This window comes from Pan troglodytes, chromosome X, assembly GCF_028858775.2.
Source record: "Pan troglodytes isolate AG18354 chromosome X, NHGRI_mPanTro3-v2.0_pri, whole genome shotgun sequence".
In the NCBI taxonomy this organism is placed as follows: domain Eukaryota; kingdom Metazoa; phylum Chordata; class Mammalia; order Primates; family Hominidae; genus Pan; species Pan troglodytes.
Genome location: NC_072421.2, coordinates 145,362,824 through 145,434,912, shown reverse-complemented (window position 1 = coordinate 145,434,912; position 72,089 = coordinate 145,362,824). Strand labels below are relative to the sequence as shown.

Below are 72,089 nucleotides of genomic sequence, written 5' to 3'. Positions count from 1 at the left end.
CCTGGTGCTCTGCCGGGCTAGGAGCCAGTGGACTAGGGGGCACACAACATAGTAAGACAAGCTGGAGTGGCCAAGGGAGTGCTTGCATCACCCTCTCCCTCAACACCAGGCAGCACAACTTGCAGCTCTGGGAGAGACTCCTTCCCTGGGCTTGAGGAGAGAAGAGCGGAAAGCAAAGAGGATGTTGTCTTGCAACTTGTATACCAGCTTAGCCATAGTAGAATAGGGAACCGAGGAAGATTCTTGAGGCCCTAGCTCCCAGATGACATTTCTAAACACACCCTGGGCCAGAAGGGAAACTGTTGCCTTAAAGGGAAAGACTCAGTCCTAGCAGAAATCATCACCTGTTGACTAAAGGGCCCTTGAGCCCAGAATAATCAGCAGTGGTAGCCAGTCAGCACTCACTGTAGGCCTTGGGTGAGATTCAGAGTTGTGCTGGCTTCAGGTGTGACCCAACGTATTCCCAGCTATGGTGGCTATGGGGAGAGACTCCTTCTGCTTTAGGAAAGGAGAGGGAAGAGTAAAGGGGACTTTGTTTTTCAGCTTGGGGTACCAGCTTGGCCACAGTGGGGTAGAGCACCAAACAGGCACTTAGGATCCCTGTTTCCAGTCCTTGGACCGTAGATGGCATTCCTGGACCTGCCCTGGGATGAAGGAGAATCTACAATGCTGAAGAGACTCAAGACTGGCAGCATTCACTGCAAGCTGACAGAAGAATCCTTGGTCTTTAGTTGAACATCTGTGGTAGCCAGGCAGCACTTACTGTGGGCCTAAGCAGTGGTGGCCATGGGGAGAGTCTCCTCTGCTTGAGGAAAGGTGAGGGTAGAGTGAGAAGGATTTTGTCTCGTGGCATGGGTACCAGCTCAGCCATAATAAAATAGAGCACCAGGTAGAATTCTAAGGTTTCCAACCCCAGGCCCTGGCTACTGGACAGCATCACTGGACCTACCCAGAGCCAGAGAGAATTCACCATCCTTAAGGGAAGGACACAAACCTGGCTGGCTCTACCATCTGCTGATTGTAGAGTCCTTGGGCCTTGAGTGAACATAAGCAGTAGTCAGGCAGTGGTGACTGCAGGCCTTGTGTAAGACCCAGTGCTGTACTGGCTCCAGGTCTGACTCAGTACAGTCTTAGTCATGGTGGTCACAGGGGTACTTGTGTCACCCTTCCTCCAGCTCCTGGCAGCTCATCACAGAGAGAGAGGGACTCTGTTTCAGGGAATGTAAGGGAAGAAGACAAGAGTCTCTGCTTGGATTCTCCCAGATCTTACCTAAGACCACAAAGGCGGTAACTTTACGAGTCTTAAAGAGCCACAGCATTACTGGGCTTGGGGAACCCTCAAAGCAGATATGGTCACAGTAACCAAAGACTTAGATCACAACACTCAAGCTCCTTCAAATACCTGGAAAGATCCCAGGAAGGATACAAACAAGCCCAGACTGTGAAAACTACAATAAATACCTAACTCTTTGATGCCCACATACTGATAAACATCCACAAGCATCAACACCATCCAAAAAAACATAACTTCACCAACTGAATAAGGCGCCAGTGACTAATCCCAAAGAAACAGAGATATGTGACCTTTAAGACAGAATTCAAAATAGCTGTTTTGAGGTAGCTCAAGGAAATGCAAGATAACACAGAGAAGGAATTCAGACTCCTATCAGATACATTTAACAAAGATATTGAAATTAAAAAAGAATCAAGCAGGCCTGGCGCAGTGGTTCATGCCTGTAATCCTAGTGCTTTGGAAGGCCGAAGCAGGCAGATCACTTTGAGGCCAGGAGTTCAAGGCCAGTCTGGCCAACATGGCAAAATCCTGTCTCCACTAAAAATACAAAAATTAGCTGGGTGCGGTGGCACATGCCTGTAATTCCAGCTACTCGGGAGGCTGAGGCACAAGAATTGCTTGAACCCAGGAGGCAGAAGTTGCAGTGAGCCAAGATCACACCACTGCAGTACAGCGTGGGTGACAAAGTGAGGCCCTGTCTCAAAAAATAAATAAATAAATAAATAAAGCAGAAATTCCGGAGCTGAACAAGGCAAGTGACATACTGAAGAATGCATGAAAGTCTCCCAACAGCAGAATTGATAAAGCAGAAGAAAGAAAGAGTGAGCTTGAAGACAGGCTATTTGAAAATCTCCACTCAGAGGAGATGAAAGAAAAATAAAATAAAAGAATGAAGCATGCCTACGAGATCTACAAACTAGCCTCAAAGGGCAAATCTAAGAGATAGTGACCTTAAATAGAAGGTAGAGAGAGAAATAGGAGTAGAAAGTTTATTCAAAGAGATAGAAACAGAGAATGTCCCAAACTTAGAGAGATACCAATATTCAAGTACAAAAACAAGTCTATAGAACATCAAGCACATTGAACACAAATAAGACTACCTCAAGACATTTATTAATCAAACTCCCAAAGGTCAAGGATAAAGAAAGAATCCTTGGCCAGGCGCTGTGACTCACGCCTGTATTCCCAGCACTTTGGGAGGCTGAGGCGGGCGGATCACGAGGTCAGGAGATGGAGACCATCCTGGCTAACACAGTGAAACCCTGTCTCTACTAAAAATACAAAAAAAATTAGCCGGGCGTGGTAGCGGGCGCCTGTAGTCCCAGCTCCTCGGGAGGCTGAGGCAGGAGAATGGCGTGAACCCGGGAGGCGGAGCTTGCAGTAAGCCGAGATCACGCCACTGCACTCCAGCCTGGGTGACAGAGCAAGACTCCATCTCAAAAAAAAAAAAAAAAAAAAGAAAAAAAAGAAAGAAAGAATCCTAAAAGCAGCAAGAGAAAAGAAACAAATAACATACAATGGAGCTCTGATATGTCTGGGAGCAGACTTCTTGGTAGAAAGCTTACAGGCCAGGAAAGAGTGGCATGACATACTTAAAGTGCTGAAGAAAAAAAAAAAACTTTTATCCTAGATTAGCATTTCCAGACAAAATATCCTTCAAACATGAAGGAGAAATAAAGACTTTCCCAGACAAACAAAAGCTGAGGGATTTCAACACAAGACCTGTCCTACAAGAAATGCTAGGGGGAGTTCTTCAATCTGAAAGAACAGGATGCTAATGAACTATAAGAAAACATCTGCGCCTGGCGCCATGGCTCACGCCTGTAATCCCAGCACTTTGGGAGGCCAAGGCGGGTGGATCACCTGAGGTCAGGGGTTCGAAACTATCCTGGCAAACATGGCGAAACCCCGTCACTACTAAAAATACAAAATTAGCCGGGCATGGTGGCGCATGCCTATAATCCCAGCCACTTGGGAGGGTGAGGCAGGAGAATTGCTTGAACTTGGGAGGCGGAGGTTGCAGTGAGCGGAAATCACACCATTGCACTCCAGCCTGGGCAACAAGAGCAAAACTCCATCTCAAAAAACAAACAAACAAACAGACAAAAAGAAAACCTCACTGGTAATAGTGCACAGAAAAACAGACAAGTATAACATTGAAATTATGGTGTATAAATTACTCGTAGTTTGAGTAGAAACACCAAAAGATGATCCAATCAAAACTAGTAACTAAAACAACTTTTCAAGACTTAGGCAGTATGGTAAGATAGAAATAGAAACAACAAAAAGTAAAAATTGGAGGAATGAAGTTAAAGTGTGGAGATTTTATTAGTCTTCTTATCGCTAGTTGATTTTTTTAAATTTATGTAATAAGTGTTATTATCAGTTTAAAATATGGGCCATACTATTTGCAAGCCTCATGGTAACCTCAAATCTTAAAACATACAACAGATACACAAAATTAAAAAGGAAGAAATTAAAATATATCCCAGAGAAAATCACCTTCACTAAGAGGAAGAGAGGAAGGAAGGAAAGAAAGAAAAAAAAGACTACAAAACAACCAGAAAACGAGTAAGAAAATGGCAGGAGAATGTCATTACTTAACAATAATGACATTGAATGTAAATGGACTAAACTCTCCAATCAAAAGACATAGAATGGCTGAAGGGATTAAAAAGCAAGACCCAATGATCGATTGCCTAAATGTAACACACTTCACCTATAAAGACACAGATAGACTGAAAATAAAGGGATGGAAAAAGATATTTCATGCTAATGGAAACCAAAAAAAAGTAGGAGTCACTGTACTTAGACAAAATAGAGTTCAAGAGAAAAACTATAAGAAGAGACAAATTAGGTCACTATATAATGACAAAGGAGTGAATTCATCAAGAGGATGTAATAATTTTAAACAGATATGCATCCAACACTGGAACACACAGATATATAAAGCAAATATTATTAGAGCTAGAGAAATAGACCCCAATACAAAAATAGCTGTGTAATTTAACACCCAACTGTCAGCACTGGACAGACCTTCCAGACAGAAAATCAACAAAGAAACATCAGACTTAATCTCCACTATAGAACAAATGAACCTAACAGATATTTACAGAATAGAACATTTCATCATATGGCTGCAGAATACACATTATTCTCAGTACATGGATCATTCTCAAAGATAGACCATATAGTAGCCACAAAACAAGTATTAAAAATTAAAAATATTGAGATAATATCAAGCATTGTCTCTAACTACAATGGTATAAAACTAGAGATCAATAATAAGAGGAATTTTGGAAACTACATAAACACATGGAAATTAAGCAATATGAACCTGAATGGCCAGTGGCTCAATGAAGAGATTAAAAAGGAAATTAAAAAATGTCTTCGAACAAATGAAAATGGAAACACAACAACATACCAAAACCTATGGTATATAGTGATAGCTTTACTAAGAGGAGAATTTATAGCAATAAGCACCTACATCAAAAAAAGAAGAAAAACTCAGAATAAACAACCTAATGATGCATCATTAGCCAGTCCTCTATAAATGATCATATAGGTTATTTCCAATATTGTTTTCCATTACAAACAATGCTGCAATAAATAACCTCGGTACATACGTTGTTTCTTGTTTGTGGAGGGGGATCTTCTGGTTAAAATACCAGAAGTGAGATTGCTGCGTCAAAAGATAAAAATACTGCAAAATCTCTCTCCAAAGGAGTCGCTATAATTTCACACTCCCACTAGCAATGTTTGAGTGACTATTTTCATAGAGTATTGCCCACAGAATGAGTTGCCAAGCTTGTCAAAACTCCTCCATTCTCACTCTCAGCTAATGACTTTGATTCCTACTTAACTGAGAAAACTGAAGCAATAAGAAACTTCAGACTCCTATTGCCACCGCCTTTGTGCCTATGCTCTCTGCCATCTTGCTTATCACCATATGTGAGGCTCTACTTGCTCCTATCTAATGTCACCTATGTATTTGATCCTTCCTCTCTCACCTATTGAAGTACATGACTCCAACATTTTTACACTCTTTCTCCTATATCACTAATGTTTTACTCTCTACTGGATCATTTCCACCAACATATAAATATGCTGTTATTTCTGAGTTGGGGAGTGCGGGGGCGGGGGGGATTTTCCTTAGGATGGAGACATCTGAACAATAGGTGGTTGGGCAAGGACAGGAAAAAAAAAACATACCTTCTGCTCTTAATGAAAAAATAAACATTCTTCATTCATTCATGTTAATGATTTGGAAGTAAACTCACCTGATAACAGTGTTCTACGCCAGGAGCTCTCAAAATTTAATGTACATCAGAATCACCTGAAGGGCTTGTTGAACCACAGAATTTCTGACTTGGTAGGTTTGGGATGTGGCCTCCTAGAATTTACATTTCTCAAGTACGCCCAGTTGATACTGCTCTTGCTGTTATGGGGATCTTACTTTGAAAATCACTGCTCTACACCCTCTTTTTACATTTGACACATCATATCTTAATTCAACACAATCTGCATCAATTGGGCATTTGTCGATAAACTTCAAAGGTGGAAACAATCTCCTTTTTAAATTATGAAATACATTACCTTAGAAAATACGCATTTCCCTTGACCTCACTCCTCCCACCAATTATTGTTGGATTTGTTCATTCCTGTTTGAGGCAAAAATTCTCAAAAGAGTTCCTATCTCTGCTGTCTCCAATTCCTCTAGTCTTTCTTTCTTTCTTTTTTGAGACAGAATCTCACTCTTTAGCCTAGGTTAGAGTGCAGTGTCATGATCAACTTCTCAAATAGCTAGGACTACAGGCACATCCCACCATACCTGGCTAATTTTTCTTTTTTAATTTGTGTAGAGATGCGGTCTCACTATATTGCCCAGGCTGGTCTTAAACTCCTGGCCTCAAGCGACCCTCCTGCCTTCACCTCCCAAAGCACTGGGATTACAACTGCAAGCTGTCACACCCAGGCATCCTCTAGTCTTTCTTAAAATCACTACAATCAAGCTTTCACTCCTACCATTCTATCACAACTACCCTAATCAAGGTCTACAATGACCTCTATATTGATAAACCTACCTGCAAGTCTTATCTCTCACCTGACTTAGCAGCAGCATTTGAGCTTGTATTACACCCTTCCCCTTTCTTCCCTTGACTTCAAAAACACCCTACACTTTGTGTTTCCCTCCTACCTCATTCAACACTCTCAGTCTCCTTTGCTGGCTTTCCTCTCTTTCCCTACGTCAATTTTGGGATTGGTCCTTGGTCCTCTTCTGTAACTATCTCATTTGCTCTACTACACAGCTTTAAATATCAGCTTTTTGCTGACGATCCCCAAATTTATATCTCTAGCTCTGAATTCCTTACTCTTATATCCAGCAACTATTCAACATCTGCACTTCAGTGTCTAATACTCATCTCCAATTCAACACGGCCAACTCCTGGTTCCTCAAACCAGCTTCTATTGTGCTCTGCCCCATATCAGTACTGATAACAACTCCATCCTTCTCATGCTTTCTGGATTACTTCCTTTCTCATACACCTCACATCCAATCTGTCAGGAGATCCTATACACATCCTATACACACTTCCTTCAACTCATTCCCCAAAATCTGACCTTCTACCTGACGTTTTTTTTGTTTTTGGTTTTGAGACAGGGTCTCACTGGGTCACCCAGGCTGGAGTGCAGTGGCATGATCATGGCTCACTGTAGCCTCAACCTCCCAGGCTCAAGCAGTCCTCCCACCTCAGCCTCCCAAGTAGCTGGGACTATAGGCATGCATCACCATGCCTGGCTAATTTTTGTATTTTTTGTAGAGAAGAGGTTTCACCATGATGCCCAGGCTGGTCTCAAACTCCTGAGCTCAGGCAATCCACATACTTCGACTTCTCAAAGTGCTGGGATCACAGGTGTGAGCCACCACACCTGGCCAAATCTGACCTTCTTAACACCACCTCTCACCTGCTAACACTCTGGTGTGAGCCCCTACATTGCTGCAACAGGCTCATCACTGGCATTCTGTTTATCTTCTTGCCATCCTACAGTCTATTCCCAGCACAGCAACCAGAGTGATTGCATTCAAACACAAGCCAGGCCCTGCCCCTCCTCTGCTCAAAACCCTGAACTGGCTCCCATCTCCTGCAGAGTCAAATCCCAGTACTCACCATGGCCTGCAAGGCCCTATATGTCATCCGGTGCAATCATCTTTCTAACTACTTACCCAATACTCTTTCCCTTGTCCTCTCTCAATCAGTCACACAGGCCTCTTTGCCATTCCACAAACTTGCAGGCACATGCCCACCTTGGGGCTTTTGCTCTGGCTGTCTCCTCTGCTGGAATGCACCTCCCTTAGATGTCAGCTCTGTTAACTCCTTTATGTCCTTCAAATCTTCTCTGCTTAATGAAGTCTATTCTAACTATTCAGTAGTACAGCCTGTACCTCTCCTCAGAGCCACTCTGAACCCCTCTCCTTCTGCATTTTTACTTTTTTCCATACTACTTACAACATTCAAGTGCATTATATAATTTATTTATTCATTATGCCTGTTGTTTCTTCTCTTCTTACTCTCCATACCCCCATCACTAGAATTTAAGCTCCTTGAGAGCATTGCTGTATCACAAGCACCCAGAACAGTGCCTGGAATATAGTAAGTCCTCGACAAATATTTATTAAATAAATAGACAAATTTTCTCTTTTCTTCCAGAAAAGTCACTGCCATTGCTACTGTTTTTGAAACACTGCCTTCTTGTGCTCCCAATCTGCAGCTTCCATTCGGTCCGCACTGCATTTAACACATGCTGTGTTCTGAGGAGAAATGGAAAGTATGCTCTTCTTTCCATAGGACTCAGGCCTAGTCTATGGAGCCAGTCAAAGGAATAGGCATTCTGCTCACCCATTGATCACCAAGATTCTTCCCTCAAGGGCCAGAAAGTAAAACAAACTCCTCCAAGGCCCCAGTCCCAATATAATGAACCTACGGAAGCGGATGCCCAGATATGTCTGAAATTTAGTTTTCACTCAGATATAAACTTCTGCTACTATAAAGTGATTAGAGTAGATGAGTTCTGGTCTTTTTTATTGCTTAACTTTTATTTAAGGTTCAGGGGTACATGTGTAGGTTTGTCATGTCATGGGTGTTTGGTATACAGATTATTTCATCACCCAGGTACTAAGCATAGTACCCAATAGTTATTTTTCCTGCTCCACTCCCTCCGGTTACACTCCCCCATCAAGTAGGCCCCAGCGTCTGTTGTTCCCCCTCTTTGTGCTCATTGGTTCTCATTATTTATCTCCCACTTATAAGGTAGAACATGTGGTATTAGAAAATGTGGTAAAGAAAATGTGATGAATATACACCATGGAATACTATGCGACCATAAAAATGAATGAGATCATGTCCTTTGCAGGAACATGGATGGAGCTGGAGGCCATTATCCTTAGGAAACTAACACAGGAACAGTTCTGGTCTTTTCTAGTTCTAAATGTTCTTGTGACATTTCAGCTTAGTTTTTACAGTTAAATTAGCACATTTCCAAAGTTCTAATTATTTGTAATGCTTATTCCAAGTATGACTCTCTACTTTTAAAAAGCCTAAGTTAAATTACCTAAAAGCTGTTCTGGGAGCTGTTTTATCATGAACATGCATCCCATGACTGTCTGTACTGGGTGAAGGAGTTGATATTCTGAGTGTTCATTCAACTCGTTAGGTGATTTTTTTTTTCCCCTTCAGTGAATCAACTGGTCATTTGACTGGACTGTCCAAATAAACCAGTTGTAGAATAATGTTTTGGAAGGGCATTTCTCTAAAGTCAGCAAGACACTGTGGCCTATATAAGTGAAAGTAAACAAAGCTATATTTAGCTTTCCCTTATCTATCACATTATTTGGCAAGAGACACAGGCATCAGTCAGCCCAAGCGTCTTCTCCCAGCTTTGGTGCCCAATTAAGACAGAGTAGGCAGGACATAAGAGGGTCATGTTGGCTTTTCCTGGGAGAGTCTAGTCTATTTGACTTATTTTATTGTTGTTTCTATATTTTTAAAAATTTTATTTTGTAATGCAAAAGTTGTCAAAATCAAAATGCAGTTACTAATGTTAAGAACACCCTAACAAATAGAGTCAGGAAACGCCATGAAGAGAGGGTTCTCATGCTTGTATGACCAATAACAAAAAATAAATTTCAGAATACTACAAAAAACACAACCTTACACCAGGGCCATCACAACCGAATACATAAAAATACTTCCACAGGACTATCTGCCCAACAACTGCCTGTCCAACCTTGGACTGGTATCACCCTTGTTATTGATCTTTGTAGCCAAAGATAATTATTTCAAAACAAATATACAATTCGCCCAATTTTTTCCTTGAAAAAGCTTCGTCTTCCTTTACTTCCCTAAATATGACACGAGTATTCCCATTACAATACTCTATTCCCAAAGAAACATCTTTTCTTTTAAAGAGGTTTCTCTCTGTTTGTTATTTAGGTTAACAGAAATAACGACAGATTCATTAGAAGTTGCAAAGATGAAAAAGAGGGATCTGGTGTATTCTTCACCCAATTTCCCCCAATAGTTACATCTTACATAACTACAGTGCACTATCAAAACTTGGAAATTGGCATTGGAACGATGTGTGTATATATAGTTCTATTCCATTTGATCACATGTGTAGATTTTTTGTAACCATCACTGAAATCCAAATGCAGAAATACAGTAAGTCCTCACTTAATGTTGTTGATAGTTATTGGAAACTGTGACTTTAAAGTGAAATTATGTATAATGAAGCCAATTTGACCACAGGCTAACTGATATAAACAAGAGTCAAGTTTCTATGGTATATTTCTGGTCACAAAAACATCACCAAACTTTTAAATATAGACCTCAAACACGTCTAATATTAAACACTGAAATGAATGCAAGCTATCCCTACATTTTAAAAAGATTAATGAACACAAGATAATTATTTACCCAATTTTTGGTGAATCACTGAATGACAGTGGTCATAGTGATAATGGATTCAATAAAGAAATAAATGTCTGCAAAGTGAACATTGTTAGGAACACCTCCCCCCACCACTCAGTTCAGAAACAAGCAATAACATGTATGGCAGGCTCACTGATCACTTTCTTACCATTTCATGTACTGTCATGTATGTGTAAGATTACCGTAGGCTTTACAAATTTTTATTTTACCATAATTTGTACTCATTCATTCATTCATTTTCCATCCTACTTATTCCAGTTTAGGGTTCTGGAGGGCCAGAGCCTATCCCTGCAGCTCAGGGTGCAAGGCAGTAACCTACCCTGGCCAGGACAGCATTCCGTCACGGGGTACACTCACGCACACCTCCACACTCACTCAGACAACGTAGACAGGCCAATGAGCCTAAGGTGCACAGCTTTTGGATGTAGGAGGAAACTGGAGTATTTAGAGAAAACCCACGCAGATACGGGAGGAACATGTAAACTCCACACAGACAGTGGTCCTGGCAGAAAATCAATTTTTTTCCTCATGGATGTTATGAGGAAACATTGTTGAATGAAACAATGTTATACGAGGACCTGCTGTATTCCATCACCACAAGGATCTCCCTAGTGCTAAACATTTACAGTTACACCCATCCTCCTCCTCTCTACTTAATCTATTTTTAGCTATTTAAGGAATGTGCCGCAGCAGATGGGATTTTCCTGTTGTGACCTATACCTAAAAACTCCGAGAACAGTTGTACCATTTTCATTGCAAAGAAATCTCTGACAACTTGTCAAACCTCTGTTTTGAGCCTAAGCTCAAAACTACCAGTTTGCTTTATTGCCGTAAAAAAATCTGAGCTATATCAGGGCCTTTCTAGGGATACTTAATATTCAAATATATTTTAATTAACTTATTCTATTCTTGTTGGTATTGAAGCCTAGATTAAAAAAAAAAATCCCTTAGTAAGCGATTGTTTAAAATGCCTCCTCCAATGACCTAGTTACATGCTCAATAAGACAATGACAACTAGATCTAGGGCTCTAAGGAATAACATTCGATAACTTTCTATCTCCAATGTGCAAAAGAGCTATGGGTCATAAGTATTTAAAATGCAAACCCTCTCATTATAACGGAAACATTCCCACTGTGTTACCTCTTCCAATCTGCATCATTTTTCTTCCCCTACCCCACCATCATTCCCTTTTTCCAGCTACTCTTCCTGTAAGATTTCTTTTCCCCACCTATCCGCAATAACTTTTCCCCCACAAAGACACTGAAGTCAATTATACCTGCAGAAGTTTAGGTAGCTATCACAAAAATTTCAAGGACATGAATATGTGATACATTTTTCCAACAAAATTGGAATCCAACTATATAGAGAGTTTTATAATCTGCTTTTTTCACTCTACACATGAGCATTTTCCCATGCCATTAAACATTTCATTATTATTAAGGGCTAAATAAGGAGAATTCTGGCAAAAGAGCAGATTGAGCTGATATGAATATATACTTTCTGCTTAAAAACATCTAGGAATGCTGAATAAAATATAATACCTAAACCATCCAACTTTAATGCATAGCCTAGCTTGAAAGGAAAGTAAATTTCCAGGGATCATAAGGAAAGAAAGAAATCAGAGCCAGAACTAGGATGACTGTCTCAGGTTTCGTATGAAATGTTCCACATCCAGGATAACTCTTCCATCCTAGGCAACCCGGGTAATTGGCCATCTTTGCCCAATGCAGTTAAGTAAGGGGAAGCAGTTATGCAATGGACTTGTATGTGTTTCAGGCCACATTTAGGCTCTAGGGGCTGGGTCTAGCAATTTTAATTCTCTTACTAATCCCTGATTTGGACTTTAGAGGTCATTTCTTTCTCTTATATAATTTCTTTGGCTAGATCTTCCAGTATTATGTTAAATAGTAGCTGTGATAACAAGCATCACTGCCTTGCTCTTGACCTTAAAGGGAATGCTTCTACATTTTCTCCATTAAATATTTTTATTTTGGCTTACTTTTATAAGGTTAGGGGAGTTCCCTTCCATTTCTAGTGTACTGAGTTCCTTAAATCTGAAATCATCATTGATATCTATCCATTGCTTTCTTCTATAACTTTTCAGAAAATCATGTAATTTTTCTCCTTTGTTCCATTAATGTAATTATACTCCTGCACATTCCAGCAGTGAAACATCCTTGAACTCCTAAAATAAGGTCTACCTAGTACATCGTGAGATTACAGATAGGTAGATAGATAGATAGACAGACTTGGAAGATTTTTATATCTATGTCTGTAAGTTAAATTGGCCTCTGTCACTTTTTTCTTGCACTACCTTTGGCTGGTTGTGATATCTATAGCATATTAGTTTCATAAACATGATGAGCAGATTTTTCTGTTCTTCTACTTTGTAGAACAACATATATAAGATTGGGATTATTTGTTCTGAAATTTCAGTAAAATTCACCTGAAAAATTTGGGGTCTGACCCTAAGAACAAGTAGGGGAAAGTAAAGATTGCAAAAAGAAACCTTTACCCTAACCACTCCACCATACGTAGGCCCTATCTTGTACATTTCCCTTCATATACTGGCCCTGCTCAAAGATCTTTGAAAAACTTCGTTGTTAGACTTTTAGACTTTTCATTGCTGTTTGACACCAAGTTCCATTAACTCCCCTATCAATCTTTTGGCACTGGCGGAGTGGAATGTGGGGGAGGGAGCCATATATAATAACTTGATTTGCCAAACATGACAACTTCTGTTCAATATGACCCAGTATGCTGATTTAAAGGAACTTTGCAAGCAAGAGGAAACATAGGCCTTTAAAAATTTTGTCAATTGCCTTCCTTTGCTCTTACAGCACATTCAGACATTCTTTGCCTTTCCGATGTCATCTCTCTTTCCTGTTTGCTCAAAATTCCTTAGAACTTTGGAAAATGTTTCCGTGCTCTACCCATCACAAAGAACGTTAGGCACCTCTCCTCTCTGTTCCCATAGCAGTGATCTGTTTCTAAGTCTAAGGCACTGTTGACAAATGTCTGCCTCATTAGATTGCAAGCTTCTTAAGGAGGACTGTGGCTATTCATTTTTACCCTCTCCCAGTATTTAACACAGTGTCTAACATACAGTAGGAGGCTGTTAAATTGTGTTGAATGATTAGCGTAATTATAGAGAATGTTATGAACTAATTAGCATCTCATAACCCAACATATACTGTCTTGATTATTTTCAGAGAACTTTCCTCTAGGAGAAGACAGGCAACTATTATTTTTTTCTTATCATTTGGGCCAACATCACTCAAGTAGTGTGTACAAGCCATGAGAAGGATTTAGGAATCCTGACTAGCAAGCAATGGACCTACCCATTAGAGTTCTACCCCTCATACTTCCTCTTACCTGTCAAGTCATAGTTTCAGTGCATTCGTAACACTATTCTCAACTTTTAAATTTCAAAGAGTCATTTCTGCCTATTTATTCTGCCTTCACCTACTGTATCCTGCCAGTAAGTGGGCAGTGACTTTGTGGTTCTGTCCTCATGATGCAAATAGCCAGGCTTGGCTATGCAAGAGACTATAATGCGTGAAATTAAAATAAGCCTCAATTAGACAGCAAACACATACGCAAAATGTAGAGTTCGTGAGAGCAAAAATGTTTGTCCATTTTGCCCACTGCTATATCCCTGGTACATAAAACAGTAACTGACAAAAAATAAGGGCTCTATAAGTATTTCTTGAATGAATGAATGAATGAATTGCTGAGTATAGTGTCCTGATAGTACTATAAACAGTGCATTCTGCTTTATATATGCACTCCTGCAAAATTGAAGCCAATGAAATATTTAAGTAGAGTTTATTATTCACAGTACACCTTGATATCCCTTGCTAAGCACTGCATCAATCCTATGAGCTAACCTATTTCTTAAGGCTGGCTTCCTGAGTATGCAACTTATGCAGTCACATAGCATCCTGTTCTTAGAAGGGTCCCATGCTTGGTTTAATGCTCTGCTGTTGCTATCTTGAAATAGGGCCCCATATTTTCATTTTGCACTAGGCCCCACACGTCAAATAGCCAGTCCTGCTAGTCCTGAATACCTTTCCATTTGAGTTTGGCACCCTTGAAGTTATAACTCATCTACAGGTAAATTCTCTTGGCAAGTCCCCTGCCTGAGATGTGGGGAGGGCAGCCGCTAACCTGGAGTGCTGGGGCTCTAAATTCAGGCTGGCAATCCCGTAGTAGTATCAGTTCTCCCAGTCCCCACAAGGGAAATTTGTGTATCATTTAGACCATAAATACAAAAAGCATTCCAAAATGTCATAATGAATAAAATATTCCTTTATTACACTAAAGAGCCACTTATTTTATAGAGCTTCCATTGTCCACGATGCTGATGCTAATAGCCAAGAGAGAGCTTGTCCACATTTTCCAAGTGACTGAACTTTACATGTATCCAGATTCTCTACCGAAGTCTGCTTGTCCTAGGGCTGAAGTGAAAGATCTTTGTTTTTGACCACTTGGTGATCCTTGGTTTAAAGTCCCTGTGTCTGTGGAAGTAAGGAGATTGTCTAGCACCTCTGGCTTAAAGCAGTCACCCTAGTCAAGTTAAATTCAGGCTCTTCATCAGAGATACTTCTCATTTAGCTAGTATCTTTTCATTTGGAACAGATATGGTCATGGCTTGAGGGAAATGACTCTCTGACCATTAATGCTTGTACATTAGTGACACACTTATTATCTACCCATCTATGACTTGCAGGGCTTAAACATCCATGTCAGACATGATTTGGTACTGCATTAGGCACTGGTGTTGGAGACAGCATTCTGAACAACCTTATTTCCTTCCCACTCTTGTGAGTCCCTTTGGCATTTAATCGTTAATAACAACAACCTTCGATTGCCTCAATTTTCATCTCTGGTCCAGCATTTATTCTACAGCACTAACTGTTCGACAGTCACTCTAAGCTCACACTCTTTGACAACTTAATGATAATCTTTGTCTGTGTACCCTGAAACCTAACTTCTAATCTGTTAAAGAATAGTTGCAGATAATTCTTCTCTATTGCTTTCAAAGTATTACTTCAGACTATGCTTATCTTCTTTATAGATTACAAATGGCTTCACTAAAATTTCAATATTAGGTTCTAAAGCAGGAGTGTCCAATCTTTTGGCTTCCCTGGGCCATACTGGAAGAAGAAGAATTGGGCCACACATAAAATACACTAACACTAAAGATAGCTGATGAGCTTTAAAAAAACTTGCAAAAAAAAAACTCTTGTAACGTTTTAAGAAAGTTTACAAATTTGTGTTGGGTAGCATTCAAAGCCGTCCTAGGCCACGTGGAGCCCATGCGCTGCAGGTTGGACAAGCTTGTTCTAAAGGAATTGTTTTCTTATGTAGTTATTTTATTATTTATTTCTACACAACGAACTTTTTTGTTGCTCTTTTTCATTTTGTTTTTGCTGAATACAGCTCTGAAAATTTAGAGCAGCAATATCAGATTCTTGGGAAATAACTTTCAAAGCAAACACTTGTTTACTGAACTCTGGTGATCATTTGGTATACATGATGACTCCTTTCTAAGATTTCACTTTGCCTTGGAGATGCCTGTTCATCATAGCAAAAGCGAAGAACTCCACAAGTCATTTTTGTTTCTAATTCAATTATACACACAGATATTTTATTTGCTGAACATCAGACACTGTCCTAGGCACTTTAGACTATGATGGTTAATTTTGTGTGTCAACTTGACTGGGCCATAGGGTGACCAGATATTTGGTCAAACATTATTCTGGGTGTGTCAGTGAGGGTGTTTTGGGATATGATTAACACTTAAATTGGTAGACTAAGTAAAGCAGATTGTGCTCCCTCACATGAGTGGGCCTCATCCAATCAGTTGAAGGCCTGAGTAGAACAAAAAGGAGTGACCTTCCTTTGAGTAAGAAAGAATTTCCCCTGCCAGAATACCTTCAATCTGAGGCACTGGCTCTTCCTGAGTCTCAAGCCCACCAGCTTTTGAATGGAAACTATACCATTGGCTCTCCTGGTTCTCAGGCCTTTGAACTCAGACTAGAACTAAACCCAGCTCTCTTGGATCTCCAGCTTGCTGACTCACCCTGCAGATCTTGGGACTTATCCACCTACATAATCACGTGAGCCAATTTCTTATAATACATTTATTTGTGTATATATGATATGTTCATATATATATAATACACATACATACACACCCTAATGATATCTGTACAGCTTTCTCTCCCTTCCTTCCTGAGATTCTCACTCAAATACCATATTCTCAGTGAGACCTACTCTGACCACCTTATGTAAAACTACATACTTCCCTCATACTCCCTAGTACTTTTCCCTGCTTTATTTTTTTCCTCCTTAGCACACGTTATCTAACATACTATGTATTTTACTGATTGATTTTGTTTCTTTTCTGGCTACTTCACTAGAATGTAAACTCTATAAGGGCAGATATTTTTGTATTTTTTTTTGCTTCTGTCTCCCCGGCACCACAGTACCTAGCTCATATTGTTGAAGAAATGAATAAATGACCACATTATTTTCATTTGCATCCAAGTGAGTTGCACTGAAAAGTTTGGACTCCTGATTCAAAAGGGTATCTGCAACAGGTCTCCTTCTGTCTGGTGTCTATCAAACATCTCGACAGCTTCTTCAGAAGGTAATCATACTGCTGTCTTGATAAATCTTGCAATGCACATGTTGTGGATCTTACCTTCAGCAAGCATTTTCAATTGTGGGGCTTTGTGCTTTGTTGGCTCAAATGACGCCTCCTGCAATAGAGCACATACGGAGATGTGCACATTTCCCAGGTATGGTGTCTTTATGAACCTCCGTTTGACAGGAACTCTTTTATTCTCATTATATCTGCAAGCTTTGGATCTATCTAAAGTTTTTGTAATAAGAGTTTTTTCTTTTCTGATCACCAAAAACCAAGACTTCTTCCCTCAAAATTGCAATCTATTCATATCATAACTGAATCCTGAGAAACTTGAGTGTCCTCCCCTTTCAGTTCTTCTCATTCTCCAAGCGACTACTAGTCTGGGGCAAGGTGCCCCTGTTATGTGCTGCCACAGAACTTGGTACTCTTCTTATCATAGCCCTGTCATTACTTCTTTACCTGGCTTCCTCTCCAGCTATACTGTGAGTTCCATCAAGACAGGGCCAAGTCTGTCTTGCTCATGACTCTATCTCCAAGCACACAGAGTGCATGGCACATAACAGGAACTCAATAAATGTTTGCCACATGAATAAGTAACAAGCCCAGGTAAACCTGAGTCTCACATATTTCAAAAGAAAAAAGTGAATCATAAGACATAATTTTTAAAAACAGCATAATAAATTCATATATATCACAGAACGCAATTATTTAAAAAGAAAAGAAAACACAACAAGGTAACAGTATTTAGCACTAGTGAAATTATGATTTGATTTTTTCCTTTATCCTATATATTCTTCTTTGCCAAATTTCCTATAAGTGTATTTTACTTTTATAGTGGGAAAAATAACGTTATAATTTATAAAATAAAAAAACCCTACAAATTATCTTCACCTCTTTTCCTCAAAATAAACAAAGTATCACACACTGCAACATATGATCATTGGGGTTTTTCTCTCTGCTTGCTGACAGGTGAATAACAATATGGAACATCTGTCTTATTTAGTACCAACCGAAGTATACGTTGATACAATAACCCAAGTTGCAAAAATCATGTAACTTTTTAGGATCTGAATGCCACCGGTGTTTTAGGCATGTTTTTAAAGATTCTGTAGGAACTGTTTTTAATAAAAAGAATTCAGATTCTGGTTTGATGCATGAAAACAGAACTCAATTTTATTTCATGTTTGAAAGTAAACATGACAAAAATAAGAACCAATTTTTAGCTTTCCAAAATGCTCCATGAGGTTTGCATGGCTGAGACAGTCCCCTCTGCTCTGAATGGTTTCTGTTGTCTTGAGGGGAAAATAATGCTATGGGAGAAAAGTAAAGTAGGGTTAAACAACTTGAAAAGGCTGGTATTCACATATCACACTTTGTCATAAAAGAAGTCCCTGCAACAAAATTATCAAATTCTATATAGTGAATGTTATGATTAACTTATGTATTTTCAGTTTGCCGGTACATCATCTTCTGTTACTGTGAGGCATACATATAAAACAGATTAGAGCAAATATCATTACAGAGATAATTTCTGAATAACAAAGTTAACTTCCATGTCTCAGTGAATGGTCCACAGAAACCAAGTTTTGTTAGTCTAGTTATAATGTTACATATGTATATATGTGTGTGTACATGTGTACATATGCACACATGTATTGCATTAAACTAATACAAGGTAATATATTTATATGGATAATAACACACAGGCATTATTATAGTAATACATATTTATGTGTTACCTTAAGTAAATATGTATCAAATATACATATATGATACCTTATATAAAGATTTTCTTTTTTTTCTTCTGAGATAAATCACTTTTCCTATTCATCAAATCAACCTTCTTATTCTGAAGATTGGTGAAATGAAGCCCAAGAAAGTTAAAGGACTTGCTCAAGCAAACACTGTAAATAATGGCAGAACTGGGACTAAAGCCAGAGTCTCCTGACACGGAATTCAATGGCCTGTCATTCCATTCCTTTGCTTCTCTGTAACTTAATACCGTAATTTTGGGTACTGCATTGCAATTTTCAAAACATTTTCACATACATTATATTGTTTAAATTACACAAAAAATCTATGATGGTATCAAGGAACTGAAAGGTTAATTTCACTGCCCATGGAAACACTACTAGTTAATGACCTGGGTCTCCTTACTCCCAGTCCCTGAGATACAGCTTTGTTTCTCACCAACCATTTTATTCTTACTTGTCCCTTCACAGTTATTTTGGGAGGAGGAGACCCAAGTCAAGGCTAGGGATCTATAACCCTGTACAAGTATAACCTGTACAAAGTAGTCCCTAGTATATGATTCTGGGATCCCTCTCTCAACCTCTTCTAACACTACATCGTGCAGGTTTGAAGAACAGGTAGCTGAGACTAACAGGTAAGATCCAGGATTCAATCTCAGCTCTGTCAGACTCCTAAGGCCATTCTCCTTCCCCTGGATGTGTGATGTGGTCACATATGAGGACTGTGGCCTTCATTATTTACCAAGGGTGTCTATCAGGGAGCCACAGAGTCAGAGTGGGCAGGATCAACTTCTTTTCTCCCTCTGAAAAGCTGACCTGTGTATACCATATAATGTGGCACTCAAAACAATTTGGCACATTTCTTATCCATTTTCCTACCATCTCAATATCTCTAGTGATAAATATTTGTTCAGAAGCTGGCCCTCCTGTGATCCAAACATTTGTGTGGTTTAAAAAAATGTGTCAGTCAAGCCAAGATGATGGTAGAAATATAAAGCTAACAAGAATCAGAGATTGAGCACTTCAACTTTATATCCTATTGTCAATTACCTTTGATCTCTTGCTACTCTTCACCATGTTCCTCACGTCCTCTTGCTTCTTTCTGTAACATTTCAGACTTCCTCTTTCGCTTCCTTCGTTTCTTCAAACCCGTTACAACTGTGTTGTCCTGCCTTTGTAAATCATCGGCCGGTTCGCTGTAACATAAAAAGTTCAAGTGAAACCTTATTTCTCATTAGTGATAGAATAACAATGTGAGGGTTATAAGGAAAAAAATATTTGCCCAGATAACTATACTTTCCCACCTGATATTTTTAACTCACCAGATTTAATAAATCCGATAGAAATTATTCCACTTGGCTTGCTCATATTGATCATCATAACCATCATTATTATTCTCTATACAGTCATTTTGATTATGTGACCTTCTGTAACAGAAATGCTCTCCCACTTCCCTGTGCTGACATCAATGTTACCCACTCTTTAACGGTAAGTTTAGATATTATCTTGTCTAGGAAGCCAGCTCTTCCACTCCTAGTTTAGAGGGATTCCTTCCTCCTATGAACTTCAAATCTACACAGTAATGGCTCACATTGTATTAGCATTTACAATTTTCAAAGCACTTTCACTTACTCCTGTTGTCATTGGGTATACAATCTCGTACCTCCTTGTAATTTGTGTGGACAGTTGGTAAAGGGGCACTTGAGAGGCTACCACATGCCAAGAACTTCACTAAGTGCTTTATATACTTTCTCATTAAATCCTCATAACAACCCTAGAAGGTGGATAGTGTGTTTCCTATTTTGCAAATGATTAATCTGGGGTTTAAAGAGGTAAAATAATTCACCCAAGGTCACAGATAACTAGTAATGGAGATGCTAGAATTTAAACGTAGGTCTGTTTGACTCTAAAGTACAAGCTTTTTCCATTAGACCACTTTGCAGTGTTCGTGAATAATGGCTAGCAGCAGGTATGATAAACTTCCTATGTGCATAATAAGCACTTCATGTGCATGATCTCATTTAATCTTCATTAACGACTTGATGAGGCAGGTACTATTTCTATCATTCCCATTTTTCATATGGGGAAACTGAGGCACCAAGACGGAAAGTAACTTGCCGAGGTCACCAAACTACTCAGTAGTAGAACCAGGATTCAAATCCAGACCTACCTAAATCTAAAGTACAATCTCTCTCCTACTACACTAACCTGTCTCATTCTCTCCTCAAAGCTTGTAAATTCCTTCAGACTGGAACCTCACCTTATCACTTTTTATATCCCACAGAGGAAATGGAAATGTTTGTTGATTTTTATGCTTATAGGGCTTTTACTTTCTAAAGAACTAAACATAAGCCAAGAAGAAAAAAAAATAGTAATGTTCATGGCAGAGGTAAAGAGAAAAATCCAAAGACAGAAAAAAAGAGAAAGATTTGCACACAATATTATGAAGAGGTAATGACAGATAAATAATCCTATCCTCAGCTCAAGCTAGGTAGCATACAGAAGAAGATACCAGGACCTTGTAAGTGCTACTTAGCTGTACAGAAAAACAAGGTTCTGAGCATGTGGGTCCCAGAGAAAGATAAGTCTGCCTTTGAAATTATGACTTTGAAGATAAATAATACTAACTTTTCTCCCCTAAAACTGTATTACTGGGTTGACACTGAGCTCCACTAGGTAAGACAAATGTGGGGCAAAGAAACAAATTCTTTCCCAATTAATCAAAAAATGTCTCTGGGCATAAATGAAATGGTGAATGAAGGCAAAAAATATATTTATATGATTTATCTATGGCCTATTTATGTTGCCATGTTGTTACCTACAGTCTAAAAAAAAATAATAACTGAAACAACTACACAGTTCTCAGTACCTTGGGGCCAGATGTGCTTGAGAATGCAGATTCTTTTGGATTTAGAAAGGTAATATGACACGATATATTGAATACTACATGACATTCCCATGGGGTCTGGGGTAGCATCTCATAATCAAACACAGTAACATTTCTGCAACAAATATATGAATATTCACTCTGAGAATTAAATAATGACTAGAAGGAATCTCAGTCCAGGTTTGTCGCAAAATGAATAAAACAAAATTTTTAGGTTTGCAGAAATTTTTGAATTTCAGGATTTTAGAGAAGAAATTGAGAACTTATGCTTTTTTCTAATGCTGTGACGTCAATATAGCCTACTTTATATAATTAAAATGACTATGTTTTCTTTATCCACAGATTTTCTTTTAAATTTGATCATGTACATTTCACCTTAATTAACAACAAAAAAGCAACACGGCCTTATTATTTCAAAACTGACCTAGGTTTCAGAGGACTTGGTTTTTGTTCAGCCTCATCACTAACTGGCTATATGACTAACATTTACTACTGAGATCCAAGGTTGGCTATTCTACCTAATAGGCAATGAAAATGCCCAAGGGAGAGAGTAGGAGTGAAATGATCTTTCAGTGTCCTAGAGGTGGTTTTCTTCTTTTCATATAAAGTGTCATATATCACGACAAGCATACGCACACGGAAAAGGTCAATTTCTTGCACACTCATTCACTCACTGATATATTTGCTCATTTATTAAATAAACATTATTATGAGTACTAGAGACATAAACATGACTAAGATATGGTACCTGTCCTTGAGGAGCTTAAAATTTAGAAGGGAAAGTAGATATACAGACTAACAATATTATGTTGAGATGAGTTCAAGTAGAGGTAATCAGAGGTTGGTAGAAGGCAGACAAGAAGAAGCCTGACCCAATGTGTGCAGGAGGTTTGGAGTAAGCTTCCTAGAAGAGGTGACCTCTAAGATGAGGCCTGCAGCCTGAGTGGAGAGAGCCAGATAAAGAAAAGTGGAGGTGGGGAGATGCATAAGAGCATTTCAGTCAGCAGATACACTTTATGAGACTCAGAGTGACAAGGTGGCATGTTGTTTGTAAACATCTAGTAGAGTGGCATGGCTGGAAATGTTCAGTGAGCTCACTGGAAATTCCTAATGACACAGATCCACACAGTAGTGGGACATTTTTTTTCTTCTAAAAATTCCCAGGAGCCTAGATCTAAGAGCAGAGAAGTGGTATGGATTCAGTTTCCATGAAACAAGGGGACTGGAAACAAGAATGGATTAAAGTACTAGACAATGGGATCCAGGCTGGATAAAAAAAAAAAAAAGCAGATGACGTTAGGAAGATGGCAGACCGGGAGAAAAGAGAGAGTTAAAGACACTGGAGGCCTCAATGTGTTAAAGAACAGGTTCAGCAAAAATGAAGCAGAGAAAAAGCTGGAGGACAAGGAACCTATGGTGAAAGAGTAGGATTTTGAACTTTAAGATTTCAGAGATTCAGAGGTTCAATTCTGAGTGAATAACAATGTTCAAGATGTGGGCATGAAACTGGGTGGCCAAGGATGAGTAAAGGGGCAATTCCTCCGGATTGAGTACATCAGGGAACTCTGAGGCTAGGGGCTCAAAGAAACAAAAACATACATCATTGAAGAAATTTGTTGGGTGTTTTGGAACGTCAAGAGTTTAACATAACTGATCAGAAAGAAAGAAATGGCCTGAGGACAGAGCAAGATGGCAGAACAGAATGCTCTAACAATTACCCCCATCCTACCCCGCCATAGGAACACCAAATTTAACAACTATCTACACAGGGAAAAAAAAAAAAGCCCCTTCATAAGAACCAAAAATCAGGGGAGCACTCAGAGTACTTGCTTTTAACTTCATACAGCTGAAAGAAGTACTGAAGAGAGTAGGAAAGACAGTCTTGAATTGCCAATGCCGCCTCTCCCCTATCCCCCAGCAGTGGCTGCATGGCACAGAAAGAGAATCTGTGCACTTGGGAGAGAAAGAGTGCAGCAATTGTGAGACATTACATTGAACTCAGAGCTGCCCTGTTAAAGCAGAAAGCAAAACCAGGCTGAATTCAGCTGATGCCCACTCACAGAGGGACTATTTAAACCAGACCTGGCCAGAGAGGAACCACCCATCCCAGTAGTCAGGATTGAATCTGGCAAGCCTTGCCACTGTGGGCCAAAAGTTCACTGGGGCCCTCAATAACCTTGAAAGGCAGTCTAGGCCACAAGGACTGCAATTCTTAGGTTAGTCCTAGTGCTGAACTGGGTTAAGAGTCAGTGGATTTAGGAAGCACACAACCTACTGACACACTAGCCAGGGTGGCTAAGGGAATGTTGGTGCCACCCCTCCCCTAACTCCAGGCTGCAAAACTCATAGCTCCAAAAGACACTCCTTCCATCTGTTTCAGAAGAGGAGAGGGAAGAGTAAAGAAGACTTTGTCTTACATCTTGGATATCAGCTCAGCCACAGTAGGAAAGGGCACCAGTCAGAGTCAAGAGGTCCCCTTTTCAGGCCCTAGTTCACAGATGACAGTTCTAGATACACCCTGAACCAGGAGACAATCTACTGCCTTAAAGGGAAGGATCCAGTCCTAGCAGGACCTGCTGACTGAAAATCCCTTGGGCCCTGAATAACAAGCAGTGATACCTAGGTTATGCTGTGAGCCTTGGGTGAGACTTTGAGACTTGCTGAATTCAGGTGTGACTCAGCACATCCTCAGCTGTGGTGGCTACAGGGAGAGACTCCTGCTTGAGAAAAGCAGTGGGAAAAGTAAAGGGAATTTTGTCTCGAACCTTAAATACCAGCTTAGTCACAGGGGAGTAGAGCACCAAGTGGGCTTTTAGTGTACCCAATCCCGGGCCTTGGCTGTTGGATGGCATTTCTGGACCTGCCCTGGGCCAGAGGGGAGCCCACTGCCCTGAAGGGTGGTGAGTCCCAGGCCAGGTAACATTCACCACAAGCTGATAGAAGAGCCCTTGGGCTTTAAGAGAACATTGGCAGTACTCCCTGTGGGCCTGCAGTGTTGATTGCCACAAGGTAGGGCTCTTCTGCCTGTAGAAAGGGGAAGAAACAGTGGGAAGAACTGCATCTTGTGGTGAGTGCCAGATCACCTGCAGTACAACAGAACACTGGGTATATTTCTAAGGTTTTGACTCTAGTTCTTGGCTCCTGGAAAGTACCCCTGGACATGCCTGGGGCCTGCAAGAACTCACCACCCTGAAGGGAAGGATACAAGGCTGGCTGGCTTTGCCACCTGCTGTTTGTAGAGTCCCAGTGCCTTGAGCAAACATAAGCAGTGGCCAGGTAGTGATTACAGTGGGCCTTGGACAAGCCCTAGTGCTGTGCTGGCTTAAGGTCTGCCCTAGTGCAGTCCCAGTGGTGGTGGCCTCAGTGGTGTTTGGGTCACCTCACCCCAAAGCTCCAGGCACCTCAGTCCAGAGAGAGAGACTCCATTTGATTGGGGAAAAGGAAAGGAAGAGAACAAGAGCCTCTGATGGTAATCCAGAGAATTATTCTGGTTTTTTTCCCAAGATCATTAAGGAAGTACCTCTACAAGTCTGCAAGAGTCACAGTGTCACTGGATTTGGTATGCCTCCTAATGTGAATACAGCTTAGATCACAACACTCAAGTCCCTTAGAACACCTGGAAAGCTGTCCGAAGAAAGACAGGTACAAACAAGCCCAGATAGTGAACAGTACAATGAATACCTAACTCTTCAATGCCCAGACACAGACAAACGTTCACAAGCATCAAGACCATCCAGGAAAATGTGAAATCACCAAATGAACTAAATAAGGCACCAGAAACGAATCCTGGAGAAACAGAGACATATTATCTTTCAGACAAAGAATTCAAAATAGCTGTTTTGAGGAAACACAAAGAAATTCAATAGAACACAGACAAGGAATGCATAATTATATCAGACAAACTGAAAAAAGAGGTTGAAATAATTAAAAATAATCAGGCAGAAATTCTGGAGTTAAAAATGCAACTGACATACTGAAGAATGCATCAGAGTTTTTTAATAGTAGATTGATCAAGTAGAATAAACAATTAGTGACCTTGAAGATAGGCTATTTTAAAATACATTTAATACCATTTAAAATGGTCAGAGGAGACAAAAGAAAAAAGAAAACAATGAAACATGCCTACAACATCTAGAAAATAGTCTCAAAAGGTGTCTGTTCATGTCCTTCGCCCACTTTTTGATGGGGTTGTTTGTTTTTTTCTTGTAAATTTGTTTGAGTTCATTGTAGATTCTGGATATTAGCCCTTTGTCAGACGAGTAGGTTGCGAAAATTTTCTCCCATTTTGTAGGTTGCCTGTTCACTCTGATGGTAGTTTCTTTTGCTGGGCAGAAGCTCTTTAGTTTAATTAGATCCCATTTGTCAATTTTGTCTTTTGTTGCCATTGCTTTTGGTGTTTTAGACATGAAGTCCTTGCCCATGCCTATGTCCTGAATGGTAATGCCTAGGTTTTCTTCTAGGGTTTTTATGGTTTTAGGTCTAACGTTTAAGTCTTTAATCCATCTTGAATTAATTTTTGTATAAGGTGTAAGGAAGGGATCCAGTTTCAGCTTTCTACATATGGCTAGCCAGTTTTCCCAGCACCATTTATTAAATAGGGAATCCTTTCCCCATTGCTTGTTTTTCTCAGGTTTGTCAAAGATCAGATAGTTATAGATATGCGGTGTTACTTCTGAGGGCTCTGTTCTGTTCCATTGATCTATGTCTCTGTTTTGATACCAGTACCATGCTGTTTTGGTTACTGTAGCCTTGTAGTATAGTTTGAAGTCAGGTAGTGTGATGCCTCCAGCTTTGTTCTTTTGGCTTAGGATTGACTTGGCATGAACAGACACTTCTCAAAAGAAGACATTTATGCAGCCAAAAAACACATGAAAAAATGCTCACCATCACTGGCCATCAGAGAAATGCAAATCAAAACCACAATGAGATACCATCTCACGCCAGTTACAATGGCAATCATTAAAAAGTCAGGAAACAACAGGTGCTGGAGAGGATGTGGAGAAATAGGAACACTTTTACACTGCTGGTGGGACTGTAAACTAGTTCAACCCTTGTGCAAGTCAGTGTGGCGATTCCTCAGGGATCTAGAACTAGAAATACCATTTGACCCAGCCATCCCATTACTGGGTATATACCCAAAGGACTATAAATCATGCTGCTATAAAGACACATGCACACGTATGTTTATTGCGGCACTATTCACAATAGCAAAGACTTGGAAGCAACCCAAATGTCCAACAATGATAGACTGGATTAAGAAAATGTGGCACATATACACCATGGAATACTATGCAGCCATAAAAAATGATGAGTTAACGTCCTTTGTAGGGACATGGATGAAATTGGAAATCATCATTCTCAGTAAACTATCGCAAGAACAAAAAACCAAACACCGCATATTCTCACTCATAGGTGGGAATTGAACAATGAGATCACATGGACACAGGAAGGGGAATATCACACTCTGGGGACTGTGGTGGGGTGGGGGGAGGGGGGAGGGATAGCATTGGGAGATATACCTAATGCTAGATGACGAGTTAGTGGGTGCAGCGCACCAGCATGGCACATGTATACATATGTAACTAACCTGCACATTGTGCACATGTACCCTAAAACTTAAAGTATAATAATAATAAAATTTTAAAAATTTAAAAAAAAGAAAATAGTCTCAAAAGGACAAATCTAAGAGTTAGTGGCCTTAAAAAGGAGGTAGAGAAGGTGATGGGGTAAAAGTTTGTTCAAAGCAATAATAACAGAGGATGTCCCAAACCTAGACAAAGATATCAATATACAAGTACAAGAAGGTTATAGAATACCAGGCAGATTTAACCAAAAGAAGATGACCTCAAGGCATTTAATAATCAAACTCCCAAAGGTCAAGGATGAACAACGGATCCTAAAAGCACTAAGAGAAAAGAAACAAATAACATACAATGGAGCCCCAGTAAGTCTGGCAGCAGAGTTACCAGCAGAAACCTTATGGCCAGGAGAGAGTAGTATGATATATATAAGGTGCTGAAGGAAAAATAAGACATACTACTCTTTCACCCTAGAGCAGTATGTCCAACAAAAATATCCTTCAGACATGAAGAAAAATAAAGACTTTCCCAGACAAACAAAAGCTGGGGGATTTCATCAATACCAGATCTGTCCTACACAAAATGCTACATTGAATACTTTAATGAGAAAGAAAAGGGTGTTAATGACCAATAATAAATCATCTGAAGGTACAAAACTCACTGGCAATAATAAGTATGCAGAAAACCACAAAATATTATAACAAAGTAACTTTGTTGTATAAACTACTCTTAAGTGGAAAGACTAAAGACGAACCAATCAAAAATATTAACTGCAACAATTCTTCAAAACATCGACTACTATAAGATACAAGCAGAAACAATAAAAAGTTTAAAAATTGGGGGATGAAACTATGAGGTAGAGTTTTTATTAGTTTCCTTTTTGTTGACTGTTTATGCAAACAATGTTATGTTGTTATCAGCTTAAAATAATAGGTTATTAGATAGTATTTGCAAGCCTCATGGTAACCTCTAATCAAAAAACATACAATGGATTCACAGAAAATAAAAATCAAGAAACTAAATCATATCACCAGAGAAAATCACCTTCACTAGAGGAAGACAGGAAGGAAGGAAAGTAGAAGGAGAAGACCACAAGGCCACCAGAAAACAAATAACAAAATGGCAGAAGTAAGTCATTACTTATCAATAATAACACTGACTATAAAAGGACTACACTCTCCAATCAAAAGACACGGAGTGGCTGAATGGATATAAAAATGAGACCCAATCATCAGTTGCCTACAAGAAACACACTTCACCTATAAAGACACATATAGCTTGAAAATAAAGGAATGAAAAAAAGACATTCCATACCAATGGAAACCAAGACAGAGCAGGAGTAGCTATACTTACATCAGAAAAAAATATATTTCAAAACAAAACTATATGAAGAAACACACTTCACCTATAAAGACACATATAGACTGAAAATAAAGGAATGAAAAAAAGACATTCCATACCAATGGAAACCAAGAAAGAGAAGGAGTAGCTATACTTACATCAGAAAAAATCTATTTCAAAACAAAACTATATGAAGAGACAAAGACAGTCACCACATAATGATAGAGGCCAATTCAGCAATGGAATATAGCAATAGTAAATATATGTGCACCCAACACTGGAACACCCAGATACATAAAGCAAATAGTATTAGAGCTAAAGATAGAGATAGACCCCAGTACAATAATAGCTAGTGACTTCAATACCCTACTGTCAGCACTGGATAGAGATATTCCAGACAGAAAATGAACAAAGTAACATCAGACTTAATCTGCACTGTACACCAAATAGACCTAAATAGATATTTAGAGAAAACCCTACAGAATACACTTTCTTTCCCCAGCACATGAATTATCCTCAAGGATAGACTGTGTGTTAGGTCACAAAGCAAGCCCTAAAACATTGAAAAAAATTAAAACGATAACAAGCATCTTCTCTCACCAAAATGGAATAACAAAAGGAAATTTGGAAACTATACAAACACATGGAAATTAAACAATATGTTCCTGAATAGCCAATGAATCCATGAAGAGATTAAGAAGGAAATTAAAACACTTCTTGAAACAACTGATAATGGAAACATGATATACCAAAACCTGGGATACAACATAAGCAGTACTCAGAGGGAAGATTATAGCTGTAAGTACCTATATCAAAAAGAGGAAAAACTTCACATAAACAGCCTAATGATACATCTTAAATAACCAGAAAAGCAAAATCAAACCAAACCCACAATTAGGAGAATAAAAATAATAAAGATGAGAGCAGAAATAAATAAATTTGAAATGAAGAAAACAATACAGAAGATTAATGAAACAAAAAGTTGTTTTTTTAAGAAAGATAAATAAAATTCACAAACCTTTAGCCAGACTAAGCAAACAAGAGAGAATACCCAAATAAGTAAAATCAGAGATGAAAAAGAAGACATTATAACTGATACCATAGAAATTCAAAGGTTCAATAGTGGCTACTCTGAGCAACTATGTGCCAATAAATTGTAAAATCTAGAAGAAATGGAAAAATGTCTAGACACATACAACCTAACAAAATTGAACCAGGAAGAAATCCAAAACCTGAACAGACCAATAACAAGTAACGAGAGCAAGGCTATAATAAAACTCTCCCAGGAAAAGAAAAGCCCAGGACCCACGGGCTGGGCATGTTGGCTTCTGTCTGTAATCCCAGCACTTCAGGAGGCCAAGGCAGGTGGATTCCTTGAGCTCAGGAGTTTGAGACCAGCCTGGGCAACATGGTGAAGCTCTGTTTCTACCAAATATACAAAAATTAGTTGGGTGTGGTGGCACATGCCTGTGGTCCTGGGTACTCGGGAGGCTGAGGTGGGAGGATTGCTGGAGCCCGGGAAGTCGAGGCTGCAGTGAGCCGTGATTGTGCCACTGCACTCCAACCTGGGTGACAGAGCGAGAACTTGTCTTAAAAAAAAAATTCCCAAGTTTACTTCCGTAGAAGCCATCTACATGCTAACTTTTTATCTGTACCTCTTTTACGGACAATGATTTTCTACTTTGGATACTTGTATATGTCCCTTATTACATAGACTATGTGTGTTCCTTGAGAGCACAGAGCATAATCTGATTTGCTTCTTTGTCCTTCACAGCACCTAACACAAGGCCTGGAACACAGATATTCTTGAAAGCATTAGAAGTTCTTGAATGATATAATGAAATGAAATAGAGATATTTCAGGAAGATGAGTCTGGCAAGACACTGCAGGATGGATTAGAGGGAGAGTAGATTAGGAGTCCAGGTATATGTCCAAACTGGTTTGGCAGGTATCCTTAATTCCTCTTTACCTAAGGCCAATGCTATACATTCCTATTTAAGTACCAGGAAACCTCTCTGGAACCCACCTCCTAGCCATCCTCCAAGCCCCACTTGCGGCCCCATCTCAGATGGTGTCTGTCTTATAAGAATCTCTTGGATTAGATATATCATTATGACCTCTCAGCTCTGAAACCTGCCTTTGCTCTTTAGATGCTACCCTTAGTTCCCTTTTGCTCCTCTCCTGAAGCCACTTGCCTAGAATGGGAAAAGGCACTCAAGGCTGGTACTAAATTACAATAAAATGGGAGAAGGGGCAAATTCCAGACTCATTCCAAAGAAGAACAAAACAAAACAGAACACAATGACAAGGAGAGTAAGTGAAAAGATTATATATTGAGGGCAAATGAGAAGAAATAGTCACCAAAGACTCTAAGGTTCTAGCCTGGGAAACTAAAGAAATCACTGACAGGAATGGAGAAGGGTCAAGGGGAGATGATTTAGGAGAAAAAGAAAATGAGTTCACTTTTTCACATGTTGCATTTGAGGTGCTGATAAAACATCTAATTCACGAGAGTGACTGGAAATATGGAACAGGTAGAGGTGAAGATTTTAGGATTTGGAATTAAGAGTAATTTACCCAGAGACTCTTGGAATACTATGGTCAGAAAATACCATAGAAATTATCTAACTCAAGTCTCTACTATAATTTTGTTAGAAAATCAATACTCAAAGAATTTAAACACATCCATGAAACGTGACGAAAGCAGAATGAGAACGCAGATCTTTTAGAATGTTCTTCCTACTATATATTTCTAACATTTTCTGATAAATGGGAGTAAGGCTTTGGGAAACAACCACATTTGGGTGAACAAAGAAAAGCAGACTGAGATGGATCAAAATTGTAAGAGGAACAATGAAATCCAAGGGGGGAAAATTTCAAGAAGGGAGCAGTCAACAGTGTACTCTGTGACAAAAAGATCAAATTAAATGGGAATTGAGAAAAGGTCACTTCATTTTGCAATGAAGTTATTAGTTACTTGGCAACAGAATGTTCTTTTTAATAGTACCTACTATGCCAGAGTTCTCTAAAATGCTGTCCTTGGAGTCCTTGCAATGAGAACACCTCAGACATATGATCCGCATAATGAGGTTCTCTTATTATTTCAGTAATTAAATTACCATGAACAGCGTCCAAGAAGTACCAGCTTTATACGAATTTCAAACCTATAGTGACTCATGTTAGAACAGAGTTCCAGTTTGCTCACATTCTCATCTGACATATTTTATCAAAGTTCTTAGAGCCTAGTCATACTTTTCAAAATTTATAGATTTTATTTCCTTCCTCTGAATCCAGATGTATATAATCCTAGGAACTTCAAACTTTCCAGTAGTTCGCTAATTACTACATAAAGCTTTTCAAAATAACATTACTAATTATATTGTACAGTATAATGAGATATGCAAACATGGGAAATTGAAAATGTAAATGTTTATTTTTTAAATTCAAAGGGTGATGATTTTTAGGCAGTTTTTGACACGTTTATTCCCAGTTCTTTACCTCCCATTGTAAGAAAATAAGTGGCACTAAGACTATCGGCATAATGAAAACCAGATTATAATACAGGGAATCATGCAGCAGGATTTGTCTAAATGTAGAAATTTTCAGTAACAGCCATCTGGCAAGTAGCAACATTGAAAGTGTATGGGGGATGTGCTTTTTACATCATCTGTGTATCAGATGATCTACAATCTTCAAAAAAATAGACATTTTATTAGTTGAAAGAAAACACAGTTTTGTCATTTTCAGACTGAGTTCTGAATTTTGTCTTAATTCAAAGTTACAAATTCAATCTGACAGGAAGAAAAAGAACATGAAAATGCACTTCATCTGAATTTAACAGGCATGGTATTATGTTTAAATTTTCCACCTTACCAAAGCTACAGACACACTCAAGTATCATATCACTATATAATCCACAGATGTTTAAATGGCATATACACACAGATTTAAACTTTATCTAAAAACAGATAAAGATTAGAAACTGAATTAGAAACTGCACTTGAGACTACTGTTGCTGGCTACAGTAATAGCTGTTATAAGAACAATTCAGCCACCTCCCTTTTTCTCTTCCCCTTAGAATTCCTCTCCCCTGCTTCCTTTTGTCGCTATCCACTTGATCTTTTCCTTCCTTCTCCTCTAAGCAAAGGCTTAAGCCTACTAGTGACACTTATACCTAATGAAGCTTCTGATCCCTATTGAGGATAAAAATAGATCTTACATAACCTTAAGGACACAATAAATTTCAAAAACACATCTTATATGTTAGTTTAATATGGCTATTAGTGAATTCTTAGAAAGTTTTTCACTAATGCTCTCTGCTTCCTTTTGTATGTGCAACCAGTTCAAACCGGCTTGAGTCCTCTGTGTACCAGGTTCATATCACACTAGAACTCAAGTCAAGTAGAAGTAAACTAGAGATTCAGTTATAGATTTTTTCAATGGCAAAATTAAGCTGTATCTGCTAGGAAATGAAATAAATTAAGGTGTCTATAGTGAGAAGACCACCATCTGAATGTAATTAATTCTGTGAAAAGGACCCCTCTCTATCTACTCCAAATCTGTCCCCCTTCAAAATCGACCTGAAACGGCACCTCTACCATGAAGCCTGACGTGCCCTCTCCTACTTAACCTGATCTCCACTGCTTCAAAACTTTTGTAAGTTATTGCTACCATCCATTTTAGTCCTTAATTATTTTCATCTTATATTGTAATTTAAATGTGTCATACTTGGGATTTGTTTTAAGGTGGATTTAAGCTCCTTAAAAGTAGGGCCTATGTCTTAAAAATTTCTGTATCCTCCGTTATACCCGGCACAGGCAAACATTGAATGAATATGGTCAATAGTGGAAAGAATGACTTAGGCGCCAAAAACTGAAGTACATATGGCTCTGGTGCATAATTACCCTTTTCACCTACACTGCTTTTAGTTCTCCCACCAACTCAAATTGCTTCACATTTTTTTTGTTTGTTTGTTTTTGGTTTTTTTGAGACGGAGTCTCACTCTGTCGCCCAGGCTAGAGTGCAGTGACGCGATCTCGGCTCACTGTAACTTCCGCCTCCCGGGTTCAAGCGATTCTCCTGCCTCAGCCTCCTGAGTAGCTGGGATTACAGGCGCGTGTCACCATGCCCGGCTAATTTTTGTATTGTTAGTAGAGACAGGGTTTCACCATGTTGTTCAGGCTGGTCTCGAACTCCTGACCTCGTGATCTGCCCGCCTTGGCCTCCCAAAGTGCTTCTCATTTTTTAAGCTCTCCAACTCTTGTCAGTTGCTGGCTCCTTAGGTGATCCTTAAAAAAGGCACTGTCCAAATTGCAGAGGTTGGGGAATACCAAAACATTGTTTGTTTTGGCTTGCGACCGAAGGCCAAGAGGAGAGCTATGACAGCTCTTTCTTAAAGGAATTCTCAGTTATTTAATGTTTAAGACAGGATTTAGCAGGAGGAGGAGCTTAAGGGTATCTTCCAACGATGAAAGAGCAAAAAAAGGTCTTCCAAAAGAGGCCCAAATCACATTACTGCAGATAGTCATAATAGCTTTTGGTACCTCTGATTTGGACAAACAATTGTGTTTGGCTTCTTTCTTTTCCTTTTTAAGCCACCACATATTGATTTTACTGCTGTGTCTATTTCTCTTTTATGGGTTATTTATTTTACCTACCCTAATATTTTATCTATCTCTTTATTCTTTGAAATGGAGAACAGAAAGTGAGTTAAGGAAATCGTTCTAAGGAGATATCTTGCCCTGCAAAAGCAGACTATGGCCTGCACTTGGCTCCTTGTTTGATATCAGGGATGGGATTTCCCCGTTCTTACACAATTATTCTCCTTGCCTCTAAAATCAGCCTACCACAATAGGCTGAAAGTGCGCATCCACTCTCAATCATTGTTCCTGGAAATTCAGCTAAGCAGCAAGATGAATCTGCTACCTGCTCCAAGGGTCATGATAGTCAGCTCAAGATGACCGAAGGAGCATACTGCTCTTGCACAAAATAGGAAAATAAATAAATAAAACATAGTAAACCAAAATGTATAGTATCCAACATATACACTTATTCACATTGTTTCTCAAGCAGTCTGTATTATGTAGAAAGAAGGAAATATATTAGGATCAGAGAACAATCCTTTGGATTTCATTTTAGAGAAAAAAAAAATCCAGGGGACCTGAACACCCCCATAAAATTCCTTTGCAGAGGTATAACACAGGGACCATAATGAAGTTATCATACCAAACTTATAATCCTAGAAACTCTCTAAATTTCATGGTATATTCCTAGCCACCAATTTCTAGCAAATGTTACTTTATTGTTATTCATGGTTTATTTTTTTAATACAAAATCAACCTTTGAAGAGAAGAAGGAAGGGTCAAAAATTCCACTCCTACTGCCAATCACTTCGATGATCTTCATCCAAAGTAAGGCAGTGTATATAGTCTAACTCTTCTTGCAAAATCCAAACCATATTCTGGTAACTCAACTACTACTTCCACATTAACTTCAATAAAAACATAAAACATGCTTAACCTTCAACAGGCACCTTCTCTTTATCAGAGAATTTAAGGAGGTACTTATTCTCAGGGTAGTGACAATGCTGACCTTGCACGCGCACAAACCTGAGAGTGAGTGCTTCCCTTAACTTTGTGCTCTAAGTGCTTCACTCACCTCACTCTAGTCCTGACTGTGCTCTGTACCTCTATACCCACTCTGTCCCCATAGGTGGGGAGCTATAAAAAAAAAAAAAGCTTGGAAGCATCATGCTAGTAGTCCATTGGCATTTTGTATAAGATGCTAAGAAGAAATTTGTTTTCCAATTGGCTTGAAGACAGATCAAGGCTTTATGACCCAATAGTAGATGATCATTAAAGACCAATGGCAGATGACTCAATGGAAACTAACACTTCCAGGAACTGTTCTGATTTGCAGTTAATAGCCAGCCCCACTGCACACACACCAAGCTTGCTAATTTATTTTTCCTTCTAATTGTGGGTTTGTTTGATAAGGGAATGTACAGATACTATGTAAGAAGAAAATCTATGGAAAAATAAAATAACACGCATTTTATTTTATTTTTGAGACGTATTTTCACTCTTGTTGCTGAGACTGGAGTGCAGTGGTGGGATCTTGGCTCACTGCAACCTCTGCCTCCCAGGTTCAAGCAATTCTCTTGCCTAAGCCTCCCAAGTAGCTGGGATTACAGGTGTGCGCCACCATGCCCCGCAAATTTTGTAGTTTTTAAATAGAAACGGGGTTTCGCCATGTTGGCCAGGCTGGTCTTGAACTCCTGACCTCAAGTGATCCACCTGCCTCGGCCTCCCAGGTTCAAGCAATTCTCCTGCCTAGGCCTCCCAAGTAGCTGGGATTACAGGCGTGCACCACCATGCCCGGCTAATTTTGTATTTTTTTTTAATAGAAGCGGGGTTTCGCCATGTTGGTCAGACTGGTCTCGAACTCCTGACCTCAAGTGATCCACCTGCCTCGGCCTCCCAAAGTGCTGGGATTACAGGCGTGAGCCACCGTGCCTGGCCGATAACATGCATTTTAAAAACATATTATGGCAACTCTAGTTTTAGGTCTTTCCCAAGCTACCATATTTTCAACATAAGGAACCCAAACATAATCCCTGTATTTCTGAAGTGTATTAATAAATATGTCTATACACAAATACTCATGTATACTTAGCAACGAGCAAATAAAAGTTTATGTTCACCTACCTCCTCCAGAAAAGAGAGCGGCAATAAATGGGCAGACATACCAGGATGATCAGGCTGATCGCACCAAGCCCAAACATTTGCATCATCTGTTTAGGCACTGTTGGTTTAATTATATCCTGTTACTTTCATGACTTAAGCAAGAGAAGTAAATCCAAGTTCTTTCATAAAGTCTTTATAAAGAAACTATCAGTTAATAAAGTGAAATGAGGAGGTATTCTTATGTGACAGGTAAATATCCTTGCTACTTTATAAGGAACAGGAGTTCATGAAAAGTTCTTGAAATACAACTGAAGGCTACACTTTCAATATGTACCCCTTAATGAAGCCTTAACAAAATGATCCTACTTTTTGTACCATCATTGATTACTATGATGCATACGATATTTCTTCCTCTGGCCCTAAATTGGCTTTTTCTCTTGGCCATATGTTGTATATCCTAGAGCACTTGGGGAGCACATTAATCTATGAACCGTTAACTTGGTAAATAAATAGCTTCTTAATCTATGGTCACACCATCCTGAATGTGCCCCATCTCATCTGATCTTGTGAGCTAAGCAAGGTCTAGTCTGGTTAGTGCTTGGATGGGAGACTGGGAATAACCAGATGCTGCAGGTTTACTTCCAAATTACAAAATATTAAATTAAACAAGGAATCAAGAATGTGCAGGTGAAATAAGCATATTTTAGTCTTATATTCATCGGAAAATGCATTCTAATGTGATTGGGGAATTGTAAGTCACAGTTAAATTTTTTCCTCTGCAAGAACCAAATGTTGCTTCATACATAATATAAAGACCAAACTGATAAATGAATTACAAATAACATGTGACAGTGTTAAAATTGTAATATTATATTCATGATCAGGTTTTAGTTTCCAGTATTAATACTACATATTCAACAAAAAGCCGTAAATTGAATAGGGACTATATTAACTTAAGATATTATTTTGCATGCATCCTTTTTGTAGTATTAGTGTTTCATCATATCAAATCCATGCATCATGAGAACAACTGGAAATACATCCCCAATATCCAAATGAAGGTAGCAAAAACAGATGGTGTAGTTCTCAAAACTTTGTAAAGAAAAAAATATTCAGAAGAACCTAATTCAAAAACTATAGAACAAGACTCGGTGTGGTGGCTCACACCTATAAATTCCAGCACTTTGGGAGGCCGAGGCAGAAGAACTGCTGGAAACCAAGAGTTGGAGACCAGCCTGAGAAGCCTAGGGAGACCCTGTCTCTACAAAAAAATTAAAAATTAGTCGGGCTTGCTGGTGCACGTCTGTAGTCCCAACTACTCAGGAAGCTGAGGCGGGTGGATCACTTGAGCCCCGGATGTCGAGGCTGCAGTCAGCTGTGATCACGTCACCACTGCACTCCAGCCTGGGTAACAGAGTGAGATGCTATCTCAAAAAATACCCAATAAAGAAAAACTAATAAGCAGACCTTAACAAGAAACATTCAAGTCTACTGTTACATACTGAGATGAAGACAAGACAAATGGGAAGAATTCTACCTAGGAGGAAAAGCTGGGCAAAGAAAAGTAAGCTAAGGCATGCCCAACCGGTATCTTCTCTCAGCCATTGAGGGTTCCATAGAGCCTGGAAACTTTTGGACAAAACACAGAGAGTGACTAAAGCAAAAGAAAATGTGAGACTAATTTTTGTATTACCAAAGTCACCATCCAAAGGCTAAGCAAAAACTGCTCCTGACCAGAGTCATGACCACCTCAGGACCTTCTAAGGAGCACCACTCTAGGACTGGGAGTCCCATTTAAGTATTAAGCTAGGAAATCCAAATATGAACTTATGCCACTGCGATCTGTTTATTTAATATTAAAAAATAGAAATAAATGAAAGAGGAATAACTTACCATCTCTAAATGGAGCAAAACATTTGAAGCTCGTGGTCCCCAATGATGAAAAACAGCATTTGTGTCTCAAACATTCACTCTCACTAAAATCTTGCAGCTCATTACAAGGCTTTACCCCCTGATTTTCCCTCAGAACGCAAGCTTTTAAAAACAGAAATTTAAGAAAGAGAATTCAGCATGGTTAGTTACCACTTTCCCTAATTAAATAATTACTGGAAGACAAAGAAGAAAAGCAAACATTTAATGGCATATACAACTAATGATGGGTGCTAAAAGAAAATAAGACTTAAGCTAAAAGTTACCACTAAGTTATTTAACATCACATTTTCAAATCTAGGTGAATTGCAGAAAATTACAAGTTGTTAAAAAATCTTTGGTAAGATAGTTTAAAAGGACAACAAATCATGAGCTGAGTGGTGATGATGCAAATATAACACAGAAGGAACTAAATAACAACAAGTCAAATGCTTTTAAAACTAATCCCTTGTTAAAATGATCCCACATACCCAGTAATGGGATGGCTGGGTCAAATGGTATTTCTAGTTCTAGATCCCTGAGGAATCGCCACACTGACTTCCACAATGGTTGAACTAGTTTACAGTCCCACCAACAGTGTAAAAGTGTTCCTATTTCTCCACATCCTCTCCAGCACCTGTTGTTTCCTGACTTTTTAATGATTGCCATTCTAACCAAATGACTATAAATCATGCTGCCATAAAGGCACATGCACACGTATGTTTATTGCAGCATTATTCACAATAGCAAAGACTTGGAACCAACCCAAATGTCCAACAATGATAGACTGGATTAAGAAAATGTGGCACATATACACCATGGAATACTATGCAGCCATAAAAAATGATGAGTTCATGTCCTTTGTAGGGACATGGATGAAATTGGAAACCATCATTCTCAGTAAACTATCGCAAGAACAAAAAACCAAACACCGCATATTCTCACTCATAGGTGGGAATTGAACAATGAGATCACATGGACACAGGAAGGGGAATATCACACTCTGGGGACTGTGGTGGGGAGGGGGGAGGGGGGAGGGATAGCACTGGGAGATATACCTAATGCTAGATGACGAGTTAGTGGGTGCAGCGCACCAGCATGGCACATGTATACGTATGTAACTAACCTGCACAATGTGCACATGTACCCTAAAACTTAAAGTATAATTTAAAAAACTAAAAAATAAATAAATAAAAATGATCCCACATATATCCTCCGGCTTAACGTTACTAAGCCACAGAAACTCATTGAATGCATCAATGAGAATGAATGTAAGTAAAAATTACATAGTTTGCTGCTAGTGACTAAAGTAAGTGATACACTGGCATTGACCTACTTTTTGTGAACACTTATCATATTGGCACTATAATATATTTTAAGATTCTTCGTTTCACCCTTAAATTATGACTCTATAATTTTAAACAGGCAATGATTTATGGCATTAACACCAAGATTCATGCAACTGCAATAAATTCGTACATACCTGAATCTAAAAGACCTGCAAGCTCAAATAGCTTATTTTCTATAATATCCTGCTTTATAAGAGAAACAAATACAAACTAAAAAGCACAATATCAGATTTTCATTCAAAAAGAAAAACCTCCACAGTATGTCTATGTGTTAAGGCCAGAATAGATTCGGTTCAATCTCTTATACTATCAACAATTACAAACTTAAAAGTAGTAACTGATATTTTATAATCACTAAAGCACTTCAACGTCAGCAAAGAACAATGTAATTGTTTTATGCAAATTTTAACCTCAGTATATTTTACTACATTCCTCTTTTTTAAAGATTGGCAATTGCTGAAGCCAAGGTAAAAATAATAATATCTACCATTATTTAGGCACCTGTTTGGGCCAGGAACCTTGCTTTACACACTTTATTACTAATCTTTGCAACAAACTCCCAAATTGGATTTTACAATCTCTGTTTTAAAAATAATAAAGGATCAAAGTAACTTATGCAAGATCAAAAATTTAATGCACTACCAACTGGCCTAGATACTCATTTTCCAAACATTTTAGACATGAGAGTTTATCCTACTTGTTGTTCTATATTCTAAGTAATCTGTTCTTCAATTCTGCTAGGCCCAGAGCGGCTCTTCTCCCCTAGGTTGGATTGCATCAAGTGTTCAGTTCTGGGTGTCAAACACCCAGAAAATGGTGACAATAGTCAGGACTACTCAGAGATGGGATGGATTTCCTTGCATGCTGAGTTTCTCACCATGGGTACTGTTCAAATACCACTTTCCAGAAATGCTAAAGAGAGGGTTAGGGTTAGGGTTAAATCGTAGAAGAGACTAGACTATATGATCTCTAAGATCATCTGTTAATTTCTGCTTTAAGTGCATCTGATGGACTTTATGCTAGATATTAAAATTAACACAGGCCAGGCACGATGGCTCGCGCCTGTAATCCCAGCACTTTGGGAGCCCAAGGCGGGCGGATCACGAGGTCAAGAGATCGAGACCGTCCTGGCCAACATGGGGAAAACCTGTCTCTACTAAAAATACAAAAATTAGCTGGGCGTGGTGGCATGTGCCTGTAGTCCCAGCTATTCAGGAGGCTGAGGTAGGAGAATTGCTTGAACCTGGGAAGCAGAGGTTGCAGTGAGCCGAGATTGTGCCACTGCACTCCAGCCTGGCAACAGAGCGAGACTCTGTCTCAAAAAAACAAAAACAAATTAACTTTCAAGCTCAAATTACTAAGAGGCATTAGTAATTTTAAAGAATCAAAAAGGTAGAACAATTTTTTTTGTCAGGTTTAAGTATGTAATTTTGTCCAAAGGGAGAAAGATCAGGTGATCTCTCAAGCTTCCATGCCAGTGTGTATCAAGGTTGTCATTTTAATCTGCAAGAGATAAATATTTTACAAATAGTAGCCTAATGGCAAAACAACGAACTTTTTTTTCATGCTTAAGTGGTAAGAGTGTTTATTTTCAATTATGTGGGGGAAGAAATAAATTGGTTAAAAATATTTCACGTTTTATGAAGCTGTAGTTATTGTCTTCAAAGACAGTATGTACATTTTATAAATATTCAATCACTTTTTGAATCAACCTAGGTCAGATGTTTCTATTAAAATGGAACAATTTTATTTTGTTGGACAAAATTTTTACTTCATATAATTGATTTTGACTTACTTTCCTGCACCAGGTTGGAGAAATATTTGGGAAATGCAGATATCTTTTTCGAACCATTTTTACAGGTGGCTTCAGTGTCTGTACAATGTAGTTATTATAGGTAAGTATGTGACTGTTTACATCTGTGGTTTTCATAAGCTTTAAAGCTTAAATCATCATTAGTTGTTGTTTACGACTAACTTTGGCACTCAAACCATTCTTTCAGCCTATACGACATAACACCGTCTCAGACTTCTTTTTTATTTACTCAATTTGACCATGGCAGTATTTTGAGTTTATTTAAGGAACTTGTTTATTTTGCTATTCTCATTGGTAGATGCCTATTTTAAACTTAATGTAACAAGTATAAAGAAACATAAAGAGATTTTTTCAAGTTCACTAAAGAATTCAGTGGAAAGGCCTGGAATCAAAGAACAGATATAATTTTGTGCTTATAGAGTATATCAAATTTTGTTAGAATAAATTCTGCATGATTTTTCATAAGAGCTTTATCTTTGTACTTCACATATTCCAATTTATATGAAGCTTCTCCTTGAAAGGGCACCACATGCTATACAAAATGAAACGTGTTTATTTGTGGTTAATAATTCTCAGGGGTCATAATGTGCTTGATAAACACATTATATACAGAATCACAAAAAGACAGTGAGACTTGAAACCTGGGATTTCTATCATTAAAACAGATGGGAAAACATCTGGCATATTCCATAACATCAGTCACACAGTACCCTCACTAATGCCACAGAAGACATCAATTTCACAATACTGGGTCAGTGACTGAATTTCAGGCAATGCCATTCAGGTAAATTGTGAAAGATTTAGATATTTGCGAAGGAAAAGTATTTTATAAACAGTAACAAACATTTATGAAATGCCTTATGAATATTATCTCAGTTCATCCTCATAATTCTTTGTGGTAAATATCTTCATTTCAAAGATGAGGGCACTGAGGTTCAGAGAGATTGTCTTGCCTAAGCCAAAGAGCAGAGCCAGGATTCAAACTCAGCTCTGTCCCACTCCAGTGCCATTACACCACACTGCTTCCTAAACATTTAATTACTGTTTTCAAAACAAGAACATTAGAGGGGGAAAAAAATCAAACAAGAACTTACTTGTTGGAAAGAAAAAATTCAGCAAAGCTTCCCATGCGGAATCTTCTTCCAGAGATTGGCCATGAGCATTTTCACTGTTGGGCAGGACACATCCATTTGCAACCACAAAATATGAGGACCCTTAAGAAGAAGTAAAATTATTAATCCCAACATATAAAGCATTTATCACTTTCAATGACGCTTGAATGGTAATTACCTTTGCTTAAATTAATTATAGAATGTCAAATAGCTAACAGATATACTTTCATCTCATAACAGCTTAAGCATCATTAATAATCAGAATGCAATTTTGTTGTGAAACTGAAAAAGTGTTCAATTTACAAATGCTTAAGCTATAGGCTGACACATGCCATTGTTGTAAGCTGATTTACAATAGTAAACTTGCCTCTGACAAACGGCATTAAGAGGCCTAATCAACTGATGAGCTGAAAACAGTATGTATTCCAACTAAATCAGATCCCATCACAGAAAGTCTTGGAAAATATGTTGGCTTACATATATATTGACAAAAATCAAGGCCTTACATACAGTAAAACCTTCCTTATCCTTCTTTCTCACTATTTTAAAGAACTGGTTTTTAGTCTTATTTACACAATTCCCTCCTACATGAGAGAAGAGGATAACACAGATTTGTCCATAGCATTAAATATTTCCCAAAACTATCTTTAATAATGTCACAGAATTCCATTATACGGCTCTATTATAACTCAGTTAGCAATTTCTCCATAGGAAAACATTTAGGCTGTTTACAATTTATTGATGTTATAAAGAATACTGCAATGATTATCATTACATTATCGTTAGCTTGCAATGATTATCACTGAAGCTTTATATTTATATATTTGCAAATATTCATGAAAAATTACTTAAGATAAATTCTTAAGGCATGGTGGCTCTTGAGTATGTCCAAATTACCCTCCAGCAGGGCAACCCCAAAATACACTTCTACCAGTAGTACAGGCAAGTGCCAGTTTTCTGACACCTCTCCATTTTTTATTATTTGCCAATTTGATGGCCAAAATAAAACAAAATATCTTTTGTTTTAATTTGCAACTTTCATAATCAGTGAGCTTACATATTTCATATTGTGTTGCATAGTAGAGAACTTAACTCTTAATCTGCCACATATTTAAAATATTTTTTTCAAGGTAATTGGTTATCCTTACTTTTTTATGGTGTTTGGGAAGCTCAGAAGCTTAAAATGTTATATGTAATTAAATCTATCAATCTCTTCCTTTATTATTTTTACCTCTATAAAGGCATTCTATACTCTAATACTCCCAACATTTTCATGGTTGTACTTTTTAAATTTAAATATTTAATACACCTGGAGTATATTTTGGAGTGTGTTGTGGAGTAGGGATACAATTTTTCCAGCAGTCATAAGGCCCTTTATTAAATCCATCCTTTTCTATTATACTTAAGATAACATCATCACATTCTAAATCCTTACATAGTCATAGATCTGCTTCTTGACTTTCTATTCTGTTCCACCAACCTATCTATTCATGGGCCAATACTAATGTTATTGTTTATTTTATCTTTTGTTTTATTTTTTTTGAGACAGAGTATCGCTCTGTTGCCCAGGCTGGAGTGCAATGGTGCAATCTCAGCTCACTGCAACCTCCGCCTTCCTGGTTCAAGTGATTCTTGTGCCTTGGCCTCCCGAGTAGCTGAGATTACAGGCATGCACCATCACGCTCAACTAATTTTTGTATTTTTAGTAGAGACGGGGTTTCACCATGTTTCCCAGGCTGGTATCGTGATCCACCTGTCTAGGCCTCCGTAAGCCACTGCGCCAGGCCTATCTTATGTCATTATGTTTTAATAACTGATCTGGTAATCCTTTCATTGTCTCTACTATCAAATTTTATTTTCAGCTCTGAGAATTTTTTAGATGAACCTTAAAATCGTTTTGTCAAGTCAAAAAAAATTCTAAATTTTATGGTAATTATGTTCACTTATTTATCATTCATTCAAAAATCATTTATTGTGTGTCCCACGTGCTAGGCATGAATTCAATTAAATGTAGACTCATTTGGAGAGAATTGATAATGTTACAAAATTTTTTCACCTAAGTAGTTTTGTTTCTCTGTTCATTCAAGTCTCTTTTTATGTCCCTGAATAAGGTTTATCATTGTATTCAGATAGGCCCTGCACTTTTCTTAGTACATTTATTCCCGGGCATCATATATATTTTGTTGTTTTGTGAACATAATCCATTTCACCACATTTTCTAGTGGATTGATGGTATGTAAGAGAGCTATTGATTTTTATACATGTATTTTCTTCCTCCCTTAGTTAACTCTCGTTAGTTCTCATTGTTCTTCAGTTTCATTCCAGATAGACAATAATATTATCACTAAATATAGATGACTTTGTCTCCTTTCTTTACAATATTAACACCTGAATTATTTTTCTTCTTTCACTGTATTGCCTAGAAATGTTTAAACTATGTTGATTAATAACCATAATAATGGGCGTTCTTGAGTCATTCCTGACTTCAATGCGAATGTGCTAGTATTTCATAATGAAGTATAATGTTGGCTGCTGGTGTAAGATAGATACCCTTTATTAAATTAAGGATGTATTTCTCTAGTTTTAGCTTTCTACAAATTTTCTGTTGTTATTTTGTTTCATTTTGAATCAGGGATAGAACTGGGATTCTATCAAATCCTTTTAATATTTACTGCCATGATGATATTTCCCCCTGCCTATTAATTATTGAATGTTATTAATATATTTGCCAATATTAAAATATTCTTGCATTCTTGAACAAAGTCCACAAGTGCTAATGTTTTATATAGGATTCATGATTCAACATTCCTAAGTGAAGTGTGTCTGCAGTTTTCTTTTGTGTGCTACATCTGTAAATTTTGGCATAAGAGTTATACCTGTTTCATAAAATAACCTAGGAAGCTTCCTGTTGCTTTTCTAGACTAAAACAGATGAAACAATATAGGAATGATTTGATCCATTAAAGGTTTGGGAAAACTCATCCAGAAAAAGTCTGAGTCTTCATTTTTTGGAGAGGGGTAGTTCTTTATCTTTTGCTTCTTCATGGTCACAGTTAATTTTGTTATTTTTATTTTGCTAGGAAATCATCTATTTACAAAGCAATTATTAGCATGGAATCGTAAGACTATTCACTTGTAATATTTAAATCTCCTTTATATCAATGATAATATCTTCTTTCTCATTTTAATGAGAGCAACTTCCATACACATACATTTGAATGTGTACTCTCACAATGAACTCTATTATAAATGTTAAATCAAGCTAAATTATATTATGCAAATGCTCTGTATCTTTATTTTTCTGTCAAGGACTAAAAGATAAATATTAAAGTATCTCACCATGATTGTGGTTTTGACGATTTCTACTTAAATTTCTAAAACTATTTGTTTCATATATTCCAATAGTGCATATTCAGTCATGACAATTTTATCTTCACTATATATTACACCTTGACAATATTAAACATAATCCATTTTGTCCTGCTTGTTTTCTACTAATGCTTACTCATTATTGAACACCCACTATATTCTGTGTTTTGAGGATATATCAGTGAACAAGTCAGACAAGATCCCTGCCCTCATGGAGCTTACTACAATGCAGTGGAGAAGACAGACCACTAACAAATTAAGTAATTACAAATTGTAATGAGTGCTATGAAGAAAAGTGGATACTGATACAGAATAAAGGAGGGGGGCTACTTTAAATGGGAGCCAGTCTCTCTGAGGAGATGATATTTAAGTGGAAAAAAAAAAAAGGACTAGAAGTAGCTGGCTGAACAAAGGACCTGGGAGAGTGCTTCCAGCACAGGGACAAGAAATGAGATTAATGTTGCTAGGCACATTTTGCCAGATCAGAGAACCCTCTGTCCTGCATGACATGAGAAGGGAGCCACAGATGGAAGGGACCTTGACAAGACTTTAGTTCCATATTGCTGTTTGTTTGCTCAATGTCCCCCTTCGTCAATTTGCTGTCCTTGTTGCCACTCGATTCAGCACACCATCTGAAGTAAGTGTTGGCTGACAGTAGCACACTGAGGCCCAAGTCTCCATCCTAAGTTATATTCAGCAAGTTATGTGCTCTCTGGAATTCCTCTAGAATATTGATCCCCCAACTTAGAGTCCCCAACTCAGAGTGCCCTAGCCTCCAGACCCTGCTGGGCAGGCTTGCCCTTGGCTTGACATGAAACACAAGTTGCTGTGATTTCTCTCCATCATGTTTTTATCTTTCAGAGAACCCTCCAAGTTTCTGGCATATAGATGCCAGATGGAAACTTTCTAGGTTCTCCAGGTTTTCACCCTTTATAGATCTTTCGGTCATTACAATGGGCATTGAAATGAAAGCGACAATTAAACATCTTAACTAAGATGAGCAACATCAGTGGCAGTCTCAACCATAAGTCTAGAATATATTTTACCCTGCCCTCCACCTTTGGTTTCTTCCGTACTCTGAAAGAAAATTATTTTTAAATTAATTTGAGCAGTATGTCTCAAAGTGTAGTCTATCACTAGTAGTACATAAGAATTTTAGGTGGAACATAGATGAATATTTGTGGATATATTAATGTTTGCTATGAGTTTATTTGAAAGTGTAAAAGAAAAAAATATGAGTAACATATCAAACCTACCATGACACCAAACACGGCTGACATCACTTGCCATATGGCAAATCTTTATAAACTTTGTCTTTTTTAATACTTTGAGTTCTGGGATACATGTGCAGAATGTGCAGGTTTGTTACATAGGTATACATGGGCCATGGTGGTTTGCTGCACCCATCAACCCGTCATCTACATTAGGTATTTCTCCTAATGCTATCCCTCCTCTAGCCCCCCACCCCCTGACAGGCCCTGGTGTGTGATGTTCCTCTCCCTGTGTCCATATGTTCTCATTGTTCAACTCCTGAGTGAGAACATGCGGTGTTTAGTTTTCTGTCCCTGTGTTAGTTTGCTGAGAATGATGGTTTCAAGCCTCATCCATGTCCCTGCAAAGGACATGAACTCATTCTTTTTTATGGCTGCATAGTATTCCATGATGTATATGTGCCATATTTTCTTTATCCAGTCTATCATTGATGGGCATTTGGGTTGGTTCCAAGTCTTTGCTATTGTAAATAGTGCTGCAATAAACATACATGTGCATGTGTCTTTATAGTAGAATGATTTATAATCCTTTGGGTATATACCCAGTAATGGGATTGCTGGGTCAAATGGTATTTCTGGTTCTAGATCCTTGAGGAATTGCCATACTGTCTTCCACAATGGTTGAACTAATTTATACTCCCATCAACAGTGTAAAAGCGTTCCTGTTTCTCCACATCCTCTCCATCATCTGTTGTTTCCACACATTTTAATGATTGCCATTCTAACAGGCGAGAGATGGTATCTCATTGTGGTTTTTATTTGCATTTCTCTAATGACCAGTGATGATGAGCTTTTTTTCATATGTTTTTTGGCCTCATAAATGTCTTCTTTTGAGAAGTGTCTGTTCATATCCTTTGCCCACTTTTTGATGGTTTTTTTTTCTCTTGTAAATTTGTTTAAGCTCCTTGTAGATTCTGGATATTAGCCTTTTGTCAGATGGATAGATTGCAAAAATTTTCTCCCATTCTATAGGTTGCCAGTTCACTCCGATGATAGTTTCTTTTACTGAGTAGAAGCTCTTTAGTTTAATTAGATCCCATTTGTCAATTTTGGCTTTTGTTGCCATTGCTTTTGGTGTTTTAGTCATGAAGTCTTTGCCCATGCCATTGTCCTGAATGGAACTGTCTAGGTTTTCTTCTAGGGTTTTTATGGTTTTAGGTCTTACATATAAGTGTTTAATCCATCTTGAGTTAATTTTTGTATAAGGTATAAGGAAGGGGTCCAATTTCTGTTTCCTGCATATGGCTAGCCAGTTTTTCCAACAACCTTTATTAAATAGGAAATCCTTTCCCCATTGCTTGTATTTGACAGGTTTGTCAAAGATCAGATGGTTGTAGATGTGTGGCATTATTTCTGAGGCCTCTGTTCTTCTCCATTGGTCTGTATGTCTGTTTTGGTACCAGTACCATGCTGTTTTGGTTACTATAGCCTTGTAGTATAGTTTGAAGTCAGGTAGTGTGATGCCTCCAGCTTTGTTCTTTTTGCTTAGGCTTTATAAACTTTTGTCCCTGCTCTTTCTTCCCTGGGACAATCGCCTCCTTTTCCTCTTTAACTCTCTCCAAAGTCTCCCACCAGCTAGCACACAAGCCTTTTTCTCAGGTCTTCCTCTCTACCCAAACAGCCTCCAGCCTTTTTCCCCTCCTCCATTATTTTTCATATGAAGAATAATGTCATCCTCTTTGCCTCTAATTTGCATCTTTACACTCATTAGCATGTTCAGCAAATAAAAGATTAGGAGTCAGCCTTTTAAATTGGTAGCAGAAAATATTAAAGAAACAATTATGTTTCCTTGTCACAAAGAATTTTTATTTTTTAATTTCCCTGTTACAAATAAAAGACTAAAAATCTAACTACATTTCAACGGAAAAGAAACACCAGACTCAGTGCAGACAGAGAGCTTCATCTATATGTGACTTGTGCAGTCAAACAGGGCCCCACACTTGGGGAGCTCCATGCTTGGTTTAATGTTTTGCTATCGCCATTTTGAAATCCATGAATTTTGAATGAGAGATCTTGTATTTTCATTTTACAAATTATGTTGCCCCCGCCCCCCCATCCCCGCTCTGGTGTGAGGTCTAATAGATGAGAAACTGAATGACAGGGTGAGGAGACAGAAAGAGCAGTGGCTAACTGTATCAGTTTCTAAAGGATTTTACTGAGGCTTCAAGTTGAGGGTCTACCTATGCCACTGTCTTTCTGGGTGTTGGCCTCAAACAGACCTGAGTTTGTATCCTGACTCTGCCACATACTAGGAGGTGAACTTGAGCATGTCAGTAAACTTCTCGTTGCCTCAGTTTACTCATCTGCAAAATGGTGATATTTATTTTGAAGTGTTATGAGGATTAAATGAAGTCACATGTGAAGGGCTTAATACAATGCAAAACAGTTTGTTACATGTCTTTCATCGTTTATTTTTATTGCTTACAATTTTAAATTTAATATCATTACTTGTTTTCAGGATATTTATTTTTATTAATAACTTTCTTAATAGCAAATATGGTCAACTTTCCATTTATAACTATGGTACAGTTCCCTTTTTAAATAAATATATTAATGTAAAAAAGTAAGGTAGCTTAAAGGAAAACATGAATGACTGGTATCATTAAGATAACCAAGCATTTTGACTGAACAGGAAAAATGCCCACCTAGTGAAATTTCTTCATTTTTTCGATAACTGAAGCCTAAAGAGGTAAAATGACTCATCAATGGTCACACAGCAAGTTAGTGTGAACAATCAGGGCAACCTAGATCTCTTGATTCCTAGCTTAGGGCTCCTCCAACTACACCACACATACACAGGGTTAAAGCAAAAGCTAGCCTCGTGCTCAATTAGGTACACGGCAGGCAGCCAGACTTTCTATGTGTAATGCCTCATTCACTCCCCAAGGATATCAGATAAATAAAGTATTATAATATAATGATACAGAAACTAGTTACTGAGATTTGTCCATGCAGCTAAGGCAATTTGAAAATATTACCTACTAGTCCATCTTTATTTCTCATTTTTTAAATTTCCCTGAAAAGGATGAGCAATTAGGACTGACAGAATAGGTTACAGATTATTGGTGGAATCAAACTCCCAGTCCACAGTTTGCTTCTCTCCTTATCCTGTATGCCACTGGTCTGTACGTCTTCTGCATAAATATAACTTGAAAGGCAATGCGGCTTGGGAATGCAAATGACAATACAAACTGGAGGTATATCCCAGAGTTACCTCAGGTCACTCAACTTCAATTCCTGTCAGTACCATTAAATCTAAGAGAACTCACTAGGGTCCGTCTAGAAATGAGAAAGGGAATTTTAATGTCAGAACCATATGTTTTGCTTTCGCCATAATTCTACAGGACCATGGACAATTATTTTACCTTCTGATGTATATTAGTTTTCTAGGGCTGTTGTAACAACATACCATAAACTGGGTGGCTTAAAACAGAAATTTATTGTCTCACACCTCTGGAGGCTAGAAGTCCAAAACCAAGGTGTTAGTAGGGCTGGTTCCTTCTTTTTTTTTTTTTTTTTTTTTTTTTGAGACGGAGTCTCGCTCTGTCGCCCAGGCTGGAGTGCAGTGGCGCGATCTCGGCTCACTGCAAGCTCCGCCTCCCGGGTTCACGCCATTCTCCTGCCTCAGCCACCCGAGTAGCTGGGACTACAGGCGCCCGCTACCACGCCCGGCTAATTTTTTGTATTTTTAGTAGAGACGGGGTGGGCTGGTTCCTTCTGAGGATTGTGAGGAAACGCCTCTCCTTGGCTTGCAGGTTGAAATAGTCTTTCCTGTATGGGTGTCTGTCTCTGCATCCAAGTTTCCCCTTTTTATAAGGACACCATTCATAGTGGATTAAAATACACTTCAGATGACCTCATTTTAACTTGATTATCTCTATGAAGACCTTATCTCCAAACAAGATCACAAATAAGGTATTGGGGTTATAATTGCAACTGTTTTTGGTGAGGGAACACAATTCAACCCATAACAAGTGCATTTTGTTATGTTAATTAAGTGAAATAATTTTAAATGCAAATTAAATTTAATTCATACAGTCACATATTACCTCCTGAGAATCTGGGAAATCTAACAATGTAAAGAATGAATCATAGATTATTTTAGGAGAAAACATGTTAGACCTATAATGGAAAAAGTACTCCTGGAAATAAAGAAATCACACTGAATTAGACAGTATTCTTTTTTGTGTGGGAGTTCTACTCAAAATAGAAATAGAAAATGAAGAACTCACTGACTAAGAAAAAATACACAATTTATAGTTTTGTTTTTCAGCTTACTTTTTTAGAGGATAAGAAGACTTTTAGTATTGTACTATTACAAATACAGTAATTCAGAAATACTTTGGTGCTTTAGATAAATAGTAGAAATAAACCTGAATAATTTGTAGTAATATTATGATTTGTAAATGATCATTAAAAATATCTTAACATTTTTTCAAAGAACAGAAATCATATTTTCTAACTTATTTCAAATAATTGATAAAACACAGCATATACTTTATTTAATTTCGAATTTCATTCCTCACAAAAACCTAGAAACCCATGTAGTTGTGACATAGTGTATAGAAGTCTCTATTCTTTTTAGTTGTGATGCCACTGCCCAATCTTTGCCTCCCTCTTTGACTGTGGGTGGACCTTGGTTGAGAAGATGGAAAACCTCTAGGGAGAGCAGGGAGAAAGAAGCCCTTGGGATTAGAGGTGGGGATGCTGAAGTCTTTGGGCTTGGGTCTGGAGCTCAAAGGCAGGAGACTGTGGGAAATCTAAGGCCTTTGTGCAGATGAGAACATAAAATACATTTGTGAGGGGGTTGGGAGAAAAGGCACGCCATTATGGGTAATATTGAGAAAGCTGTTTTGAGAAAACCATCTGAGACTTAGGAAGGTTATGGAAGGAAGGAAGGTTGTAGGAAAAGGAAAAGCAGTTCAGGTTGGGAGAATCTGGAGGAGGAGGGAAAGACTTTGAGTGAAGCAAGTGAGGCAGAAAGACCATTAAGTGGAAGGAAGAAAAGAAGGCTTTTGGGGAAGAAGTGGAAAGTACCTTTGGGTGGTGAAGGAAGGAAAACCTGAGTGGGGAGAAGAACTTTTGGAGAGCTGAAAGTAGGCTTCTGAGAGGGAGTGAGTGAAGGCCTGGAGGAGGGTAAATAAAGAGGTAAGGGAAGGAATTTGAGGGAGAGGGGAAGGCCTTAGTGAAGGTAGCTTAGAGAGGGAGAGGATGGTATAAGGTAAAAGAAGGGAAGTAAGGGACTGAAGACTTTCAGAGAGGAGAAAAGGGCTCTGTGAGATAAGGAATGAAAAGCTTTTGAGAAAAGGCCTGTGAAGTGAGCAAAGGAAAGTCATTGTGGGGAGGTGAGAAATGAAAGGACCTTGATTGAAGGACAAGAAAAACTTTTGGAATGGTGATGAAGGAGGGAAGGCATTTGTGAGGGTAAAAGAAGGAAGGCCTTTGTGATGATAAGTGAAGGAGGGAAGTTTTTTGGGAAAGGAGGTGAGAAAGTTAGGGTTTTGTGAGGGGACTTGAGGGAAGGAGGCCTTTGAGCAGGGAAGGAAGTCAATTGTGAGGGTAAAGAAAGCAGGAAAGGTAACCATGAAAGAAGATTAGGTCTTTGTGAGGGGAGGTGAAAGAGGTTAGAATTTTGTTAGGGGAGAGCATGGAAAGAAGATTTTGGTAGAGGAGAAGATGGAGGGTATACCTTTGTGAGGAGAGATAAGGGAGGCTGGAACTATATAAGCAAAGGTGAGGCAGGGAATGTACTGGTGAGATAAGAAAGGACTATGAAGAGGAGATGAAGGAGGTTATTATTTCATGAGGGAGGTGAAAGAAGAAAGGCCCTTGTGAGAGGAGATGAGGGAGGAAGGTCTTTGTGAAGGAAGACAAGGAATTTTAGTGAAGAGTTGAGGAATTAAAGGCCTCCACGACTGAGGTGAGAAAAGTAAGCACTTTTTCAGAAGTGTGGTAGGAAGCCTTTAGAGAGAGATAAAAGAAAGCACTTGTGAGTGAACATGCGGGAGGGTAGGACTCTGTGATGGAAGGTGAGTAAAGAAAGGCTTTCATGAGGAGAAATGAGCAAGGAAAGACTTTTGTGAAGGGAGGTGATTGAGGAAATGTGTGGTGAAGTAAGGGAGGTTAGCAAGTGAGGTTGGAGTGGAAAAGCTTTAAGAGAGGAGATGATGGAGGTTAGTGGTTTCAGCGGTGTGGTGAAGAAGGTTAGTCCCATGTGATGGAGGTACTGAAAAGAAGGTCTTGGGAGAGATGAGGGAGGAAAGTCACCTATGAGAGAAAGTCATTTCTGAAAGAAGGGAAAGGAAATGTAGTACTTTGTGAAGGGAGGTTAAGGAGGGAAGACCTTTCAAAGAATACCTATAACAAATAAAGAGATTGAAACACTAAACAAAACCTCCCTTGTAACAGAGAAATTATAGTTAATAATAATTTGTTTTATATTTCAAAGTAGCTAGAAGAGAAGAATTGGAATGTTCCCAACACAAAGATAAATTTTTGAGGTAATGGATATCTCAATTACCTGGATTTGATCACTACACATTGTATATACATATTGAAATATCACATACACCCCAAAAATACATACAACTATGATATATCAATATAAAAATACAAAAACAGGGGCATCTGCTGGCAAGATGGCCGAAAAGGAACAGCTCTGGTCTGCAGCTCCCAGCAAGACCAATGCAGAAGTTGGGTGATTTCTGCATTTCCAACTGAGGTACCCTGTTCATCTCATTGGGACTGGTTAGGCAGTGGGTGAAGCCTACGGAGGGTGAGTAGAAGCAGGGTGGGGTGTCGCCTTACCTGGGAAGTGCAAGGAGCGGAGGCATCCCTTTCCCAGCCAAGCGAAGCTGTGACAGACTGTGCTATCTGGCCCAGATACTATGCTTTTTCTATGGTTTTTGCAGTCCACAGACCAGGAGATTCCCTCATGTGCCTACACCACCAGGGCCCTGGGTTTCAAGCACAAAACTGGCAGCTGTTCAGACAGACACGGAGCTAGCTGCAGGAGTTTTTGTTTTTTTTTTTTTTTCTTAGCCCAGTGGCACCTGGAACCCCAGTGAGACAGAACTGTTCACTCCCCTGGAAAGGGGGCTGAAGCCAGGGAGCCAAGCCAGTGGGTCCAACTGCCACAGAGCCCAGGAAGCTAAGAATGACTGGATTGAAATTCTCCCTGCCAGCACAGCAGTCTGAAGTCGACCTGGGACAATTGAGCTTGGTGTGGGGAGGGACATCCGCCATTACTGAGGCTTGAGTAGGCGGCTTTCCCCTGACTGTGCTAAGGACTGGGTGGAACTCAACACAGTGTGGCAAAGCAGCTGTGTCCAGACAGCCTCTCTAGATTCCTCTTCACTGGGAAGGGCATCTCTGAAAGAAAGGCAGCAACCCCAGTCAAGGGCTTAAAGATATAACTCCCATCTCACTGGGACAGAGCACCCGAGGAAAGGGGCGGCTGTCGGCGCAGCTTCAGCAGACTTAAACATTCCTGCCTGCCACCTCTGAAGAGAGCAGTGGACCCTGACAAGGAGGGTTCTACAAGCACAGCACTCGAGCTCTGCTAAGGGACAGACTGCATCCTCAAGTGGGTCCCTGACCCCTGTGCCTCCTGACTGGGAGAGACCTCCCAACAGGGGGTGACAGGAGCCTCATACAGGAGAGCTCTGGCTGGCATCAGGCTGGTGCCCCTCTGAGATGAAGCTTCCAGAGAAAGGAGCAGAAAGCAATCTTTGCTGTTCTGCAGCCTCCACTGGTGATAACCAGGAAAACAGGGTCTGGGGTGAACCTCCAGCAAACTAGAGCAGACCTGCCACAGAGGGGCCTGACTGTTAGAAGAAAACCTAACAAACGGAAAGCAGTAACATCAACATCAGCAAAAAGAACCCCCACACAGAAATCCCATCCAAAGTTCTTCAGCCTCAAAGATCAAAGGTAGATAAATCCACAAAAATGAGGAAAAAACAGTGCAAAAATGCTGAAAATTCCAAAAACCAGAATGCCTCTTCGCCTCCAAATGATCACAACTCCTCTCCGGCAAGGGCAGAAAACTGGATAGAGAATGGGTTTGACAAAGTAGGCTTCAGAAGGTGGGTAATAACAAACTCCTCTGAGCTAAAGGAGCATGTTCTAATCTAATGCAAGGAAGCTAAGAATCTTGACAAAAGGTTACAGGAACTGCTAACTAGAATAACCAGTTTAGAGAAGAACATAAATGAACTGATGGAGCTGAAAAACACAGCACGAGAACTTCGTGAAGCATACACAAGTATCAATAGCCAAATCAATCAAGAAGAAGAAAGGATATTAGGGATTGAAGATCAACTTAATGAAATAAGGCGTGAAGACAAGATTAGAGAAAAAAGATTGAAAAGGAATGAAAAAAGCCTCCAAGAAATATGGGACTATGTGAAAAGACAAAACCTACGTTTGATTGAGGTCCCTGAAAGTGACGGGGAGAATGGAACAAAGTTGGAAAACACACTTCAGGATGTTATCCAGGAGAACTTCCCCTAACCTAGCAAGACAGGCCAACATTCAAATTCAGGAAATAGAACACCACAAAGATACTCCTCGAGAAGAGCAACCCCAAGGCACATAATCATCAGACTCACCAAGGCTGAAATGAAGGAAAAAAATGTTAAGAGCAGCAAGACAGAAAGGTCAGGTTACCTACAAAGGGAAGCCCATCAGACTAACAGCAGATCTCTCTGCAGAAACCCTACAAGCCAGAATAGAGTGGGGGCCAATATTTAATATTCTTAAAGAAAAGAATTTTCAACCCAGAATTTCATATCCAGCCAAACTAAGCTTCATAAGTGAAGGAGAAATAAAATCCTTACAGACAAGCAAATCCTAAGGGATTCTGTCACCACCAGGCCTGCCTTACAAGAGTACCTGAAGGAAGCACTAAATATGGAAAGGAAAAACCAGTACCAGCCACTGGAAAAACACGCCAAAATACAAAGACCAATGACACTATGAAGAAACTGCATCAACTAATGTGCAAAACAGCTAGCATCATGATGACAGGATCAAATTCACACATAACAATATTAACCTTAAATGTAAATCGGCTAAATGCCCCAATTACAATACAGAGACTGGCAAATTGGATAGAGCCAAGACCCACTGGTGTCCTGTATTCAGGAGACCCATCTCACATGCAAAGACATACACAGTCTCAAAATAAAGGGATGGAGAAATTTCACCAAGCAAATAGAAAGAAAAAAAAAAACCAATCCTAGTCTCTGATAAAACAAATTTAAATCAAAAAAGACAAAGAAGGGCATTACATAATGGTAAAGGGAATCAATGCAAAAAGAAGAGCTAATTATCCTAAATACATATGCACCCAATACAGGAGCACTCAGATTCATAAAACAAATTCCTACAGACCTACAAAATGACAGACTCCCACACAATAATAGTGGGAGACTTTAACAACCCACTGTCAATATTAGACAGATCAACGAGATAGAAAATTAACAAGGATATTCAGGACTTGAACTCAGCTCTGGACCAAGCAGACCTAACAGACACCTATAGAAGACTCTACCCCAAATCAACAGAATATACATTCTTCTCAACATCACAAAATAATAAGAGCTATTTATGACAAACCCATAGCCAACATCATACTGAATGGGCAAAAGCTGGAAGCATTCCCTTTGAAAACCGGCACAAGACAAGGATGCCCTCTCTCACCACTCCTATTCAACATAGTATTGGAAGTTCTGGCCAAAGCAATCATGCCAGAGAAAGAAATAAAGTGTATTCAAATAGGAAGAGAGGAAGTCAAATTGTCTCTGTTTGCAGATGACATGATTTTATATATTTAGAAAACCCCATCGTCTCAGCCCCAAAACTCCTTAAGCTGATAAACAACTTCAGCAAAGTCTCAGGATACAAAATCAATGTGCAAAAATAACAAGCATTCCTATACACCAAGAATAGACAAGCACAGAGCCAAATCATGAGTGAACTCCCATTCACAATTGCTACAAAGAAAATAAAATACATAGGAACACAACTTACAAGGGACATGAAGGACCTCTTCAAGGAGAACGACAAACCATTGCTCAAGGAAATAAGAGACGACACAAACAAATGGAAAAAAAATTCCATGTTCATTGATAAGAAGAATCAGTATCGTGAAAATGGCCATACTGCCCAAAGTAATTTATAGACTCGTTGCTATTCCCATCAAGATACCATTGGCTTTCTTCACAGAACTAGAAAATACTACTTTAAATTTCATATGGAACCAAAAAAGAGCCCGTGTAACCAAGACAATCCTAAGCAAAAAGAACAAAGCTGGAGGCATCACACTACCTGACTTCAAACTATACTACAAGACTACAGTAACCAAAACAGCATAGTACTGGTACCAAAACAGATATATAGAAAAATGGAACAGAACAGAGGCCTCAGAATTAACACCCCACCTCTACAACCATCTGATCATTGACAAACCTGACAAAAACAAGCAATGGGGAAAGGATTCCCTATTTAATAAATGGTGTTGGGAAAACTGGCTAGCCATATGCAGGAAGCAGAAACTGGACCCCTTCCTTACACCTTATGCAAAAGTAAACTCAAGATGGATTAAAGACTTAAACACAAGACCTAAAACCATAAAAACCCTAGAAGAAAATCTAGGCAATACCATTCAGGACAGAGGCATGGGCAAAGACTTCATGACTAAAACACCAAAAGCAATGGCAATAAAAGCCAAAATTGACAAATGGGATCTAATTAAACTAAAGAGCTTCTGCTCAGCAAAAGAAACTATCATCAGAGTGAACTGGCAACCTATAGAATGGGAGAAAATTTTTGCAATCTATCCATCTGACAAAGGTCTAATAACCAGAATCTACAAGGAGCTTAAACAAATTTACAAGAAATAAATAAACAACCCCATTAAAAAGTGGGTGAAGGATATGAACAGACACTTCTGAAAAGAAGCCATTTATGAGGCCAAAAAACATATGAAAAGAAGCTCATCATCACTGGTCATTAGAGAAATGCAAATAAAAACCACAATGAGATACCATCTCAAGCCAGTTAGAATGGCAATCATTAAAATGTATGGAAACAACAGATGCTGGTGAGGATGTGAAGAAATAGAAACACTTTTACACTGTTGGTGGGAGTGTAAATTAGTTCAACCACTGTGGAAGACAGTGTGGCAATTCCTCAAGGATCTAGAACCAGAAATACCATTTGACCCAGCAATCCCATTACTGGGTATATACCCAAAGGATTATAAGTCATTCTACTATAAAGACACATGCACATGTATGTTTATTGCAGCACTATTTACAATAACAAAGACTTGGAACCAACCCAAATGCCCATCAATGATAGACTGGATAAATAAAATGTGGCACATACACACCATGGACTACTATGCAGCCATAAAAAAGAATGAGTTCATGTCCTTTGCAGGGACATGGATGAAGTTGGGAACATCATCCTCAGCAAACTAACACAGGGACAGAAAACTAAACACCGCATGTTCTCACACATAAGTGGGAGTTGAACAATGAGAAGACATGGACACAGGGAGGGGAGCATCACACACCAGGGCCTGTCGAGGGGTTGGGGGAAAGGGGAGGGAGAGCATTCAGACAAATACCACTTAAAACCTAGTTGACAGGTTGATAGGTGCAGCAAACCACCATGGCACATGTATACCTGTGTAACAAACCTGCACGTTCTGCACATGTATCCCATAACTTTTTTTAAAGTAAAAATAAAATCAAAAATAAAATGTTTCAACAAAAAAAATCTAGGAACAGATGGCTTCACTGGTAATTTCTACCAAATATTTAAAGAAGAATTAACATCAATCGTTCTCAAAATCTTCCAGCAACAATACTTCTTAACTCATTCTAGGAGTTCAGTAGTAACATGATCCCAAGGGCAGGCAAAGACACCACAAGAAAACTGCAGACCAATATCGCTTATGAATATAGATAGAAAATTCTCCTACAAAATACCAGCAAACCAAATGCAACAGCGTATTATAAGGATTATACACAATGACTATAAAGTGGGGTTCATCCCACTAATCTAAAGACAGTTGAACATAAGAAAATCGGTCAACATAATACACAAAGGGAAACAATTTCATATCTCAATTGATGCAAAAAAAGCATCTGACAAAATCTAAAACCCTGTCGTAATAAAATCACTCAGCAAACTGGGAACAGAATGAATCTTACTTAACATGATGAAGAGCTGATGAACAGCTAACATTATAATCAATGTTGAAAAACCAAAAGCTTCCTCTAAAACATGGATGCCTGCTTTCATCACTGCTATTCAATATTGTACTGGAAGTTCTAGCAAGAGCAATTAAGCAATAAGGAGAAATAAATGGCATGAAAATCGGAAAGTAAAAAGTAAAACTCTCTCTATTTACAGATAACATGATTCTATGTCTAGAATATCCAAAAAGCCCACAAAATCTTACTAGAGCTAATAAATTAATTTCACAATTTTACAGGGTACGAGACCAACAGGTAAAAATCAGCTGTGCTTCTATACACCAGCAAAGAACAATATGAAAAGAAAAAGGAAACCATTCCATTTGCAATAGCATACAAAAGAATAAAATATCTAAAAATAAATTTAACCAAGGAAGTTAAAGACTTGTAAACTGAAAACTACAAAACATTACTGAAATAAATTAAAGAAGACATTAATAAATGGAAAGACATTTTGTGGTCACAGATTGGAATACCTAATATTGTTAAGATGGCAGCACTTCCAAAGTGATCTACAGATTCAATGCCAACTCTATCAACATTCCAATGGCCTTTTTGCAGAAACGGAAAAGCTGACTCTCAAATTTATATAGAGTTGTTAGTGGCCATGAATACGCAAAACAGTATGGATAAAGAAGAACGAAAATGATGGACTCACACATTCCAATTTCTAAACTTGCTATAAAGCTGCAGTAATCAAAAGAATGTGGTACCAGCATAGAGATAGACACGTAGACCAGAATAAAATTGAGAGTCCAGAACTAAACCTATAAATCTATAATCAACTGATTTTTCAGAAGGCTGCCAAGAGGAAAAAATCGTCTCTTCAACAAGTGGTGCTGGAACAAGTGGCTATCCACACGCAAAAGAATGAAGTTGGACCCTTAACATACACCATATGCAAAAATCAACTCAAAATGGATCAACAATCTGAATATCAGAGTTAAAACCGTAAAACTCTTAGAAGCAAACATGGGAGTAATCGTCATGACCTTGGATCTGACAACGGATTCTTAGATATGACTCCAAAACACAAGCAACCAAAGACAAAATAGATAAATTGAACTTTCTCAAAATTAAAAACATTTTTACATCAAAGGACATTATCAAGAAAGTGAAAAGACTACCCACAGAATGGGAGGAAACATTTGCAAATCAGGTATCTGATAAGGGTCCAGTATCCAGAATATATAAAGAATTCCTAAAGCTCAACAGCAAAACCACAAACGATACAATTAAAAATGGTCAAATAATTGAAAAGACATTTCTCCACAGATGTACGAATGGCCAACAAGCATATAAAACATGCTCAACGTCATTAGGCATTAGGAAAATATAAATCAAAACCATAATGAGATACTATTTCACTCCTACCATAATGGCTATAATGTATAACAAGGGGGACAGATAACATATATTGGTGAAATTGAAACCTTCAAACATTGTTAGTGGAGATGTAAAACGGTTCAACCACTTTGTAAAACAGTGTGGGACTTCCTCAAAAAGATCAATGGAGTTCCCATATGACCCAGCAATTCTACTCCTAGAGAATTCAAAACATGTCTACACAACAACTTGTACACAAATGCTCATAGCAGTATTGTTCATAATAGGCCCAAAGTGGAAACAACCCAAATTCGGTAAATTTCAAAAACTAGATAAAAATATAGTATATCCCTACAATGGAATACTAGTCAGCCATAAAAAGGAATTAAGTACCCTTATGGACTGGGGAATTGGGAGTAACTGGTTCATGGGTATGGGTTTTAATTTGGGGTGGTTAAAATATTTTGGAACTACACGGGGTGATGGTTGCACAACATTTACAGGAACGAAATCCCTTTAATTGTTCACTATAAAATAGTTAATTTTATGTTATATGAATTTCACTTCAATTTTTTTTTCATTTTTTTGAGATGGAGCCTCGCTCTGTCGCCCAAGCTGGAGTGTAGTGGCGCGATCTTGGCTCACTGCAAGCTCCGCCTTCCGGGTCCACGCCGTTCTCCTGCCTCAGCCTCCCAAGTAGCTGGGAATACAGGCGCCTGCCACCACACCTGGCTAATTTTTTTGTATTTTTAGTACAGACGGGGTTTCACCGTGTTAACCAGGATGGTCTCGATCTCCTGACCTCGTGATCCACCCGCCTCCGCCTCCCAAAGTGCTGGGATTACAGGCATGAGCCACCGCGCCCGGCCTTTTTTTTTTTTTTTTTTTTTTTTTTTGAGACGGAGTCTCGCTCTGTTGCCCAGGCTGGAGTGCAGTGGTGCGATCTCAGCTCACTGCAACCTCCGCCTCCCGGGTTCAAGCAATTCTCCTGCCTCAGCCTCCCAAGTAGCTGGGACTACAGGTGCATGCCACCACGCCCAGCTAATTTTTTTGTATTTTAGTAGAGACGGGGTTTCACCTTGTTGCCCAGGCTAGTCTTGAACTCCTAAGCTCAGGCAATCCGCCCGCCTCGGCCTCCCAAAGTATTGGGATTACAGGCGTGAGCCACTGAGCCCAGTCCTTTTCCTTTTTTTTTTTTTTCTTTTTAGACGGAGTCTCGCTCTCTCACCAGGCTGGAGTGCAGTGGCACCATGCCAGCTCACTGCAACCTCCACCTCCCGAATTCAAGCGATTCTCCTGCCTCAGCCTCCCGATTAACTGGGATTACAGGCGTGCACCACCATGCCCGGCTAATTTTTGTATTTTTAGTAGGGATGAGGGTTTCACCATGTTGGCCAGGCTGGTTTGGACTCCTGACCTCAAGTGATCCACCTGCTTCAGCCTCCTAAAGTGCTGGGATTACAGATGTGAGCCACCGTGCCTTGTCCTCAATTTTTAAAAAGGGGCGACAAGGGAGGTTAGTCTATTTTGTGGCGGGAAGTGAGGAAGGGAAGGCTTTTGTTAGGGGAAGTTGGGGAGGGAAAGTCTTTTATAAGTGAGTTTAGGCAGGAAAGACTTCCTGCAGCCAGGCGAGAGAGGGCAGGACTTTGTAAGGACTGCTGAGGATAGGGCCATAAAGGCCTTTGGGAGGAGAGAGGACAGGAAGGGGCAGGAAGGCCTATGGTTGGTGCCGGTGTGTTGCCACACCCCGCCCTCCTCTCCCTCCCCCTCCCCCTCCCCCTCCCCCAGCATTTCCCTGCCTGGCCTGAGCCAGCACTCACCAGAGCACAGGTAGTAGGACAGGTAGTAGCACACGAACAGCAGGATCCAAATGGAGAGCAGGAGCATCCCAAAGGGTTTGCTGACCCGCATCTTTAGATATTCCCGCCATCCTGGCTGCGGCCTGTCAGCCATGGCGGCCTGGTATCCAGGAGGGCTGCTCTCGGGATTCGACGCAGTTGCCGCCAGCTCATAAGTTGCCAGCTCTAAGTGAGCCACACGCATGGCACGGTTACTTCTCCTATTCCTCCCCCTCGCTTTCCTCCTATGTGAAGACATGGCTCCGGGTGCCGCCTCGCTGAGACGCTGCCTCACAGCCCAACGGTCCGGCAGTCCGTGGCCCAGAAGCTTCCGGGGCAGTCCGTGGCCCAGAAGCTTCCGGGGCAGTCCGTGGCCCAGAAGCTTCCGGGGCAGTCCGTGACCCAGAAGCTTCCGGGGCAGTCCGTGACTCAGAAGCCAATAGGGCAGTGGCCCTCGCGTGGCATGTGCCAACTCTCGCGAGGCCTGAAACTGATTCCTTCACGATGACGTCTTCTGCTTCATTCCACAGGCCCAGACCCTTATAACCACGTGGCCAGTGGTTGGTGCACCCCCACACTCCCACTCAAAGCCTGGCATATAGGTGCTTGCTAAATGCTTGTGGAACAAGTGAACGGGGCTTCAGGCCTGCACCAGTGGCATGACTGCTTGCCATAGATCAACAAAAAGGAATAACTCGGATTCTGACTCCAACCTTAGCCGTTAATTCCTCCTCATTCCCAGAGTGCACACTGTAGTGTATGGTCACTACAGTTCGTCATTACAGCGCTCACGACAGCAGCTGCTAGCCAAATGTGGCTATTTAAATGCAAATTTCAATTACTTAAAATTAAATGAAATTAAGAAAACAGTTCCTCAATCACAGTAGCCACATTAACAAGTGCTCAATAGTCGCATGTGGCTTATGGCTGCCATCCTGGACACTGGCAATATGGATTTTTTTTTTCTTTGTTTCTTTTTTTTTTTTTTTTTTTTTTGAGACGGTGTCTTGCTGTCTCCCAGGCTGGAGTGCAGTGGCGCGATCTCGGCTCACTGCAAGCTCCGCCTCCCAGGTTCACGCCATTCTCCTGCCTCAGCTTCTGGAATAGCTGGGATTACAGGCGCACACCACCACGCCTGGCCAGTTTTTGTATTTTTAGTAGAGATAAGGTTTCACCATGTTGGCCAGGCTGGTCTCGAACTCCTGACCTCTGGTGATGTGCCCACCTCGGCCTCCCAAAGTGCTGGGATTACAGGTGTGAGTCACCGTGTCCGGCTGGAGCATTTTCATCATGGCAAAAAGTCGTTTTGGGCAGTATTGGATTTGAAGAGTGACTAGTGAATATCGTAGATATTCAATAGATTGTTACACTTTAGTAGAAGCTTTACGTGTTAGACAAAATGCTATTTGCCTTATGAAACCTTAAAACTGAGTTACAAATAAATAAAACAATACGATAACATGAGAACAAATAATGTGTGACGAACACTGAAAAGTGACTAAAATCATTTACGTTTTATTGCTAAAATTACCACCCAGTGGCTCTAGGTAAATGCCTTCCTCCCACTAGGCCTTGGTGCCTCATGTGTAAAATGGAAGTGTTGGACATTGTTTCTAGACCCCCTTTTGGCTCTAAAATCTGACCCTTGGGCAAAATCCCATTATCTTCCTTGGTTTGGGCACACCAGCAAAAGGACTGTGTAGGTACTGCTTCCATAACTGTTAGCTTACCACATTCTAGTTTACAAAGGATATGAAAACCACCCCAACTGCATTTCCATCCTTATTCATAATTATATTATACGTACTTTCCATTTCTACTACTTTTATTCTATTGTTATTTCCAGTGTTCCTAAGCATCCCACAGAGGAAGGGAGAAGCAATATTCCTATTCCAATAATTCTTGAAACGTAGCACACTCCACCCATCCCTGCCCCATGCCCAAGAGCCATTTATAATGCTGTTTAGTTTATCAAAGAGTCTAACAGGAAAAGAACCCACTTTCCTTCTATATTTTTTTAAATTCTTTTTTTGGCTTCAGCTTTTCCAAAACGAATTTGATGAGAGGATTCTTATCACACAAAACATTTATTAATAGCTTCTGAAACTACTGCTTTCAACTGTGAGGAGCTGTGAAGTATCTGAGATTTTACTCTTCTTTCAAGTAACAAGGTAACTAGTTGCAGTTTTATAGATGCTGGCAGAAGATGCAAGACTACTGAGTCAGAGACAAAGGACAAAAGCTCTCCTGAGACATACAGAAACTCAACAAATCCATGGAAAATTGTCTCCCAACAGCAGCCTTGTTCATGTCATAGCACAGGTGGAAAATTATCATACGACCAGACACCGCACAGCCACCCTGAGGTCTCAGATCAAGCTGGAGCACGCAATTGGGAACTCAGCCCTTTGCCACCTCACAGGTTGAGCTCTATTCGCCTTAGTTTCCCCCCTTCACCAATTATGGGCTGTGGATAGCCCGATTGTGAAGATACCATCCAGCTCTGGCATGCTATGACTCATACTTGACTGTAGCATTTGAGGTTGCTGCAAACCCGTGAGGCGTGGCAGTTCTACTACAATGCAATCCACGTTATACCATTAGAAACCCAAATTATTAACAGGAACTCAAGGGACAAAATCCCTAAGATTACATCTCAGCACTTCCTGGTTTACACAACACTAATTAGAGATTGAGGCCCCCCCCCCCCACACACACACAAGCCATATGAAGTGTCCATTTTACAGATTATCAGATGTAAATTTAAAATCCTGCACTGGCTTTCCTCTTTTGTCCTATACCCTCAAGGGAGCTAAATTTGATACTAAACAACCCAGACCTAATTAGAGATAAAAATGTGTTGCAGGGGCATGAATACAAGAACTGTTTCATGAGATGGTGCATACCGCTGCTCAGAATGTAACTACCGTTCTTGTGGAAAACATAATTGACACTATTTTTTTTTCACATATCACCACAGACATGAAAAGATGCCTGAGCTCAAGTAATCATGGGAATATAAGTTAAATCAATAATGAGATTTTTCACACTGACCAGATTAGCAAAACTAAATAAATATCCACACGAATATATACAAATAGGACTTTGGTCATTGTAGGTGGGGTTACAAATGGGTACAACCACTTTGGTGATTTTTTTTTTTTTTTTGAGAGACAGAGTCTCGCTCTGTTGCCCAGGCTGGAGTGCAGTGCACGATCTCAGCTCACTGAAAGCTCCGCCTCCCGGGTACAAGCAATTCTCCTGCCTCAGCATCCCAAGTAGCTGGGACTACAGGTGTGTGCCACTACGCCAGGCTAAACTTTGTATTTTTTAGTAGAGAAGGGGTTTCACTATATGTTGGCCAGACTGATCTCGAACTCCTGACCTCAGGTAATCTGCCCGTCTCGGCCTCCCGAAGTGCTGGGATTACAGGCATGAGCCACTGCGCCTGGCCCACTTCGGTGAGTTTTTGACAACACATTGTAAAGTTAAATATTCACATATTCTGTGACCTAGGAATTCCACTTTTAGGTATCTACCCTTTCACCCATGTGTACAAGGGGACATGTACAACAATGTTCATTGTTATAGTGGAAATAACATAAATGATGTCTCAGTAGGGTAATAAAAGCAAACTAGTTCATTCCTATAATGTATAACATTTAATGATAATCAGGATCAGTTGCCTTAGCCAAGGTAGTAATTATCTTTTTTTTTTTTTTCTGGTTTGCCTACCAGCATGAGGTGGCAGTCCCAGCTTCTAATTGAGGGGAATCATTGTTGTGTTCCCTGAAAGAAATATTGAATAATAATAAGCGTCTAATTCTAAAATAGCAGAAACCAAAGTTGTGAGAATAGGAAGCAAAACACAAAATTTTTTGTAGGTGGATCATGAGATGTCAATCTTGCCATCATCCCTTGGTTCTTAGCCCCATGTGTTCTGGTTATGGAGGAAACAACACCATATGTTGATCACTAGTCCTTGTTCAGCATGTACAGCACATTCCTGCAAGATGGTACCCCAAACTGACAGGGTGTTTTTTGCTAGGCCATGTCATAAGTAGACCTATAAGAGGTGACTTCATTGTTTTATTAGGCTGATTTCTTCTAGGTGAGTTGGCATGTGGTAAAACCAGTGAAGCCAACAGGCTTCATTTCATTGCTGTACTTAGATCAGGGTAATGTGAGTTCCTTTGATAGAAGCAATATTGTGTGAGATACAAATAGTGCTGTGTAAGGTATTCAATAAATCTACAGATGGTAGGGCTAGCCGAGGTATGGTAAACAGGAAAACAAATCCAATTTGGAGTTACAATCTATTCAAGTTAAGAAAAAAGTCACTGTCCGGTCTGTAATAAAAGGGGTCCAAACCAATCAAACTGTCCCAAGATGGCTCGTTGGTACCCATAGGATATTATACCATATCAGGGACCCAGGACTAATGGCTGCTGCTGGTAAATTGGGCATCCAAGAAGTAGTAGGTTTTGGTGAGAAGAAATTCATATTATTGAGTCCATGCATATTTTCATCTCTGTCCCCAAGCCCACTTTGTATATGAGCTCATCCATCAAGCACCAGAGTGGTAGAGAGAGTCTGATTGATATCCACTGAATGGGCATTAAGCCCATATGACTATTTAGCAGCTCTCCTACAAAGAGAACCTTTTGATAAATATTCATATGCAAGACATACATTCTAGATCAATTCACATACTTCTTTCTCAAATTTCCTTGCTCCAAACTTGCTCCAAACTTGCAATACTCCAAACTTGCTTCTTCCAAGACCCTGACCATCCAGCCGCAACATTAGTCTCTGCCATGATTCAGCATAGATCCTTGCCACAGCCTTTCTCTTCTTCCTGGCAAATAAAACAAGTTCCAGACGAAGGGGACAACCAAATATATGACTCAAAGTTCTGCCCAACAGGTTCCCTTCCCCGTTGTCCTACAGATCACCTGTGAGTGGGGCCGTAATGACACAGCAATCTACTTACTCCTAAGAGAGAATCATTCTGTTCTCTTTCTCTGATCATTGTTGTTTCTGGTTGAGCTGAAGCCATCTTGCTGCCGGTATAAGGATGAAGTCAATATGGAGAATGGCAGAAGAGAGGGACAGGAAGAACCTGAATACCTAATGATATCATTGAGCTACCCCAAAACTTGACCCATTGTGGAACTTCCAGTTTGTAAGATAATATATTTCCTAATAGTTTTAACCATTTTGAGTTAGTGTTTCTGTTTCTGACAGCCAAACGCTTTCTAACTAATATAGTTGTCCAATCCATCTCTCTTGTGCATGACTTGATCACCTAGTCAAAATTAAATGCTCTCAGGAGAAAATACCCCAAATTTGAATAACACATAGGCATAGCTATATATACAGAGAGATCCATGTAAGTATTTGTTGAGTGAATGGATGGATAAAGGAATAAATGTTTTTAACAGCTATTGCTCTAAGCAAAATCCCCTGTTCCTTGCCTACTATCTGTATCAGTCAGGGTTTAGTTGCAGATAACTAGAATAGTTAGAATACATAACTAGATAGTTTAAGCAAAGAGGGATTTTCATATAGGGAATTTGTTGATTACAGAATTATAGGAAGGACTGGAGGAGGAGGCTCATCTGGGCTTCCAGGAAAAATTTCTAGAACAACACAGTAGGAAACCAGTGACATATCAAGGCCAGGGCAATGGGAGCATTTCCTTGGTTGCAGGCAATGAGGAAGTGCACTGCCTCTAGAGAAGGAAGAAGAAGAAGAAAACCAATTATAATTTGGTCTGCTTTGTTATTATCACCATGTCAACAATTCTAAATCATGTCAGTGGGAACACGCTCTTCTCTGAAAACAAAATCATTTGTTGAGCTATATTCTAAACAAATTGCTGAGACTACTGTTGAGTTGCAATAATAGATAAGCATACTTCAAATCAGCACATTTAAATTACATCTCTTTTCATCAACATTGTATTCTAAATGGAAGTTAATTTGGAAAACCTCCAGTTATACACGCAATCCCCAGGCTTCCTGGACCTAACTATACATTTCTGTTTTGAGAGAAAGTTCATCACAGTTTAAAATCCATTCAAGCTTCCTTCAGGTACAGTTACTTCATGTTTCTAACACTTGTGATGCTAAACATTCCTCTGTTTGAACAATAGCACAGTTATTGTAAATATGAAGACAAAAAAACCTGTTTCTTCAGTTCTGTCATTCTATGATATCACTTGAAGTTTTTATTTGTGTTTAAAATTTATGGTGAAACTGTGTGACAACTGTGAGGTATAGTGCAAATGTTATTATACTGTAATTCCATTGTTATTATTCATTAGCACAATAGAACAATATGCAGATGTTTGTTCTCCTTTTTGTTAAAAATTATAATATAATTAAATATTAACCAGTTGCTTTCTTAAGACTTAATATTGTTTGCTTCTTTGTTTACTCTTACGCCTTTTTGTTGAGGTAAAATATACATATAAAATTTGTCACCTTTACATCTTTAAGTGTACAGTTTAGTGGTAATAAATATATTTATATTCTTTTTTTTTTCCTTTCATCTCCCTCTCCCCTCAACCTTCCTGACTTCTGGTAACCATTGTTCTAGTCTACCTCCATGAGATTCACTTTTATAATTTCCACGAGTAAGAACATGTGATATGTGTCGCTTTTTACTTGGTTTATTTCACTTAACATAATGACTTCCAATTCCACTCATGTTGCTGCAAATGACCAGATTTCATCCTATTTTGGGGCTGAATAATATTCCTTCCTGTATATATGCCACATTTTCTTTATCCATTCATCCTTTGTTGGGAAATTAGGTTGATTCCATATTTTGGTTATTGTGAATACTGCTGCAATAAACATGGGAGTGCAGGTATCCTTTCAATATATTGATTTCCTTTTTATTGTTGGATACATACCAAGTAGTAGAATGGCTGGATCACATGGTATTCTATGTTTAGTTTTTTTGAGGAACCTCCATACTGTTAGTGGCTATACTAATTTACATTCCTACCAACAGTGTGTGAGGATTCGCCTTTCTTCTCATCCTCATCAACATCTGCTAGGGCCTGTCTTTTTGACACAGGCCATTTTAAATGTGGTGAGATGATATCTCACTGTGGTTTTGATTTGCATTTCTCTAATGATTTGCATTTCTCTAATCATTGGTAATGTCGAACCTTTTTTTCATATACCTGTTGACCATTTGTATGTATTATTTTGAGAAATGTCTATATAGATCTTTTGCCTTTTTTTTTTTTTTTCTTTGAGACGGAGTTTCACTCTTGTTTCCCTGGCTGGAGTGCAATGGCACGATCTCGGCACACCGCAACCTCTGCCTCCCAGGTTCAAACGATTCTCCTGCCTCAGCCTCCCAAATAGCTGGGATTACAGGCATGTGCCACCACCCTTGCTAATTTTGTATTTTTAGTAGAGACGGGGTTTCTCAATGTTGGTCAGTCTGGTCTCGAACTCCCAACTTCAGGTGATCCGCCCGCCTCGGCCTCCCAAAGTGCTGGGATTACAGGCATGAGCCAGCGCGCCCGGCTCTTTTGCCCATTTTTAAATCAGATTATTTGGGACTTTTTTGCTATTGAGTATTTTTAACTCCTTATGTATTCTCGTTTTCAACCCCTTGTTAGATGGATAGCTTGCAAATATTTTCTTCCATCTGTGGATTGTCTCTTCAATTTGTTGATAGGTTTTCTTTACTGTGCAGAAGCTTTTTAATCTGATGTGATCCGATTTATCTACATTTACTTTGTTGCCTGTGCTTTTGAGGTCTTACACAAAAAAATATTTGCCCACACCAATGTCGTGGGACATTTCCCCAGTGTTTCCTTCTAGTAGTTTCATAGTTTGAGGTCTTAGATTCAAGTCTTTTATCCACTTTGATTTTATTTTTGTGTAGGGTGAGAGATAGGGGTATAGATTCATTCTTCTGCATATAGTTATCCAGCCTGTCCAGCACCACTTATTGAAAAGACTGTACTTTCCCCACTGGATGTTCTTCATGCTTTTGTTGAAGATGAGTGGGCTATAAATGAATGGATTTATATCTGGGTTCTCTATTTTTTTTTATTGTACTTTAAGTTCTAGGGTACATATGCACAATGTGCAGGTTTGTTACATATGTATATATGTGCTGTCTTGGTTTGCTGTACCCATTATCTCGTCATTTACATTAGGTATTTCTCCTAATGCTATCCCTCACCCAACCGCCCACTCCATGACAGGCCCCAGTGTGTGATGTTCCCCACGCTGTGTCCAAGTGTTTTCATTGTTCAGATCCCATCTGTGAGTGAGAACATGTGGTGTTTGGTTTTCTGTCCTTGTGATAGTTTGCTCTGAATGATGGTTTCCAGCTTCATCCATGTCCTTGCAAAGGACATGAACTCATCCTTTTTTATGGCTGCATAGTATTCCATGGTGTATATGTTCCACATTTTCTTTATCCAGTCTATCACTGATGGACATTTGGGTTGGTTCCAAGTCTTTGCTATTGTGAATAGTGCCGCAATAAACATATGTGTGCATGTGTCTTTATAGTAGCATGATTTATAATCCTTTGGGTATATACCCAGTAATGGGATCGGGGGGTCAAATGGTGTTTCTAGTTCTAGATCCTTGAGGAATCACCACACTGTCTTCCACAACGGTTAAACTAGTTTACATTCCCACCAACAGTGTAAAAGCGTTCCTGTTTCTCCACATCCTCTCCAGCTCCTGTTGTTTCCTGACTTTTTAATGATCACCATTCTAACTGGTGTGAGATGGTATCTCATTGTGGTTTTGATTTGCATTCTTCTGATGAGCAGTGATGATGAGCATTTTTTCTTGTGTCTGTTGGCTGCATAAATGTCTTCCTTTGAAAAGTGTCTGTTCATATCCTTTGCCCACTTTTTGATGGCGTTGTTTGATTTTTTCTTGTAAATTTGTTTAAATTCTTTGTAGATTCTGGATATTAGCCCTTTGTCAGATGGGTAGATTGCAAAAATTTTCTCCCATTCTGTAGGTTGCCTGTTCACTCTGATGGTGGTTTCTTTTGGTGGGCAGAAGCTCTTTCATTTAATTAGATCCCATTTGTCTATTTTGGCTTTTGTTGCCATTGCTTTTGGTGTTTTAGTCATGAAGTCCTTGCCCATGCCTATGTCCTGAATGGTATTGCCTAAGTTTTCTTCTAGGGTTTTTATGGTTTTAGGTCTAACATTGAAGTCTTCAATACATCTTGAATTAATTTTGTATAAGGTGTAAGGAAGGGATCCAGTTTCAGCTTTCTACATATGGCTAGCCAGTTTTCCCAGCACCATTTATTAAATAGGGAATCCTTTCCTCATTGCTTATTTTTGTCAGGTTCGTCAAAGATCAGATGGTTGTAGATGTGGGTGTTATTTCTGAGGCCTCTGTTCTGTTCCATCAGTCTATATCTCTGATTTGGTACCAGTACCATGCTGTTTTGGTTGCTGTAGCCTTGTAGTATAGTTTGAAGTCAGGTAGCGTGATGCCTCCAGCTTTGTTCTTTTTGCTTAGGATTGTCTTGGCAATGCGGGCTCTTTTTTGGTTCCATATGAACTTTAAAGTAGTTTTTTCCAATTCTGTGAAGAAAGTCATTGGTAGCTTGATGGGGATGGCATTGAATCTAT

The 72,089-nt window shown here is 39.2% G+C and overlaps 1 protein-coding gene and 1 pseudogene across 1 annotated transcript; both read right to left on the bottom strand.

Annotated features, from left to right (window-relative positions):
* The window catches only part of LOC743328 (ferritin heavy chain-like), an 8,691-nt pseudogene extending 8,060 nt beyond the window's left edge, over window positions 1–631 (bottom strand).
* Window positions 632–18,089: 17,458 nt separating this feature from the next.
* Window positions 18,090–62,840, bottom strand: FMR1NB (FMR1 neighbor). The gene is made up of 6 exons (XM_521295.8): window positions 62,426–62,840; window positions 42,351–42,470; window positions 38,080–38,220; window positions 36,208–36,304; window positions 19,745–19,890; window positions 18,090–18,253 (listed from the first exon to the last, which is right to left on the bottom strand). Exons 1-5 carry the CDS (start codon window positions 62,700–62,702, stop codon window positions 19,758–19,760), a joined length of 768 nt encoding a protein of 255 aa, XP_521295.2. The 5' UTR covers window positions 62,703–62,840; the 3' UTR covers window positions 18,090–18,253; window positions 19,745–19,757.
* Between the last annotated feature and the right edge of the window lie 9,249 nt (window positions 62,841–72,089).

Coding starts and splice junctions, on each gene's coding strand:
- FMR1NB (XM_521295.8), bottom strand. CDS start 62,702: ATGTCTTCACATAGGAGGAAAGCGAGGGGGAGGAATAGGAGAAGTAAC. Junction 36,305..38,079: donor TTTTGCTCCATTTAGAGATG/GTAAGTTATTCC, acceptor TTAAACCAACAG/TGCCTAAACAGATGATGCAA. Junction 19,891..36,207: donor CGCTCTCTTTTCTGGAGGAG/GTAGGTGAACAT, acceptor TTTATGTTACAG/CGAACCGGCCGATGATTTAC.